Source organism: Rhinopithecus roxellana, chromosome 19 (assembly GCF_007565055.1).
Source record: "Rhinopithecus roxellana isolate Shanxi Qingling chromosome 19, ASM756505v1, whole genome shotgun sequence".
Lineage (NCBI taxonomy): Eukaryota > Metazoa > Chordata > Mammalia > Primates > Cercopithecidae > Rhinopithecus > Rhinopithecus roxellana.
The window spans coordinates 16,431,725-16,501,066 of NC_044567.1; the positions used below are offsets into that span (position 1 = coordinate 16,431,725).

At 46.6% G+C, this 69,342-nt stretch overlaps 5 protein-coding genes and 1 long non-coding RNA gene across 6 annotated transcripts in view; 1 reads left to right on the forward strand and 5 right to left on the reverse strand.

The window, feature by feature from the left end:
* Positions 1-1,042: 1,042 nt before the first annotated feature.
* Positions 1,043-4,917, reverse strand: LOC104658501 (keratin, type I cuticular Ha1). The gene is made up of 7 exons (XM_010358563.2): positions 4,507-4,917; positions 4,225-4,307; positions 3,719-3,875; positions 2,755-2,916; positions 2,536-2,661; positions 2,139-2,359; positions 1,043-1,491 (listed from the first exon to the last, which is right to left on the reverse strand). Exons 1-7 carry the CDS (start codon positions 4,852-4,854, stop codon positions 1,338-1,340), a joined length of 1,251 nt encoding a protein of 416 aa, XP_010356865.1. The 5' UTR covers positions 4,855-4,917; the 3' UTR covers positions 1,043-1,337.
* A 4,582-nt stretch (positions 4,918-9,499) lies between these two features.
* Positions 9,500-19,677, forward strand: LOC104658505. Its single transcript, XR_747434.2, has 3 exons — positions 9,500-9,592; positions 15,504-17,400; positions 19,508-19,677. It is a non-coding gene; the product is annotated as an uncharacterized LOC104658505 (long non-coding RNA).
* LOC104658504 (keratin, type I cuticular Ha7-like) lies at positions 11,930-18,871 on the reverse strand. Its single transcript, XM_010358567.2, has 7 exons — positions 18,443-18,871; positions 16,939-17,021; positions 15,716-15,872; positions 15,253-15,414; positions 15,052-15,177; positions 14,470-14,690; positions 11,930-13,710 (listed from the first exon to the last, which is right to left on the reverse strand). Exons 1-7 carry the CDS (start codon positions 18,869-18,871, stop codon positions 13,596-13,598), a joined length of 1,293 nt encoding a protein of 430 aa, XP_010356869.1. The 3' UTR covers positions 11,930-13,595.
* An 8,421-nt stretch (positions 19,678-28,098) lies between the features above and the next one.
* Positions 28,099-31,785, reverse strand: KRT37 (keratin 37). Its single transcript, XM_010358569.2, has 7 exons — positions 31,267-31,785; positions 30,997-31,079; positions 30,013-30,169; positions 29,505-29,666; positions 29,299-29,424; positions 28,901-29,121; positions 28,099-28,517 (listed from the first exon to the last, which is right to left on the reverse strand). Exons 1-7 carry the CDS (start codon positions 31,756-31,758, stop codon positions 28,409-28,411), a joined length of 1,350 nt encoding a protein of 449 aa, XP_010356871.1. The 5' UTR covers positions 31,759-31,785; the 3' UTR covers positions 28,099-28,408.
* Positions 31,786-44,040: 12,255 nt separating this feature from the next.
* Positions 44,041-48,806, reverse strand: KRT38 (keratin 38). The gene is made up of 7 exons (XM_010358570.2): positions 47,887-48,806; positions 47,617-47,699; positions 46,670-46,826; positions 46,171-46,332; positions 45,966-46,091; positions 45,568-45,788; positions 44,041-45,284 (listed from the first exon to the last, which is right to left on the reverse strand). The coding sequence occupies exons 1-7, from the start codon at positions 48,376-48,378 to the stop codon at positions 45,167-45,169; spliced, it is 1,359 nt and encodes a 452-aa protein (XP_010356872.1). The 5' UTR covers positions 48,379-48,806; the 3' UTR covers positions 44,041-45,166.
* Positions 48,807-67,440: 18,634 nt separating this feature from the next.
* Positions 67,441-69,342, reverse strand: part of KRT32 (keratin 32) — a 7,897-nt gene continuing 5,995 nt past the window's right edge. The window contains exon 7 of the mRNA XM_010358571.1: positions 67,441-68,164. Within this exon, the coding sequence (XP_010356873.1) occupies positions 68,035-68,164 (130 nt within the window). The 3' untranslated portion in view covers positions 67,441-68,034. The remainder of the gene's footprint in view (positions 68,165-69,342) is intronic.

The following is a 69,342-nucleotide window of genomic DNA, read 5'->3' on the forward strand; positions in this document are numbered from 1 at the left end:
TATATATAGAATTTCAATTCACTTGATCATTTTAGGACACAGGACTATGTTTCACCCAAGTGGAGTCTGATTCCTGCTGGGAAAGCCTGGTGTGGTGGGAAAAGTCAGAGACCTCTGATCCCTTCAGATCATAATGGCCCTCTGAGGTTTCAGGAAGTCTATGGTTAAACACTTTCATGGGTCTTCATGAGAGTCAAAGAAAGATTCCCTTTCTTGATATACACTGATGCCATTGGGCGCCAGCATTGTCCCTTTCAGTACTCAGAGTTCCTTGTAGCAACCACCAGCTGTTCACAGTGCCAGGGAACTGGGCCTTTCAATAGCACTACTCGGGGACTAGTTTTGTCCCTTTTAAAAAATTATAAATAAGTTGCGGTCAGGAACTGCGTCTTTCTTCATGTGTCTCTCCCCAGTCCACCACCCAGCGTCTGCACAGAGTAGCTATTCAACAGGTACTGGTTGGATTGAATTGAGAAAGGCCAAAGGATCAAATAAAGAGTTGATGGGGTCTCTAAGACCTGGAGTCGAGGAGGGAAGAGAGGAGCTGGAAGCCCAGGCTGTCAATGATTGACCCACACAAGGGAAAGGAGGAATTCTTGGGCATAGCAGGGCAGGTCAGAGGGTCTCTTCACTGGGAAATTCCTGGACCACCAATAACCCAGAATAATACAGCACTGAACCCGAAACTCTCACTGAAAGAGATGAGTTTTCCAGAGCTTCTTTCCAGCCCACAGCTCATGCCTCTTCCGTTCAGATTTGGATACAAGCAGCTCTGGGAGATGTCCAAGTCAGAAGGAAAATCCAAGAACGACCAAGGGGAGATAGGGCCTGCAGCCCTCAGCCCCTCCACCCTCCTTCCCACAGGCCTGCCTGCCTCGCTCCCAGGTCCAGGGCACCAGATTCGCCATCTGCCCCCGAGGCATGAAACTGCTCTGGTATCCAAGAGTCAGGCCATTATATGGCCTGTCTTTCAAGTGGCTTTTTATAGCTTACTCAGGTGATGAGCACATTGAAACAAATGAATACAAATGAAAAAGGCATCTGCTTTGCCAAGGAAATGATATTTATTAGGAGGTTAAAAAGGAGGGCCACTGGCACATCAGAGAGTTCTCTGGGTGAGCATAGGAAGGAACAGACCCCCAGGAAGGAAAGGGTGAGCAGGACAGTCTAGAGTAGTTGGGGAGGCTGCAGGCTTTGGGTGAGTTTCTTGGCTGCCTTACAGGGGCCACTCCAGCCATGCAAATGATGTTTTCAGGCCCCTTTTGTTAAACCAGAGCCAGGTCACAGCTCTGCAGTCCTGGGCCCTGCATCCTTGCTCCTCCAGCATTTCCTAGGTCCTAGCGCACAAAGGAATTGCAGGGCCCACAGCGGGGGCGTGGGGCACAGGGTGTGCAGGGGGCAGGAGGAATGCAAGGGGTGCAGGGATTGGAGACACAGGGTCCGATGGACTTGCTGCACGCGTTGGTCGTGGCACAGGGATTGCTGGGCAGACTGGAGACAAAAGAGTGATGTGGAAAGGTGAGTTAAGGGAAATTTTAAAATCATATGCCAGAGATATCCCCAAGGGTAAGAATGCCTGTCAGGACTTGGCCTAGCCTAGAACAGAGAAGGCACAAGCTCCCCTGCTACAAAGATAGCTCACGTGGTTAATGGTCTCCCTGCCATAGAGCACCAAGGTAGACAGAAACTCTGAAACTGTGATGTCTACTCTCACATCCGTTCATGCCAAACTGATGACATGGGGTGACTCATTTACCTTCTCCAAGCCCCAGTTTACTTTCCTATAGATTGGAGGAAATACTGATCCAGCCCACCTGGTGGTAATTATAAGATCAAATCAGGTAGTCTATGGAAATGTACCCACTAGACAATACGGTAACCTATCATGCAGTCATGCGTATTATCATAGTAGAATGCAAAGACTTGGCAGTGCAATTTCAGTTTGTACATCAAACAACTCTTGCTACCAAACCATTTATGTTTTAAATGATGGCCATATTATGTTGTCTGAGTTCTGTTTGAGCATGTCTAGTGTGAAGACATAATTTCCTTTCCAAGGTATGCAATCTTTGCATGGTGTCTGAGTATTACACTCACACGTGCATCGCTTCATCAAACACATCTGCCCATGTACTCACTTGCAGTCCTCACTCTCCAGGAGGCTCCGGTACGTGTTGATCTCACACTCCAGCCGGGCACGCACGTCCAGCAGCACCTGGTACTCCTGGTTCTGCCGCTCCAGGTCACAGCGGATCTCCGCCAGCTGGGACTCCACGTTGGTGATCAGGCTCTGCACCTGGGACAGCTGGGAGCTGTAGCGGGCCTCGCTCTCCGTCAGTGTGTTTTCCAGAGAGTCTCGCTGTGGTGGGGAAGATCAGGAATGTCAGAGAGCTGCTCCTTCAAAGGGTTTGTTCATAGGATTCCAAGGAAGTCACAAGCTCCAAGAGCTAAGGAGAGTGTGTGGCCCCAAGGGCATCCCCAGGACTCTGCCTCCCAATTTCCCATCGCTCACCAGTAGGTCAGAACAATACACACCAGGTTATGCTGGGCCTGCAGCTCAATCTCCAGGGCATTGACCGTTCGTCTCAGCTCGATGATCTCTGCCTGATAGGACTGCAGCTGCTCCGAGCTGGATACCACCTGCTTGTTTAGCTCCTCGGTCTGAAACACCCAAGGGGAGAAAGGATCAGACCCTGCCTCTGGGGCCATAGGGTGGGCCTTGGGTCCTGAGTGGCCACGTGCTTAGATGCCCACCTGCGTGGTGAACCATTGCTCCACTTCCCTGCGGTTGGTTTCCACCAGGGCCTCATACTGACTCCTGGTCTCGTTCAGCACCCGATTCAGGTCCACAGTGGGGGCAGCATCTACCTCCACATTGAGACGGTCTCCAAGCTGGCAGCGCAGGGTGTTGACCTCCTATGGATGCAGAAAGTACAAGAGTTACTATGCTCAGCAAAGAATGGACTCTAAGGAATGGCATTGCTTGTTGAAGCCCTGTTAGTCTGTTCTCTCAGAACAGAAACTTTGAGTGGAGCAGTCTATGACAGCTCAAGGCACTCCATGTGGCATAACCCCCTCCCCACTATCTGCTGTGCCATGGCACTTGGCTTCAGAAAAAAATCCCAAAAGTTTGCTTGGTTGCCACTGAAGGATGGGCTAATTGATGTTCAACTTTCCCAGTTTACAACTGGCTGTGAGGACCTCAGCATGCAAAAAAAATAAAATTGGCTGTGCAATTTCAGACCATATATCAAAAAACTCTTGTTGTCAAGTAAGAGATAAGAGCGTTTCACGGCCCCTCCCAGGAGAGACAGGAAGAAGCTCACAAACACTCTTCACCAATACTTTGAAAGAGTAGAGACTCATGTTTATAAGGTTTGATTTTTTTTCTTGGTCTTTGGCAAAAAAAAAAAAAAAAAAGACTTTGCAAAGCAATAATACTACAATGCTAGGATTCATTCTATAACTGTTGTACAATTTCAAGCACATGGAGCTGCTCTGGGCAACTCAAAGAATGTGCTAGTTTGAAGTGAAAGATGTTTCCTGCCTGGGAACATGAACAGGTCTTATCTCTCTCCAATTTTTCTCTTGCCGTGATGTTTTTAAAGGAAACCCTCAGCCTTGTACTCATACTCTGCATTCTGCTGCCCCTAATCACTAAAGCTACCCTAAGCCAGAGGCTGAGACAGGTTTGTGCATTTCTCATTTCTAGTCTCACCTGCTCATGATTACTCTTGAGGCACAGCAGCTCCTCCTTCAGGGACTCCACCTGGGCCTCCAGGTCGGACTTGCACAGGGTCAGCTCATCCAGGATCCTGCGCAGACCATTGATGTCCGACTCCACCAGCTGCCGCAGGGACAGCTCGGTCTGGTACCTGCACAAGGAGTGGGTCAGAGCACTACCTGGTAGATCTTCAACACTCACAGGAATGATTTTTGATAACCTCATGTGCCTTATCTTTCCACTTTCTGTAATGAATAGGCCCAGGAGACAGAGGTTTCTGGAGGCCCCATCAATACCCAATATTCATCCTAAAACAAACAGATTGATCTGAGTCCTCATCTATTTTTGTGATTTCTTTGCTTGGTTCTCCCCAATCCTCTGCAGAATCCTTCACAGCAAGTGGGTAGATCTGTTTTTCAGTGCAGCCATGGAAATCCCTTTTCTGTAACTAAAGATTAAACAGAAGAAATGGACACTAGTGCAAATTCTGAACAACTCACTTGGTTCTGAAATCATCCGCAGCCAGCTTGGCGTTGTCGATCTGCACCACAAGCCTGGCATTCTCGGACTTGGTACACAGGATCTGGGGAGTGAGAGGTGGCTTAGTGAGGACTGAAAATAAATATGACTTCATCAACTTTTTAAAAATGACTTAAAAAGACATTTTGAAATAAAATAGGAAGCAAGAATTATGACAGCACAGAAGCAAGAAACACACTTCTCTATCACAGACAGAATCACAGCAAACTCTCTTGCTTGGAGATGACAGCAACGCCCCTCACCTTCTGCTGGAGCTCCTCAATGGTCTTGAAGTAGGACTGGTAGCTGGGGCACAGCAAGGGCTCCTGCTGCTGGGACCGCTCCCGGATGAGGTTCTCCAGCTCCGCATTTTCCCGCTCCAGCTGACGCACCTTCTCCAGGTAGCTGGCCAGACGGTCATTCAGGAACTGCATGGTCTCCTTCTCGCTGCCGTTGAAGGAGCCCTCGCAGAACCAGTTGCAGTTGCTCACATTGGCGGGGATGTTGCAGGCCCCGGGTAGGGTGCAGCCGTGGCAGCTGGGGGGCACGCAGGGCCGGGAGGAGCAGCTGGTGCGGCAGCTCAGGCTGGGCAGGCAGAAGTTGTAGGGCATGGTGCTGGGAGGGAGGGAGTGAGTGCCTGGCTGAAGACAGAGTCTAAATTCTCCAAGCCACAGAGCTGTGGGTCTCCTTCCTCTAGGGAGCATTTATATCCCACTGCAGAGGGTGTGGACACAGTATGCAGTGTCTTTTTTCTTTTTATTTCTTCACTTCTTTTCAAATGCCCTTTCCTTCAGTCTGTTATTTGCCTTCCTCAGAAGAGTCCCTTATCCCATAAAATTCTTTACTTGGGCTTCTTGCTAAGTCAGGACTCCTCCGCAGACAGTCCACCCATGAAATCAGACTTCTGTAGTAGGCCTTCAAAGAGGCTACACAGTCCAGCCCAAGTATCTGCCCTCATTAATTGAGGTGTTGATCCATCCAATGACATTCTTTTGTGTCACATAATCCTGCAGGCTCATAAAAGTACTCATGTCCTGGTCCACCTGCCATTTCTAGGGAGAAACACGGATTGGTTCGAGGAAGAAGTTGCATTAAGAAGCCACAGTGGACTGTCTTTCCCTCTTCATTTAAAGAAGAATCTTCAAATGATGGAGCATTCCATGCCTTGGAAGCCTTAAGGTGGATGATTAGAATCAATGGAGGACATGGCTGAAAATATTAGACAGCAATTTGTGTTTTACGGGTCTGTGTAATACTTCCCTGCCAACACCACATATTACTTAAGAAAATTGTAGAGGAGAGAATTTTAAACGTAGAGGCTTTGATAACTAGTTTGAGAACAGAGAAGTTTCTGAGGTAAGAGATCATTGTGAAAGAAGGCTGAAAAGTGCAAACTGAGAGAGCCATAAAAAACACACTTAAGGCTGGATGCAGTGGCTCATGCCTGTAATCCCAGTACCTTGGAAGGCCGAGGCAGGCGGGTCACGAGGTCAAGAGATTGAGACCATCCTGGCTAACACAGTGAAACCCATCTCTACTAAAAATACAAAAAAAAATTAACTGGGTGTGGTGGCGGGCGCCTATAGTCCCAGCTACTCGGGAGGCTGAGGCAGGAGAATGGCATGAACCCGGAAGGCGGAGCTCGCTGTGAGCCAGGATCCCGCCACTGCACTCCAGCCTGGGTGACAGAGCGAAACTCTGTCTCAAAAAACAAAAAACAAAAAACAAAAAAAAATTGCATTTAAATGATCTAGGAAAGATATTTAGGGGCAGAGAGAAAGGAATAAGGAGAGAGAAAAGAATAAGGAGGTGTTTGTCAAACATTTCTTCGGGTGTCCATAGTATCCAAACAGAGTAGATGGATATGTTAGGAAAGTCGGGAGATAGCCCAAAGGGGCCTCCACAGGCATGAAATCACACGTATCTGATCTTTAAACTTCATGTGAATTGACCCTATATTCCATAATATATCCATGTTGGCTTTAATGTTTTTAAAAAGCCCCTTTTAAATTTCCAGTTAAACTTTCAAATATTTTGCCCAATTCGCTAAGAGAAAAGGATACACCAGGAAGATGTGCTATATTCTGTCCTGGGCTTCCCATCTTCAGCCCTACTGTAGATGTCCCCTGCTTTAAGAATCAAAGGTCTAAATGTACCAAAGGAGGTCTCTGTGGTTGTATAATTAAATCCAAGGACCTGAGCACCGGAAAAGAAAATGCTGAGCACAGCATGAGCAAGGGGGTTTTGCAAGGAAAGCTGGAGTCATTTGGGAATGACTCTTTGCTTTGGGAGGTGAAGGAAGGCACTAGAAGATCTGAGGAAGAGGTAGCCAAAGTTCTGAATATATAAAAGTTGCATAATTATAGGCACCGTCAGGTACCACCTGCATCTCTGGAGGCAGCACCCCCATCTCCACTGTGGCTTTGGCTGCCAGCCAGAGCTGCCGTTTTATTGACAACTTATTGGAGTGCTTCTCCCATTGAACTTTCATGATGGTATTCATGTCACACTCTGCTTGGGTCTCAGATAAAAGGTCCTTCATCTACACTCCCCAAGACCATTATCACTGCTTATTATAATGCCATTCAGATGAAAAGCCCCACAGCACTACAAGGAAGATCTAGACTTATAATAAAATCTATACTTCCTTGTTTCCTTGCAAGACAATTAAACGTGGAGAAATAGGCAGGTCTACAGGCTGTTACCCCTGAGAATCTCCAGAGGAAGGACGCAAGGCTAGGCGGCAGCTGTCTGTGGGGAGCTTCTGCCTCATTTCATCTGGGCTTGGGGTGAATGGAAAGGCTCATGCATCTGATTGATGAGCACTAGCTTACAGATGACAGCACAGGCCTTCTGCTTCCTAACTCTTGTCAGCCTGCTCCGAGCACTGGCTTTCCAGCAAGCAGCTATTTCCTCAGCCCTTTCTTCTTCCCCAGCCAGGGAGGCTTTAACCTAAGCCCAGACTAAATGCCAGCAGTTTTCTCCAAGCTCTTGGGTCCTATCTACTGACTGGCCGGCATAGCCTCATGGAGACTGTCGTCAAAGAAGAGTGTTTAGGCTCTACGTATGAGAAGATTCACGGAATGCATTGACAAGAAAGCAAACATAGAATTTTTGTACAATGCAGAGAGATCAGACAAATGGAAAGAGATGGAGACAAGGAGAGATAACAAGAAAAAGAAGAGACAAGGAAGAAAGTTAAGAGGGAAGAATCTTCAGAATCACGCAACAAATCAGACACAGTCAGCCCAGCTTCCAAGGGGCTAACCTGGAGAATGCAAAGCTGAGAAGAAGCCAAGGCAAAATCAGCCAATAGACTGAGGAGTGGCCCACCATGCTGAGTGTCCCACAATGCATAACTCGAGTTGACTCAAAAGATCTATGGACACGGGACTGCAGCTTCTGAGGCCTCTGAAAGAAGTGACATTGTTCCAAGGTGTCCAGACAAAAGCATCACCTCTGCGATCCAGCTTAAGATTTGTTTGTGGCTGAGAAATATACTGCCATCTACATCCAGGCAGTGTAAAGTCTAAAAGGAGCGACACTGCCTGTTCCTGAAGCAATAAGGAGTGGGAAGAGAAGAAAGGAGAAATGAAGCAGGGAGAGGCAGTCCTGCACTGGCTGCAGGTCATGGCCAGTTGGCAGCCACACAGAAGATGCAGGAGAGAACAAGCGACCCCTGTTATCTTCTGGTTACTCCTAGAGATTCCTTTTTCTCCCTGATGGTTGCCCTGCAGAATGTGAAATGGCACAAGAATTCAGGATGGGGACCACAGAGAGACTGGCTGGTGAGTAAACACAATGCTGCCATCTGTTGTAAATCTAGCTTCTTTCTTGCAGTGTTTCTAAGATCTCAGTGGGCTTGAGTGAATTTGCTCCTTGAATTAGTGGGAAAAATGGAACCCCAGGGTTGTAAGGTCCCCATGACCTCACACAGGCAAGGGATAGAGTTCATGCATTCTCTTAGTTTCCTAGTTGGAATATTTGCAAATTTTTTTCATTCAAGGAGAAATTGAGCAGTCAATGGGCTATCAAACCCACATTCATTATTTACTTCAATTTAATTCAGAACACATTTATTAGACAGCTTCTCTATGCTGAGCATAAGACTAAACTAAAACAAAAGAATCATAGTTCTGGTGAAAAAAATGTTTTTTATGAACAATTCAGGCCAAGATGGGTCCCCAATATGTATGAGAGATAGCCAGAAGTTAAGGAGATGAGATATTTTGAAGGTGTAAGATGGACATTTAGAATCATGTTTGTATTCAATGTAAATAGAAAACGGGTACTGGGCACAGTGGCTTGCATCTGTAATCTCAGCACTTTGGGAGGCTGAGGTGGGAGGATCACTTGAGCCCATGAGTTCAAGACTAGCCTGGGCAACATAACGAGACCCCATGTCTACAAAAAAAAATTAAAAATGAGTTTCAAAATTAGCCGGGTGTAGTGGCACATGCCTGCAATCCCAGCCACTTGGGAGGCTGAGGCAGAAAAATCACTTGAACCCAGGAGGCGGAGGTTGCGGTGAGCAGAGATCGTAACATTGCACTCCAGCCTGGGCAACAAGAGCGAAACTCTATCTAAAAAAAATTAAAATAAAATAAAATTTAAAAATGAGCCAGGCTTGGTGGAGCACGCTTTAGTCCCAGATGCTCTGGAGGCTAAGGCAGGGGGATTGCTTGAGCCCAGGAATTTGAGGTTACAGTGAGCCAAGATCACGCCACAGCACTCCAACTTGGGCAACAGCAAGACCCCATCTAAAAATTAAAAATAAATAAAAAGAAAACTGTACGTGTGACATTATGGGCATTAGTCACTTGTTGAACATCTACTGTGTGCATCTGCACATCTACAGTCTCAGGGGCAGGGGATATTGTGGGGAGTGGAAGCATGTCATGTCCCTGCCCCCTGGGAACTCTGAGTCCTGCTAAGCAGACAGGTCCACAGCTAACATAATGTAATGTGATTGGGCCTTCACCCAAAAGTATCTCCTTCCCCTACCCACTCCATTTCTTCCTACACCCACCCCTGACCCAAACCCCATTAAGGGCATTCCAATCCAGCTCATGATTTTCAGCCACATGGCGAGGGGATGAAGCCATTTCAGGTTATGCACTTGTATCCCAAAGAGTTGTTTGTGCTTCACTCTCTAAGTGACTCAAGCAGGATTCAGAGAACTGTTCTCATTAGAATCTTGTTCTCTTTAATAATCTAGTCTTCAGCCAGGCAGGGTAATGAATTGTTTCAGCATCTGGTTCTTGTTGCTTTGCAGACCACAGGAGAGGCAGTGGTGATGGCCCATCTCTTCAGCCCTGTGGCATGCCCACAGGATCCATGGGAGTCAAGGTAAGTTTCAAAGCAAATGAAACAGGCTTTTTGCCAGGTGCAGTATAAGAAATCATTCCAGGGATGTGGTGTGGGGCAGAAAAAGAAAAGTGCCCACAGTAAATCAAGTAAATTGACAGAGGAAATAGAAAGGGGAATAAGGCTGGTAGAGGGAAACAGAGGGAGTACACAGTCCTGCTGGTGAGTGGACACAGTTGTGCCCCCTTGAGACCAGAGAGACTTCCTGAGGGCAGAGGGCCTTGGAGACCAATGTGAATGACTGAGGCAGACTGTATAGGATGTCCAAGAATCAGGGAGGAAGGAAGGGAAAGGAACATTTGGATGCAATAACCAGCATCAAACAGGGGAGCCTCCAGGCGATGGTGAAAGGTCAGAAGCTGAGTCTAAAATGTTAACGGGGGACAGCACTGAGAAGATCACCCCTAGGGAGATCCCAGACCCTAGGATGCCTTTCCTGTAAAATCCATCCAGGATTTCAGAGTGGTCTGAATGTAAAGTTTTATCCACATGTACCTCCAGCAAGGCCCTCACAGTTGGGAACAGGGAAAGAGCAGGGGAACAGAAATGAGAAGACTTGGGGTTGGATGCATGGAGCTGCCCCTCACCTGCCGTGAGGTGCGGAGGGGTCATTTCACCTCCCTACACCTGTACCTCTCCCTCTGCACGATGGGGATTGTGATGCCTGTTCCCCTCTCTCAAGGTTGTTTGGGGCCTCCATTTGGATACAACACAAAGTACTTTAACAAGTACTTTGTAAATGGTGAAACAATGAACATCTATAGATTCTATTTCCCTCCTCCTCTTTCTCAGTAGACAAGGTGGTTTTACAATGGCAGGAGGTGAGTTGAGCTTCTTTGGCAACTCTCAGTTTATTAAAATTACCAGAGTCCTCAAGCTTGAAGATCCTGTGATACTAAAGAACTTTCATTCCTTGTACCACCCTTGGTGGTATAAATTCTCAGAAACGTTTCTTCTAACATAAACATACTCTTTTCCTTCAAGGAAAGGAATCAAAACAATGGGGTTATCATGATTCTATCATCCTGTTGACAAAATCTGAGACTTGGCCTCTGTAAAGCACAGTGGTTAAGAGCACAGTTGCTGGAGGCAGGCTACTTGGATCTGAATCCTGGCTTCACCACCTAATAGCTGTGTGACCTTGGGCATGTTACTTAACCTCTCTGAGTCTTGGCTCCTTGTCTGCAAAATAAGGAAACAATAGTATTGGCTTTCTAGGATTGCTGTAATGATTAAATGAGTTTACCCATATGATTGTAGTATAATATAAACCAACGCCTGGCTCATAGTAAGAGTTTGATGGATATATGCTTCTGTGACAATGATGATGATGATGATGAAGCTATATGACTTGATGATGATGATTCTGGTGATGGTGATGGTAATGAGGACCTGTGTGGTTTCCAGGGAAACTCTTCACATACAACAAACACACAGACGCGTGTGCACACACACACATGTACTGTCTTATCAAAGCTAATCTTTTAATTAGAAATGAGAGAGCACTGGATGTGAACTTAAGAAACACAGGTCAATCACCCTGGGGCCCCACTGACTCACTTTATGTCACCAGCAGAATCCCTCAACCACTGAATGACTCACCTTCTCTCTCTCTCCCTTAAATGGGAAGGACAATGCTTGCCTATGCTGTCATGGTGCAAGAATAAGTGGGTTTATTTTGTTAGACAGCTTTGAACTTGTTGGATAAAAGGAGCTATTTAAGTACAAAGGAGGTGAGGGCAGCTGGGTCAGATGCTAAATTAAGACTAATGGAGATCGCTGTTCATTATTGAGAGCTTCTCTTGGGTAGGTGCCCAAAGGGTGTGTCACGTGTGCCAAAACACTTTTACCGCTTGAGAAAAAGAACAGAGGAAGAGAGGGTGTGGCCGCCTCTGACCCTTCCTGGGCTTCCTATGCTGTAAATCCTAATGTCTCTCGAGCAGATCAGTCCTATGTACATGAGCAGTGACCAACAAGTAGGACGCTGGGCTTGAGAGTGGTTGGAGGAAGAGCAACCAGATTCTCACTTAAGCTCCCTCCAGCCTTGGGGCTAGGAACTGTGATCACTCCAGCACCACAGCTCTGTATCAGGAAGACCTGGATTAAACCAGAACCAACTGTACTTGTAAATTTTTCAGCAAACTACAGTGATTCAGAGAATTCACAGAACAGAAAGGGAAGACCAAAACCAGCTCCTAAAGTAGGTTTGGTGATTCCACTTCAATGCTTATGGTTTCACTGATCAATAAGACTTATAAAGCAGGGATGCACAGAGTTGTGGGGGCTAGAAGACCTCTTACAGCCATCTCAACCAGCCCCATCAGTTCCCTAAGTATTCCCCTCAGCATCCCCACCAGTGATTCTGAAGCCTCTGCTTATCTCCAAGGATGGGGAACTCTGCTGCTTCTCCGGCCAGCTGTAATGCTGAATTCTGGGGATGTGCTGATTCTCAGCCATGGATATCAAAATATGGAGGTTTTGATTCATGTTCTATTGTCTACAAATTCCAAGCTGAGCAGTTGCCAGAAGGACTCACCAATGGGGGTTATTGGGGAGGTTGGATGGGACAGCTTGTTTGGGCCTTTCTAGACTGATAGAAATAACCATCGTTTAACATTTTCAGAGTTTGCAATGTAAAAGAGAAAGGCTCTATCGTGATCTGATGGTATGAGGGATTCCTCACTGGAGAACATATCAGGAGGGCAAGGCCAGCCGTTTCTGTAGAGGATCTGGCTAGTCAAGGGCTCACTCTGCAAATAAACCCCCTAACCCAGTGGTTCTCGAACTTGAATCAACATCAGAATCACCTGCAAGTCATGATAAAACAGACTGCTGGTTCAGAAAGTCAGGGGCGGTGCTCAAGAATGTGCATGTCTAGCAAGTTCTCAGGTAATGCCAGTGCTACCAGCTGGAGGACGACACTTTAAGAACCACTGCCCTAAACCTTCTCATGTTTAATTTGTTTCCCCCTCAAAGCTTCCAAAGAAAGGGCTTTGGATCTGGTTCAAAGAGACTGGGTTTCAAGTCTTGACTCAGCCACCAGCTGAGAATAATAACAGCTGCTTCTTCTTTGCAGGGCTGATGTGGGGCCCTGTGACACAAAGTCGGCGAAGCCCCAGCCAGTGCCTTGCTCATAATGAGCATGTCATTCTAAAAGCTCAATTTCAGTTACCTGTCCTGGGGCTTCTGGTTCATGTTCTATTGTCTACAAACTCCAAGCTAGACAGCTGCCAGGACCCACCAGTGGGGCTTTCTGGGGAGCTTGGATGGGTCAGGTTGTTTGGGCCTTTCTAGACTGATAGCAATTACCATCACTTAATATTTTCAGAGTTTTTCAGCGGTCTGTGATGCCGCAGACTTGAGCTCTTCCTTTACACAAGGACCAGGTGGCTTATCCAGATAAAAGGGAAATTTTACTTAGCGTCTATATTTTAAAAGTTCTATCTGTAAATCTGTCTCCAAATACACTCGGTGAAGTTCAAGGTTGGGTATCTCTCCTCTGTGCCACTTTGCCGCAGTCCCATTTTTAACTCCAGACTTCACTGGCTTTGCAATCTCCCAGAACCACTCTGGTGAACCAGCCACAACCCCCGTCTACAGAAGCATGTGGTTCAAGGAGTTCCCAGCAGGGCTCTCAGCATGGGATGGAGATGCTGAGGCCAGACTGCACTGGGCTCATTCTGCTGCAGAAGCGAAGTTTAATAGCAAAATAAAAACAAGGGTGCCTGCCCCATCTCAGAGAGATCAGGAGGCAACAGAAGAGAGAAAATGGCGCACTCGAGACACCTTGAGGGGAAGAAACACAAATCCAGCCACAGGGGCTGAGCTGCTGGACTCAAACACCTGTCCACAGAGTGGCACTGTCTCTCTTCAGTCTCCTGCCTGGCTGGCCAGGGAGGCAAGGCCCAGGTAGCAGGCCTGCAGAGCAGAGCCTAACGAGCTGAAGACACCTCCCCTTTCCCAGCACCTTGGGCTGAGGAGTGTGTCAGTATCCAGTTGATGAGCAGAGCCCATGGGTGGCCCGGGAGCAGGGGGCACAGGCTGCAGGGGCTGGACTGGGAGTGCTGAAGGCTGGGGTCGCGCATGGGTTGCAGGGAAATCTGCATAGAGAAAAAAGTTGTTTGAAACATTGGCATGAGAAGTATGTGAAAGACAAAAGTATATTATAGACACATTAGAATTAAAGAGCGAAAGAGGACTTTAGACCTTAGAGGTCCCTCTAAGCCTGAAAGGGGCAATGACATGCCCATAGTCCACAGCGGAGCTGGGGCCAGAACTCAGTGTACCTGTGACCCAGGCCAGGGTCACATCCCATGTGGAAGGAACACAGCAGAAAGGCCAGAGGAACAAGAACCGCCCAGATGTCAGCCACTGATTCCATTTAAACACAGCCCCTCATAGTGTTCCTTAGTGCTTAAAGGGGTGTATCAGCCCTCTGCCCCTTTTCACAGGGCCTTTGTGGAACTAAAATGAAAGAGTAAGTGCACATGCCCTTAGCAATACTTTAAATGCTATGAGCACAAAGAATACTCGTTACTGGAATACTTCTCCTAGAGAGAATTTAGCAAAACCTGAATGTGCTGGGCACTCAGTATTTTAGCCCCCTATGGGAGTAGCCAGCAACTGGGAGCACAACGTGGTCAGCAAAACAAATGCCGTGACCTGAAAACTCCCGCACACCCTCATCTACGTCTAGGCAGGCATTAGCTCACCAGGCCTACTGGTAGCAAGTTTGTCTCCAAAGATGGGATCTGCGATGCCACCCCCACCAGGCCTCCAGAGCTCCTTTTAGGTCATTCCCAAGAGAATTTATCTGTTTTTGCACACGGTGTTGACATAGACAACAACAGGGCACATACTTGCAGTCCTCACTCTCCAGAAGGTTCCGGTAAGTGGCAATCTCATTCTCCAGCCGGGCCTTCACGTCCAGCAGCACCTGGTACTCCTGGTTCTGCCGCTCCAGGTCGGCCCGGATCTCAGACAGCTGTTCCTCCACATTGTTGATGAGGCTCTGCATCTGGGCCAGTTCTGTGCCGTAGCGGTCCTCGGCTTCACACAGGGAGTTCTGTAGACAGTCCTTCTATAATATCAAAGAAAGAAGGAAACAAGTTAAAAATCATGGATCTCTGCCTCCAACCTCTTAAGATTGTGACACCCCAAGACATTGCCAGGTCCAGAGGGCAATCTAACTCCCTTTAGCTGTCTTCAGCCAGAATAACTAACGCTCTTCATGGTAGACCTTTAAGATCAGAGCCCTCTGACCTGAGTTAATCACTGAGTTCACTCAACATCCACATCTACAGGGAAGTGCTTAAAAAAGAGATGAAACCAATGTTTAAGCTGAGTCCGTGGTTGGTGTTTAAGGCCTCTACTGACCCCAGAGAGCTGCTCATGGGTAGTGAGAGCCAAGCTGGGTCTCCCATGCATACAGAGGGACTCACCAGCGTGTGCTGAGCCTGAAGCTCCACCTCCAGGGCATTCACCGAGCGTCTCAACTCCAGAATCTCCGACTGGCAGCACTGCAGCTCCTCGGAGCAGGACATGGCCTGCAGGCTGATGCCTTCAGACTGGAGCACAGAGAGACACGGTCACCTACCTGCCCAAATGGAGGCCAATCCCCACTGCTTAGCAGTCCCCCTCACCTGGGCTTGGAACCACTGCTCCACATCCTGGCGGTTGGTCTCCACCATGGCCTCATACTGGCCTCGCATCTCCCCCAGCACCCTACTCAGGTCAATGGTGGGCTCAATGTCCAGCTCAATCCGGAGCTTGTCTCCCAGCTGACCCCTCAGAGTGCGGGCTTCCTGTAGGCATCAGAGGAGTATGACCCGCCTGCAGAGCCCCCCACAGCCCTTCACCCAAACTCTCAACTTCCACTTTCCATCCTCCCCAGTAATTTTCCTGTGCTCCTCTGAAGATAAACCGCTGCCTGCACCAGCCCAGCAACTTCCAGAAGCTGTAGACGAGAAGCAATCTCCCACCAAAACCCAGAGCTCACCAGCAAAGCTTCAATCCCAGGCAGAAGGAAGCCTCTATTTTTTTCCCCCAGATGAGCCTGAATTCACCTCCAGAAAGTCTCAATGCATCACACCAAGGGTCACACACCTGCTCATGGTTTTTCTTGAGGCAAAGCAGCTCTTCCTTCAGGGACTCCAGCTGGGCCTCCAGGTCACACTTGGCGAGGGTGAGGTTGTCCAGCACCCTGCGCAGGCCACAGATGTCAGCCTCCACCAGCTGGTGCAGCGAGCGCTCTGTCTCGTACCTGTAACAGGAAAGTGCAGGAGTCACAGTTACAGAGCAGGAAGGGGCACCAGGACATGACTCCCAGCTCGCAGCTTTAAGTCCACTGTTCTGCCCTTTGCCTTCTAATTGTGAGTTGGCTTTTCCTGTGTAGTGTGCTCAAAGCCCAGAAAGCAACAGGATATTCCCCACTCAGTCAATACTAAGCACTTGAGATGAACCAGGGGGAGCAGCTGGTACTGAGGATACTGTGAGGGACACACAACCAGCACCTGCCTTTACAGACAGATGGCCCAAAAGGGAGGTGGCAAAGTAACCAGGTATTTGCAACACGGTGCAATCACTGCAGACCCCTCTCTACAAGCCCCATACTCAAAGGGACCCTGGATTCCCTCTTAGAGTAAAAGCCACATTGCCAGAGTGAGAGGAAGGAAATGGCTTTCTTTAGCTCTAGAAGAGTGAGACTTGCACAGTGCCCTGAAGAAAGATGATAAAACCCAGTGCCCCTTCCAGCACCCAGGGTAGACCCTCCTTAGGTGGTGTCAACCCTTTGACTTTCACTTGTTTTTGTCTTAGGCTATGGAGCATAATTTCTGCTATAAATTATCAGCACTCACAAATTAATCAAGCTGCAGCACAGAAACGTATCCTTATTAAAGCGACAGTTTCTCAGGAAATTGCCTCAAGAAAGGAAAATTTGGTACAAAATTTAAGGCCAAGTCCCACCTCTGCCACTCAGTACCCACATGGTTTTTGGCAAGTCACACCAGCACCCCAAGCCTCAAGGGTCCCTACCTGCAGAGGAGATGCTATCTCTGCCCACCTGCTTCACAAGTTTCTTACCAGGTGGAGGATGCATTCTAGCACATGTTGTAAACTGTTAATGCTAAACCACTGGAGAGTGGATAGTTTTTCAGGATCTTGAACTTAATGTCTTTTGTTCTCTCGTGCTGTAACTACTGGGTTGGGGTTTGGGTCAATGACATCCGATGCCACATGAGACAGAAGCAGCCAACTTGGCATTGTCCCATCCCCATCCAACCCCAACTCACTTGGCTCCTTCCTATCCCCGTCCAGTCCCAACTCACTTGGTCCTGAAGTCATCCGCGGCCAATTTGGCATTGTCTATTTGCACAACCAGCCTATTGTTCTCCGATTTGGTGCACAGAATCTGGGATAAGAAAATAGGTTCAATAAGTGGCTTACTGATCCCAGAGACACCTATAGCCTCAGGTGAGAGGAAGTTTTATTGGCTGAAGTTGAATCTACAGCATCCCCCTGGACAACACAAACTCCCAAACATGCAAGAGATGTTTTCATGGTATGGGAAGAAAGATTTGCAAAAGACTTCTTGGAAAAGGATGAAGACATAGAGTCAAAGGAACCAGGAGATGGAAGACAGTAGCAAACTGAACATATAACAAAGACTTGCTTTCATTTTGCCAGATATGATGCTTAGCCCAATATAAATAAGAAGATCTGGCCAGGCGCAGTGGCTCACGGCTGTAATCCCAGCACTTTGGGAGGCCAAGGCAGGTGGATCACCTGAGGTCAGGAGTTCGAGACCAGCCTGGCCAATATGGTGAAACCCCATCTCTACTAAAAATACAAAAGTTAGCTAGGAGTGGTGGTGTACGTTTTTAACCCCAGCTACTCAGGAAGCTGATACACAAGAATCACTTGAACCCAGGAGGCAGAGGTTGCAGTGAGCTGAGATTGCACCACTGCACTCCAGCCTGGGTGACAGAGTGAGATGCAGTCTCAAAAACAAACAAACAAAAAAAAAAATCCAGAATCTAGGCCACAGAACAGTGGACTAACTATGAATGTTTTAGATAAAGTAGGATCTGTTCTAAAGAAGTTCTTTCCTCTAGCTGTCCAACCTCCCCACAGGTCTTCTCTGAATCTAGCCAGGTTTCTGTAACCCCTATTTTGACATTCTTTGTCTTCCTGGCTCTGAAACTAAGATGTAGGCTCTTCAGAAGCTTTAGCTGGATAATCAAAGGTGACAACAGATATGCAAAAGATGCTGATGCTGTTGTGTGGATAGACACTGCCTTGGCAAGGATGTTAGGAAATACTCCTTTTGCCCTGTTTACTGCACCAGAAGTTTCAGCATACAGCAACTGTCATAAACACAGCACAGTTTTTGCATGGTTTTCATGAAATTAGCATGGTTTTTGTGACTACGATTTAGGGATTTGATGTGCTGAAGTTAAGTAAGCATGAACTCAGAATCCTGGAGAGATAAATTCCACATCTCACCCTTTACAAATTCCCATTCACCTTCACTCAAGAGATTCTCTTCCCACATTAAAAAAAAAAAAAATCCACTGCTGACCCAGGGTCAGTAATCTTTTTTTGTAAAGGGTCAGATAGTAAATATTTTAGGCTTTGCAGACCATACAGTCTCCATTACAATGACTGAACTCTGCCACTGTAGTACAAAAGCAGCTGCAGACAACACACAAATGCATGAGCATGGCCATGAGCCAATAAAACTTTATTTGCAAAAGCAGGTGGTTGGCTGGATTTGGCCAACAGGCAGTAAGTAGATTCCTGAACCCTGATCTGGTGCACTGCAAACCTCACCTTCTGCTGGAGCTCCTGGATAGTGCAGAAGTAGGACTGGTAGTCCGGGCACACAGTGGACTCATGGCACTTGCTCCTCTCACGGAGTTTGGTCTCCAGTTCTGCATTGTCCCGCTCCAGCTGGCGCACTTTCTCCAGGTAGTTGGCCAGGCGGTCGTTCAGGAACTGCATAGTCTCCTTCTCGTGGCTGTTCAGGGTGTTTTCGCTGTAGGCCCCACAGATTCCAATGTTGCCAGGAATGTGGCAGGTCCCTGGCAAGGGACAAGCGGTGTGGCAGGTTGGGGGCAGACAGAGGCTGGGGCGACCCAGGGGAGTCGACCCCACACGGACTCGGTTGGCATGTGCCACATTAGCCAAGAGGCACAGGGAGGCAGCACTGGCCTCTGAAACCTGCTCGCTGAGGAGGGAACTGCAATGGTCGGAAGTCATGGTGCTAAAAGGCGAGATCCTGCTTTACCCACAGTTGGATCTGCTTGACCAAAATCTTCCTCCTCCTGAAGATCTTATATAAGCCTTAGTGGGTGTTGGTGCAAGAAAACTGGCATTTTCCTCATTAATATTTATGTCAATTGCTATACAATCACTCTATTAGTCAGTGGTTTTTGTTTCCTATAAAGAGTTAATGAGCTCATGAAAGAGGCCCTAACCTCTTGCTTCCCATCACTGCAGGGTCCTGGAAAACAGAGAAAACAAGGTCTTCTTCAACCAGCCCACTTTCTGTGGCTGTGGAATCTTTCCCCTTCTGTCAGCTTGTGTGTATGAAATAATCAAGAACTAAAGACTCCTAAAATTTCCTGCAAGTCTCTCTCACTCCCACATTCTTTTCCTACCTCTGACTGTTCCCACTGCAGCAAAACCTAAAATATCAGTCAATCAGGCACATTGCAGAAAGGGAAAAATCATGATTTGTTTGTTTTGATAGATATTTATGGAGTGCCCAGTGTGGGACAAACACACATCTAGGCTGTCTTGTAAGAAGGGGATTTTAGATTTCAATAAGAGAGATAAGAAAGTAAATGATCTTGATATTATGAAGACAGTAAAGGGAAGTATTTTTTTAAAAAGAGAGCTGCAAAGATTTTGATGTGGAAGAGAGCTCACTGAGAGACCAGAAAAAGACTTCATGGAGTAGGGGATTTTCCAAATGTGTTTTGAATGATATTTTCCATAAAGCATTGGGGAGTGAGTTTCTCTGAGAGAGAACAAGATAAACACAATCAAACATTTGGAAAATGGAAAATTTGTGTTGGTGTTTATAATGGAGACATTATCCCCAAGCCCTGGAAAGTTGTATTGAGTCCAGGTTATGAAAAGCCTTGAATGTCAGGACCATGGTCTTGAGGTAAAGGTGAGTGAAAGGTAGGGATCTGCCCTGGAAGATGACGTTCAAGTATAAGGAAAAATAAATAGCCAGGTTCCTTTTGAAGGAAAGTAACAGAAAAAAGGTAGAAAGTTCCTTCATACAAATTGTTAGAAAACTGAGAATGAAACCTAAGTTCCAAATTGATCTTAGTGTTTGAAAACTAACACACTTTTTAATACTCCTGGGGTTAAAGACGAAATCAAATAAAAAAATTTTAAGTATTTTCAACTGGATAAAAATCAATACACGACCTATAAAACAGATGTTGGCAATTAAGACTTTCCCTTTGCATATGTGAAACAGATAAGCAGTTTGAGGAGTGAGAAAAAAAAGGCTCATAATAAAACTGATGGTTTGCAATTTTCAGGAAATAAAATTATGCTTCTGTGTACTGGAGTCTACAGGCTAATTAAGGCAGGCAGTGATTAACACTTTATGGTGTCTGTTCTCAGGGCCTCACCCACCTTCCCAGGCCTCTTTCCTTTCTGTTGACCCTCTCACCAGACTGAGTCCCTCATCACCCTTGTTTACAGAAGATACATATTCAAGAACTTTGATCTTTCATCTTTTGAAATATTTTTGCATTTCTTTGAAATGCACCTACCTTGATTGTCCATTGCTTGGGAGACTCTAGAACAAAATTTAAATTTCCTTAATCTTCAGACACACTCAGAGCATCAGAAGCTTTATGGCCTCCCTTATTTCTAAAACAAGCCAGTGACCATTTGTTCAATAAACCCTAGAAAAGGGCAGCTAGCCAGCTTCCAGTCTATGCTAACAAAGATGCTACTTTGACCCCATTCCTAAGATGAATGAATTCACCACAAGGGCCCTTGAAGCAGCAAATGTGTGTTTCAGCCGGCCCTAAAACATAGCATCTCCAGGACGAAAGGGACTTCAGGATCCTCTAGGCTAGTACCCGTTTGCTTTAAATCCCCTTTAATGGCCTTCCTCTAACTAGTCATCCAGTCCACCATTTTCCAGGAGAGCTCACACCATCAGTTCCTGTGGCTTACAAACAGCTTCCCACGCTTTGTGCAAGACACTGGTATCCAGAAAATCAACAGCAGCTAGCTCAGCCTTAAGGCACTCACATTATAGATAATTGTTAGAAAGTCTTCACAAATCTACCTTTGTGTTACCTCTCCCTATAGCTTTCTTTGGGTCATTCATTCATTCATTCAACAAATATTTATTGAGTACCTACCCTATGCCAGCCAGGGACTGAACCAGAGGCTGGCAATACATTAGCAAGTGAGTCAGAGGGTTGGCCCTGTAGTTCATTTACTCTCCAGTTCTCCCCATGGTGTACCATACAGGATAAATCTAATCATTCTGCCACATTCTCAGCTCTTTGTGGCAGATGTGAGATTTCTCACTCATGGTTCTGCATTCAGCATGGTTCTAAATCCCCTTGCCATCCCAGGAATATTCCTCTGGACACGCTCCGTGATGTAACAGTTCCTATCACTCTTAAGTGGGGGCTGTACAGTGGGATTTCTGATGAGTTTAGATTGAAAGGCTGCCAGTAGATGGCCAGAAAACCTTCTTGCCCAGGACTTTGGTGTAAACCATGCTGGTCCCACTGGCTGTTCAGCCATGACAACCAGCCAGCCACCACTTGGTCCCATATACAGTCAATGAGACCCATGGGGACCCTTCCCTGTAACTCTATACAGATGTGGGTGATATTCTCCAAGGCATGGCTTACCTTGTCCTGGTGACTTACTCTAAGTGTCTGATATTCCTGAACTCCCGTTATACCAAAGCCCTTCGCAAGGGGATGGGGAATGCAGAGATGAAAAGGAGAAATTTCTACCCTCAAAAAGCTGAGAGCAGAAAAAGAGGTCATGTAACTCAGTGGAGGGATAAGTGACTGGGCCCTAGAGCTATAGAGGAGCCATCAAAGAGACTTTGTCTGGAACTTAAGATTGGGAAGACTTGGATGGGCAGGAAAGGGGGAGACAGTTTTCCAGAAAAAGAGGATGAACAGGCCAGGCAAGGTGGCTCATGCGTGTAATCCTAGCACTTTGGGAAGGTGAGGTGAGCGGATCATGAGATCAAGAGATTGAGACCATCCTGGCCAACATGGTGAAACCCCATCTCTACTAAAAATACAAAAATTAGCTGGGTGTGGTGGCATGCGCCTGTAGTCCCAGCTACTCGGGAGGCTGAGGCAGGAGAATTGCTTGAACCCAGAAGGCGGAGGTTGGAGTGAACCGAGATCGTGCCACTGCACTCCAGACTGGGTGACAAAAAAAAAGAGGATAAACACAAGAAAACACTCAGAAACAGAGTGGGCTCAGGAGAACTGGGTACAACCTCAGAAGTGCAACAGCCAACAACAGGCCTGTCCCAAGTGCTGGATCCCCAAAGAAATGAGTTTGAATGACACAAAACGTCAACCCAAAGAGCCAAATTGCATTTCTAAAACCTGTAAGACTGAAGTTTGTACACCTCTATGCTAAAAATATTATCTGCTTCGATTTTTGTAACATCTCCACCAGCGGTTGTCAAACTTTAGCCAGCAACTCCCAGAGGGCTTGCAAAAATGCAGATTTCCAGGCCCCACGCCATAGTTTCTGATTCAAGTGGCCTGGGGTCAGGCCGGGGAGTCTCTATTTCTAACAAGTTCCCATGTGACACTGATGCTGCTGGTCTGGGGACCACCCTTGGAAGACGGAACCACTGCTCCATAGCAATAGACAAGCTTTGTGGTGACTTCATCCTAGGTAAATGAAGCACCAGGTCACAAAACAGAATTTGATGAATTCAAGAGGAGCCCGTGTTTGGATTACTGTACTTCAAATCAGTTAGCATGCAGTTTTCTCTAACGTAATAAGCAAGTTCTGTTTGTTTCCTAGTTTGCCCTTCTTTGCGGAGGTTTGTTTTAGGAAGATATCTAGGATGAAGGAGAGAGGAGAGACAAGAAGGAAAATATGAACACTGTGTTGCTTATGCCTGTGGGGAAGAGGCCAGTCCATGTGAAAAACAATGTTCGTAGAGGACAGAGAAAGGTCACATGAAGTAATATTTATTGACATCTATTATGTGCAGGGAACCAAGCTTGGCACTTGGTATACAATATTTTACTTAATTCTCTCTCACACACACACAAATCTATATGCCCAAATTAGATAGACACCTACTATGTGCCACCTACTATGTTATTTGACCACCTACTATGTTACTTGACCACCTACTATGTGCCACCAAATATTATACTATGTGCTTCCCATATCGTCGTGTCTTTTCATCCTTATAACCACACTACAAAGCAGTTACAAGTATCCCACTGTAGAGTGAAGAAAACAAAGCTCAGAGCAGTTAGGGAAGTTATCAGAGCTCACAAAGTTGGAATGGAAGTATGGGCCTTGAAATGTCAGCCCAGGGCTGCCTGACCCTGAAGTCCAAGTTCTTTCTGCTCTGCCCAGTGACCCAGAAAGGGGCAGAGAGTGGAGTCTGGACTGAAGCCCAGGCCAACACTCCTAGACACCAGCTGTCCGGCTGGATTTATTCAACAAATAGCTATGAGGTTCCCACTCTGGACCACACAACTCACCTAAAGAGCTAGAGACAGAACAGAGTCCTCCGGAGGTTTTCGAGCAGATGAAAGAGAGAATCAAAGGAGAAATTTTAGAAAATTAATCCAGTGCCTGTCAACCTAAGATAATCAAAAGGCTCAGGATCTGGTTAAGAGTTTTTGCAAGCATGGCACGTGAAAGCCATCTTCTGGGGACACAAGAACACTGAAGAATGGCAGTCAGTACTCCCAGTGCAGGGGGAAAGTGAAGATCATTTATATAGGCAGAAATAGAGGTGCCAAACAGAATTACAGCATTTTCCATACAAAGGCTAATGTACAGATGTAAGATCTGATTGACTGCTATTGATTACACTCTCGTGGGGATGCTTAACATTCTGTTGTAAAGAGGCAGCAGTCACAAGGTCCTCTTTCTCCAATGTCATTTACTCCAGGTTTGAATATAGACAAAGGAGTCTGGTTACTGTGCAGCATGTCAACACACAAGTCAGGAAGCAACAGTCCTTGCAGGAGAGAAGAAAAACAGCTATATGGCATGACCTAGTTTCCCAGGCTTAATTTTCACCTTAGCATAATAAATTTAAAAAGCCCTGACATTTCATTTTCTTTGTTTGTTTGTTTTGTTTTGTTTTGTTTTGTTTTGTTTTGTTTTTAGATGGAGTATCGCTCTGTCGCCCAGGCTGGAGTGCAGTGGTGTGATCTCGGCTCACTACAACCTTCGCCTCCTGGGTTCAAACGATTCTCCTGCCTCAGCCTCCGACGTAGCTGGGATTATAGGCATGCGCCACCATGCTCGGCTGATTTTTTATTTTTAGTAGAGACAAAGTTTCACCATGTTAGTGAGGCTGGTCTCAAACTCCTGACCTCAGGTGATCCACCCGCCTCGGCCTCCCAAAGTGCTAGGATTACAGGCATGAGCCACTGCGCCCAGCCCCATTTTTTTTTATATGCCCAGTGTGCACCCTAGAGTGGGAACACTCAGTCTCCATTTCGTATACTCTCCAGCACGTAATACAGTGCCTTGTACATAATATTTACTCAATAAATAGAACACAAAAGAGTGAAGGGCTGGTGGTGTGTGCAGAACAAATCCGGCACAGAAGAGAGAAGGCAGGAGGGGGCTCTTCCAAGAATCCAGGCAGGATGTGATGGATGCCAAAACCAGCCACCAGCAGTGCTGATGGAAAGGAAGGCACAGAGGACATAGATGCTGCAAAAGGACTCTACAAGACAGGGCGACTTACTGTACATGGGGTCAAAGGAGGAAGAGAAGCCAAAAGTGGCCCCAAGGTCACCCCCAAGTTCCTAGGACAATTGTGTGCTTCAAGGAAGCTAAGAAGTCAAAGGAAAGAGCTGGCTGGAGCGGGAGAAGCTGCATTCAGATTTGGAGAGGATGAGTGTGACATGTAGCTACCTGGGACTGGCCACTAGGGGGTCAGAGACAAAGGCCTGGGGCCAGGGTAGAGCAGCCTGGGTCACTGAGAAACCCTCCTCCTCAGATGCTAAAACATATTTACACCTGGCAGACAGGTAAAGCAGGTAGGCTTAGCCCAGGGGCTCGTACCTGAATAGGAACAGTGATTCTAACTGGGAGAGTCTGTGTATCACCCCCAACCCCCAGTGGGGCTGTGATGTTTGGAATCTCTAAAACAGATGGCAGGGAAGCTATTTTAGTTAGAGGAAGTATCATTTGAAAACAAGCATAACCTGTATTCGAAATGAGCTGTCTTTTAGTCATGATACGAGTTTGGTATTTACATTTTTGAAAGTTAAAACATTAAGTAAGAAGGCAAGGTATCTTTATATTCATTAAGTGGGAAGGCATGGTTATGAAACACTGAATTAGGAAGAAAAAAGATAAATTAAAAATGGTTCACCAAGCTGAGCTCATGAAGATTATAAGTGGCCATGAGAACAGATGAAATTGATTTTGTTCTTGGTCAGGAAGACAAAGAGAAGATGCTGAGAGGAAGGACAGGAGGATGAGGCACACACCATCAGCCTTAGGTATTGTCATGCGCATCCGTGTGAAGAGACCACCAAACAGGCTTTGTGTGAGCAACATGGCTGTTTATTTCACCTGGGTGTAGGCGGGCTGAGTCCGAAAAGAGAGTCAGCGAAGGGAGATAAGGGTGGGGCTGTTTTATAGGATTTGGGTAGGTAAAGAAAAATTACAGTCAAAGGGGGGTTGTTCTCTGGTGGGCAGGAGTGGGGGGTCACAATGTGCTCAGTGGGGGAACTTTTTGAGCCAGGATGAGCCAGGAAAAGGAATTTCACAAGATAATATCATCGGTTAAGGCAAGGACTGGCCATTTTCACTTCTTTTGTGGTGGAATGTCATCGGTTAAGGCGGGGCAGGGCATTTGCACTTCTTTTGTGATTCTTCGGTTACTTCAGGCCACCTGGGCTTATATGTGCAAGTCACAGGGGATGCGATGGCTTGGCTTGGGCTCAGAGGCCTGACAGGTATCACATATCATCGTCTACAAAAAAAACTATACAAATAAAAAATGTTCCTGTTCAGGAAAGTCCAGAAATTCACTTTGATCTTCTTGGCTTCCCAGTGTAGACAGTGGTGGGGGCAGGAGTGTGCCCTTCCCCAGAGCTCTCTCAGTGACTGCAGTGTCCACCCCAGTGGCCTGCAGCTGTTCACCCTTTCTCCTTTCCACTTTGCTGGAATTTGTGAGAAATGGCATTTGGTGTCAAACAATACATAAGTGCATGGGCATCATGAGCCCCAACTGGTGTTAACCACGCGAAGGCTGGGAAGAAATATCACACGTCAGCCCACAGGCAGTGCAGGATTGGTGAACTGAAGATAGACGGGCTCAGCACTAGGTGGCTCAGAACCAGATGTGGCCCCCAACCAAGGAAGCAGAAGCCTCGGGGGAAGGAAAATAAGAGACACCTGGTTGCAATTATTGTGGCCAAAGCAAAGCCTCTTGGGCCACATTCAGGGCTATATCCATCCAGTCAGTGAGAGTATAGAGGCAGAGAGGCATAGAATGTCCAGTCGGGAGAATCACTTGCAAGAAGAGATGTCTGGGATTTGGTACCAGAGGGAGCCCTGAGCTCTCAGGCTAGGATAATGAATGTGAGTAAAGCCCCAGGGTCCAGGTGTCCTGACTGGGCTGGTAACCCACCTGCCAGCTTCTAGCCTTCATTTTCTGTGTACCTGAGTGGCACCTCCTACCACACCTAGCCATGGTACCTAACAGGTAGAGCTTGTCAAGGGTGTGACCTGGCCAAGAAAGGTGGGGACAGGCCGGATCTCCACAATCCCATCACACTGAGGGTCAGGGAGGGTCACAGCCACTTCTTAAAACATGACTCTTGTGGGTTCCTCATTAGAAGAGCCCACAAGAGCCCACCAAACAGTCTTGTCCTCTGACAGCCCAATGAATGCTTTTCTGGATTCAGTTAGGCTACTTGGAGTGAGAAACAGGCCTCATGACTACAGAAGGTGACTTTTATTACTGCGTATACATGAACAAGGAGTATGGCCAAACTTCCCAGCCACCAACATAGAAATCTAGGGCCCCAGTGCTGAGAGTGGGTTCTGCTACTATCTCTTCACCTCCTTTTTCTCTCTGGGAGGAAGAGACTGTACCTGCTGGTTCGTGGGGAGCCTCAATAAACCAACATCTACTGAACACCTTCTAGATGCCAGGAACATTAGATACATTACCCCTTAACCACAGTGAGAGGTAAATACAACTATCCTACTTCCACAAACGAGGAATAGGTTTCAAGAGAGTGCAGCGACCTGGCCAACTACACTCAGCAAGGCGGGTTCAAATCTCACTTCAGAGTCACGAAGGTGGGATTTGAATCCAAGTTTCCCTGACCCTAGAGAAGATCCACCTCCACCACACTATGCTACCACGAAGAAGGACCAGTTTTTCATTGCTCTTTGCACCAGGGCACGTGGATGACCTGAGACCCAAGAGTTTCATTCTTCTGGACATACTTGGTGCTTGCCATAAACTGACTAGCATGGCGTGGGAGGCAGCAGCCTCTCCAGGCTGCTCCTCCACCTGCTCATAACCACGTCTGGCTGTGAACCACCTTGGCCTGTGCCAGAGCCACATCCGAGAGGCAGGCAGAGACTTGGAGTGCTCTAATGGCAGCAGCAGCCCTCACCGCCAGCACCTCCAAGACAGCAGCAGAATAGACAGCAGACACGTCAGTGGCAGCGTCTCTCTAGAGAAAACTACAGCCTGGAAGTGACCCAGGACCAAGACCCCAGGCTCCAGTGCCCAGTCTGGGCCTCTACATTTGGGAGAGTGGGCGGGAACTCCATGGCTCCGTGAAAGGGGCCAACTGGAGTGAGAGGAAAAACTTGGCAACTTGGCCCAGGCAATTCTCAACACGACCTTCCTTTGACAAGATTAGAACGCTAAGTGATGTGATTTTGCTCTTGGACAAAATACCAAGAGGCTGAAGATGCCAAAAGCATGGTAGGGACATGTTAGCTCTGAGTTGTTTTGAAAGAATTCAAACTTGGCAACGAGCATCACTTCCTTCCACCAGTCTGTAGGGATCCCTGGGCAAGGTGAATACACATCCAATGTCAGGAAAGGACCTTCATCCAGAGGCCCCAGAGCACTGCAGGGAGCTCCTGGAAGCAAGATGTCAGGGCCAGTGAGGACACAGGACCTGACGACCAGGACTCTCTGACACTTCACATACAACCAACACCAGGGGGGACAGCACTTGGTGCAGGAAAGAGGTTTATTGACCATTTAATGCAGGGAACCCAGTGACATTTTAGGAGATTCTGAAACACTGGAATAGAACCAAAAGAACCAAGAAGAGACACTGGGAAAAAGAATCACTTTCATGGAAGATAATTACAATATTTCAGCAACAACAAAAAATACAGCTTAGAGGCATAGGCAGGGAGACACTCCTTGGAAGTGTCTGCTACCCGTTGATTTAGGGAAAATGCCTCAGTGAGTCTGGTCTTTCTGGAAGGAAGACTGAGCAAGGTGAAGGCACTCCTGACCCCAGTGCAACCAGCCTCAACCTTCTGCACAGGAACTTCGGACCTTCAGAATCATCTCCCCATGCTGGCTCCATGGCCAGAGGGAGACCCACCGGTGACAGGGCCACAGCTTGGACAAGAAGTACAGGAGGCAGGCGTGGAGCAGGGATTGCAGGGGAGTCTGCAGGGAGAGAAAGAAGAAGAGTTACATTAAAAAGATGTTTCAGTGATTGATGGACAAGGGTAAGACCAGGGTGAAGGCTGGGCCTGCCACCAACAAGGCACACAGACCAGAGAATCTATACCAACAGTTCTTTCATCTGTGTCTTTCCACATCCAGGAGTCCTTGGGGAAGACTTGGTTTAGGGACCTGGCTATCATTTAGAGAACATTTTCTCAATAATCCAGTCTGCACAGACCAGGAGAGGTTAATGAGTCACTGAGCAGGAAAGCACAGAAAGGCTTGTTTATTAAGATGATATCTTCTGCAAGCACTTCCATCACCTCTGAGGAATTGCCTGACAGTCATGTATGTGGTTTAAGAATTGCCCAGATTACACATACTTGCAGTCCTCGCTCTCCAGAAGGTTCCGGTACGTGGCAATCTCGTTCTCCAGCCGGGCCTTCACGTCCAGCAGCACCTGGTACTCCTGGTTCTGCCGCTCCAGGTCAGCCCGGATCTCGGACAGCTGCTCCTCCACGTTGCTGATGAGGCTCTGCATCTGGGCCAGCTCCGTGCCGAAGCGGTCCTCAGCTTCACACAGGGAGTTCTGCAGACAGTCCTTCTGTAGTGGGAAATAAGGGGATGAAATATGCAAGGCCCCCAGGGAAACTGTTACATGCCCCAAATTTTGATGGTGATAACAGGTGGGAGAAACCTGGGTGGTGAGACCTCCAAAATAAAAGGCTACTAGGCCATGGCACGGGGCATTTGCAGTGCGGTGAGGGTGAAGGACACATACCAAGGTGTGCTGGGCTTGGCGCTCCACCTCCAGGGCATTCACCGTGCATCTCAGCTCCAGGATCTCCGACTGGCAGCACTGCAGCTCCTCGGAGCAGGACATGGCCTGCAGGCTGATGCCTTCAGACTGGAGCACAGAGAGACATAGTCACCTCCCTGCCCAGATGGAGGCCAGGTACCCCCTGCTTCTGTACCTCCTCCGTTCACCTGGGCTTGGAACCACTGTTCCACATCCTGGCGATTGGTCTCCACCATGGCCTCGTACTGAGCCCGCATCTCCCCCAGCACCCTGTTCAGGTCAATGGTGGGCTCAATGTCCAGCTCGATCCGGAGCTTCTCCCCCAGCTGACTCCTCAGAATCTTTACTTCCTACAGAAAGGAGGAAGGGACAGATAGCCTGCATGAGGAAAGGGCCTTTGATGGAGCAGAGAGCACCAGGACCCCGCCCCTGCAAACAGTAGGAGGGGAGTCTCACACACAAGCAAATGGGAAAGTCTTGCTGAGAGTGCAGTGGGGAGAGCCCACCTGGACACCTTCCTTGTGCCCAAGGCAAGTCTGCACTTTTTCCACAGAGGCCCTCTGGACCCTCAGACCCCCCTCAGTCCTGCATCCTGATGCCAGCTGAGCCCAGACAATGCTCTGAGAGCCCAGGGGCCAGGGAACTCCCCTGTCTGCCCAGTGCCCTCCCCGGGAGTCTGAGCGGCCAGGGCCACACCTGCTCATGGTTGCTCTTGAGGGAGAGCTGCTCCTCCTTCAGGGACTCCTGCTGGGCCTCCAGGTCAGCCTTGGCCAGGGTCGCGTCATCCAGGAGCTTCTGCGTCCCACACTTGTCTGCCTCTACCAGCTGGCGCAGGGAGCGCTCACTCTCCAGCCTTCCGTCACGGGAGGTACAGGGTCAACAAGAATGCCCCAAGAGCCCCTCTCGTCTGCCCTGCCTTCCACCTCCCACACCACCTTGGATCCTCATTTGTTCACATGGGCAACATACACTATGCTCAACCCTGTAGCTACAGAGTTTGTAGTCAGGACATTATGCCCATTGACCACATGGAAGACTGAGGCTCAGAAGCAAAACATGAGTTTTTCAGAATTCTATGCCCGGTTAATAGTAAATGCACGGACTCATCCTAAGTGTTCTGACTTCAAATGTAGCATTTATTCTGCCATAATGGGAGTCATTTGGCCAGGAAAAAAGAATGGCTAAAAATAAGACTCCGGATCTTCTGTTTGCTGCTTTTCCTCTTTGGTTCGTTATTTCTCATTGTTTTCCTGCTTTTCCCATTCATTCAAGCCCAACTCTTGCTACCAAGGAGCTTCAATGACAATTCCTCCAGCTGATGGATTTGGCCAAGAGTCAGTGAGTCTAGCAACAACCTATGCATTGACAGTTTATTTTTGTGATGACTCAATTTTACTTCTGATTGAAAAGCAAAATCCTCTTATCTTCTAGATGTGGGAGAAAATGACATAGGCTCTAACCAATCTAGACTATAGCCCTTCTTTTCCTTTTAATTCTTATATTCTCTTTCCTCCTATATAATGACCATTTCTAGCAATAGGCTAATTTAAGGTTTGGAGAGAAATATTCTTCTAGTCAAAAACTGTTTTTGAACACCTATAATATGGGCTGAGTAATGGGGCAGGCCCTTGGAAATACAGCAGGAGAGAAGTCACACTGGCCCTCCTCGGCCTGACTTACTTGATCCTAAAGTCATCAGCAGCCAGCTTGGCATTGTCAATTTGTACAATCAGCCTGGCATTCTCGGTCTTGCTGCACAGGATCTGAGGAAAACGGAAAGACGGTTCACACACAAAGCATCATACTCTAAGCTCTCACTCCACGTGTGGTGTCTACGCTCATGTCCAAGAGAAACCAAGAACCCAAAGCTCTCTGGATCTTATGTGGATTCCTCCTGCGAAGGCTTCTGCTTTCTCAGACCCAGCATGCCCAGGCGATCCCACACCTCACCTTCTGCTGGAGCTCCTCGATGGTGCGGAAGTAGGACTGGTAGTCCGGGCACACAGTGGACTCGTGGCACTTGCTCCTCTCGCGGAGTGTGGCCTCCAGCTCTGCGTTCTCCCGCTCCAGCTGGCGCACCTTCTCCAGGTAGTTGGCCAGGCGGTCGTTCAGGAACTGCATGGTCTCCTTCTCATGGCCATTCAGGGTGTTTTCACCATAGGCCCCACAGATTCCGATGTTGCCAGGAATGTGACAGGTCCCTGGCAAGGGACAAGCATTGTGGCAGGTCGGGGGCAGACAGAGGCTGGGGCGGCCCAGGGGAGTCGACCCCACGCGGACTCGGTTGGCATGTGCCACGTTGGCCAAAAGGCACATGGGGGCAACATTGGCCTCTGCCCTGGGCTGGCACCCAACGTCGATGGGAGAGACAGAGACATTTCTTGTTCCAGGAGCCATGGTACAAACCAGAGGGCATGAGGAGCTGCTGTAGGAGGAGGTCATGGTGTAGGACTGAGGCTGCACAGGAGCTTCAGATCAGCTGGAAAGGCTGAGCCACTGAGACTGAAGCCTCCTCTCCTCCCAGCCCTTTTATACCCCGTCCTGGGTGGGTGTTGGCTCCAATGCTTTGACCTCCTGCCTTGATTATTTACCTGTTGTGGTGCCATCATCCTGTTACTCAGCTGCTGAGTTTACCATGAAAAGTTTCTCAGCTCATTAAAGCAATGTTGACGAATCTGAGATGCCTCTTGGCTCTTTGAAATCAGGTTGGCTGCTGGTGGGAAGTCAGAGATTCATTGTTTCTGCTCAACAAACACAAGCAGTTGATTCAGGCCCCAAATGCTCTCTCTGGACTATGGTCTCTGTGGATGTGGTCACAATGAAGGCCCAAATCTTTCCGTCAGTAATTTGTGTAGCAGGAGAGACAGAGAACCAATGGGACCCAGTGGCTCTTTCGCCTGTGCAAGACTCAATCAGCCTTTCCTTTGAAGAGAAAATATCAGTTAATAAAACCAATGCATCTACTGATATTTGACGGTTGAGAGGCACCTTTTTTTCTTTCTTCTTTCACATTGCATACTCCCCTGAGAAGCAATAAAACATCCAGAAGCATTGGTGCTAACTAAGTCTTGGTTGACTAGTCAGAATCAGCTATTCATTCATTTGCTCATTCATTCATCGCTTCAGCATGTTTCCTGAATATCCCCCATAACTCAGGCAGTGTTCTGGTTGCTGGACACGCAGTGTTCCCTGTTCATCAGGAGTAAACGATGCCACTGAAATGTCTGGGTGTTCTACACAAACTTGAATGAGAACCATAGATCAACAAGAGTTAGTGAAAGACAAGGGATCTATACTTCTGGCCAAGGAAGTATCTAGAAAGAAACTACTAACAAACAAAGAAAAATCTTATTTGATCCAGGAAAGGGAGATTGGGCGCAGAGCTCAAGCGGTATTCAAACAAAAGGTCCAGAACTAACGTTGATTGAGTACATGGGTGTGCTAGGCATTCTACTGTGTCCTTCCCTATCTAACCCTTACCACCTATGAGGTGGTTACTCATTGCCTCCATGCACAGACGAGAAAACTAGAGTGAAGTACATTTTCTGATTGACAGTTAGTAAACTGTCAAAGGCTCGATTCAGCCTCATGTCTGCTAGGCTCATTCTCTTTTCACTTCACCATGGCCCCCGGTGAGAACAACTGTGTCATTGCCCCGTCAGTGCTGGGCCTAAGGGGAGGGAAAGAAGAGGCTTAGTTACTGGGCGAGAAATTGTGGTGAAAAGAAAATTACTGAAGGTCTTTGTGTTCCAGCAAAGGAAAATATTTAAATACTATGGCAGTGAGGACAAGAAATGCACATTAAAAAATTAAATGAGACCAGGCATGGTGGCTCACGCCTGTAATCCCTGCACTTTGGGAGGCCAAGGCAGGCGAATCACCTGAGGTCAGGAGTTCGAGACTAGCCTGACCAACATGGAGAAACCTGGTCTCTACTGAAAATACAAAATTAGCCGGGCATGGTGGTGCATGCCTGTAGTCCCAGCTACTCAGGAGGCTGAGGCAGGAGAATTGCTTGAACCCGGGAGGTAGAGGTTTCAGTGAGCCAAGATTGTGCCATTGCACTCCAGCCTGTGCAACAAGAGTGAAACTTTGTCTCAAAAAAAAAAAAGAAGTTACACTAGTTTGTAACATATGCATCATTTAAGACAGGGTGCGTTCTGAGAAATGTGTTGTTAGGAGATTTCTTCATTGTGGAAACATTATAGAGTGAACTCACACAAACCTAGATGGTAGAGCCTACTACACACTAGACTGTATATAGTACAGCCTATAGTGTCTGGCTACAAACCTGTATAGCATGTTGCTGTACTGAGTATCACAGTCAACTGTAACACAGTAGTATTTGTGTATCTAAACATAGAAAAGGTAATGCATTGCACTACACCGTTATAACCACTTCGACTTCACTAGACAACAGGAATTTTCAGCACCATTATAATCTTGTGGGACCACTGCCCGTATATGTGGTCTGTCATTGACAAAAACATTCTGACTGTATATCCCAAATCCCTGAGATTTCCAGTGGAGCTGGAGAACAAGTCAACCAGTGGCAGTGTGGCCAGGAGTCATCCCTCCCAAGTGGTAGAGGGAAACCAGACGGACCATGGGACAAGCTCTAAAAGAGTATAAATAACCTCTTTTAAAAAAAAAAAAAAATCCCAATTAGTGTGAAAGTAAATGGCTGATACTAGTAGCCAAACCTTAAATCTTTGAAATTGACATACTGGAAATGAGCCATTATTAAGATTTTAAATGAAAATAATAGGATTTAGACATAAAATAGGAAGCAAAATACAGTAAACTGAAATAGTGTAGCCAAATATGCATCAAATATGCATTCCCTTCAGCTACGCTTTTATAAGTTTTAAAGAATCTTAGAAGACGGTTGGGTGCAGGTCTTAATATTGGGAAGCAACAACTTTGGGGGTGAATTTACTTGAATGGATTACAAATTGCATTGTTACACAGCTAAAAAACTTTATGTATGAAAAATGATAATAGCCTTACACTGAGTACAAATAATACTTTAAAGTATGTGAAGATGTGAGCATCTGTTATGTTACTTGTGAAAGAAAAAGTTTAGGGTTTTTTTCCATATGTTATTGGGGTACAGGTGGTATTTTTTCCATAATTGATGGGGTTTTTTTTTCATAAGTATTGGGGTACAGGTGGGTTATATGAGTAAGTTCTTTAGTAGTGATTTGTGAGATTTTGGTGCACCCATCACCCAGGCAGTATACACTGCATCCTATTTGTAGTCTTTTATCCTTCACCCCCTCCCCCCAAGTTCCCAAAGTCCATTGTATCATTCTTAGGCCTTTGCATCCTCACAGCTTAGCTCCTACATATCAGTGAGAATATACGATGTTTGGTTTTCCATTCCTGAGTTACTTCACTTAGAATAATAGTCTCCAATCTCATCCAGGTCGCTGCAAATGCCATTAATTCATGCTTTTTTTTTTTTTTTTTTTTTCTTTTTTTGAGACGAAGTCTTGCTCTGTCGCCCAGGCTGGAGTGCAGTGGCCGGATCTCAGCTCACTGCAACCTCCGCCTCCCGGGTTCACGCCATTCTCCTGCCTTAGCCTCCCGAGTAGCTGGGACTACAGGTGCCTGCCACCTCGCCCGGCTAATTTTTTGTATTTTTAGTAGACACGGGGTTTCACCGTGTTAGCCAGGATGATCTCAATCTCCTGACCTCGTGATCCGCCCGTCTCGGCCTCCCAAAGTGCTGGGATTACAAGCTTGAGCCACCGCGCCCGGCCTAATTCATGCTTTTTATGGCTAGGTAGTATTTCATCATATATATGTACTACAGTTTCTTTTTTTTTTTCTTCTTCTTTTTTTTTAGGTAGAGTTTCACTCTTGTAACCCTGGCTGGAGTGCAGTGGCACCATCTCAGCTCACTGCAACCTCCGCCTCCCAGGTTCAAGTGATTCTCCTGCCTCAGACTCCCGAGTAGCTGGGATTACAGGTGCTGCAACCATGCCCGGCTAATTTTTGTATTTTTAGTAGAGAAGGGGTTTCACCGTGTTGGCCAGGCTGGTCTTGAACTCCTGACCTCAGATGATCCACCCACCTTGTCCTCCCAAAGTGCTGGGATTACAGGTGTGAGCCACTGTACCCGGCCCACAGTTTCTTTATCCACTTGTTGATGGATGGGCATTTGGGTTGGTTCCGCGATTTTGCAATTGTGAATTGTGCTTCTTAAAATGTGTGTGTGCAAGTATCTTTTTTGCATAATGACTTCCCTTCCTCTGAGTAGATACCCAGTGGTGGGATTGCTGGATCAAATGGTAGATCTACCTTTCGTTCTTTAAGGGATCTGCACACTGTTTTCCATAGTGGCTGTATAGTTTCCATTCCCACCAGCAGTGTAGAAGTGTCCCTTGATCGCCGCACCCATGCCAACATCTACTGTTTTTGATTTTTTGATTATGGTCATTCTTGTAGGAGCAAGGTGGTATCGCATTGTGATTTTGATTTGTATTTCCCTGATCATTAGTGATGTTGAGCATTTTTTTTAAAGTTTATATACATATCTTTTGAAGTATTGAAAGGAAACTAGTACTTTACATTCTTTATCATATCATGTTTTGTAATTGTTGAATATGTTCCTGTTTATTTTTCTATGTTCTGTTGTGTAGCCTTAAGAAGTGTTTCAAAAAAAACAAACATATCTGAATGCATAAAATAAGAGTAAATGCCCTACAAGGTGTCATGCTGCATTATATATAAAACTGTGTGCATATATTTTTTAAGAGCATAAATACATCTTTGCTCTGAGAAAAAGTTGAACAAGCATCCCATGAAAACCACAAGGGAGTCAGGGGATGTGGGTGTTGATGAAACCTGGGCTCTTGGAATTCTCTCAAGAAGAAATAAGGGGTCTGGAATTCTTCCCAAGAGAAAAACCCACTCTGGGTCAGCTGTGGCTCCAGCGGCCCTGAGGTCAGCCATGACTCATGCTTTACTGGGACAATCCTTAGAAGGCCTCTTCCTGCCAGGCCATCCCTCAGAGGCCTCTGGGTGAAATTTGCATTTTCCATCTTCAAAGACCCCTTTGTTCCTATCTTCCACCTCAACACATAGCATCACTATAATCCAGAGAATTGAAGCATTAAAATTGTTCCCTTTGATTTGCTAAATAGGAAGCATCTCTTGACCCTATCCTCTGGCAGGATTTTATCCCATTGGCTAAAATCGTGGTTCCTTCTGTCTCAGAACATATGACACTAGTTATTTCTTAAGCATCACAGCTGAAGTTTTGCATCCTTTGCATCCTGACACGCCTCTCCAAAGCTTGATTTCTGTCCCTGGCTTGGGCTCTGCATCGTCCATTTTGCATAATGACATAGACACTGCCTGTCCTTTGTAAAGCAGAGGGCTCTTCTGATTTTCTTTGGTCTCAGAGGAACTGGCAGTAGGTGGAAGGCACGAGGCAGGTGTCTGGGATGTACTCAGCTGTGCAGGTGGGAAAGAGCCCATCCTTGACATCGCAGATGATCAACTGAGCCTCCTCTTGCTCCTCCCTTTTTTTTTTTTTTAACCTTGAGACAAAGTCTCGCTCTCTCACCCAGGCTGTAGTGCAATGGCACGATCTCGGCCCACTGCAACTTCCACCTCCCGGGTTCAAATGATTCTCCTGTCTCAGCCTCCTGAGTAGCTAGGATTGCAGGCGCCCACCACCACACCCAGCTAATTTTTGTATTTTTAGTAGAGACGGGGTTTCACCATGTTGGCCAGGCTGGTCTCGAACTCCTGACCTCGTGATCCACCCACCTCAGCCTCCCAAAGTGCTGAGATTACAAGCTTGAGCCACTGCACCCGGCCCTTTTGCTCCTCTTTAAAAAGAGCTCCTGGCCCCTGAAAACAAACATATATGCCAAGTTGTATGAAGGGAAGTATCAGAGATGAAGAGAGAAGAGAGAGGTAGTCCTGCAGCCCTCCTTCCTTCACAGGGGCCACCTCTTCTCTTAAGGAGTAAAAGATCTTGAGCTATAATCTGTCTTCAGGCAGAGGGGAGACACTGGGTTCAGAACAGCATCACTTGGTGCCATGCCGCAGAACTCAGAGACCATTCTGATGCATCTCTGAATGAGAGAGAAGCAGAGGCACTGGGCGGCCCACAGGGTGTGAGTCTAATCTGCAGCCACCTGCTCCAGCTGCAGGGGAAAAATTCTGAAGACAGCTAAGGAAACAGGGGCTACCCACACACCGCATCCTGATGTGAATTACGCCAGGAAAACACCTGCAAAGCACTACCAGGGTGTGTCCTGATACCACGGTGCCTGCAAGGCTCTCAGACATGCTGGGTGAGAGCGCAGTCTGAGGAAAGATACCCCACAACATCTTTATGATTTCAAAAGTCCACCTCAGCAGACTTTGAAACAAACAAAAAAAAGTCCCTATTTTCTTTTCTATTAAATAGGATTTTAAAATCTAGTTACTTGGGAAACTTTGGTTTGATTTTAAGTATTTTTTAAATTATTATTCTGCTTTATTCTTTCTTTTTTTTTTTTTTTTTTTTTTTTTTTGAGGTGGAGTTTTGCTCTTGTTGCTCAGGCTGGAGAGCAGTGGTCTGATCTTGGCTCACTGCAACCTCCACCTCCTGGGTTCAAGAGATTCTCCTGCCTCAGCCTCCTGAATAGGTGGGATTACAGGCATACGCCTCCATGCCCGGCTAATTTTTTGTGTTTTTAGTAGAGATGGAGTTTCACCATGTTAGCCAGGCTGGTCTCCAACTCCAGACCTCAGGTGATCCACCCACCTTGGTCTCCCAAAGTGCTAGGATTACAGGAGTGAGCCACAGCGCCCTGCCTATTTTGCTTTATTCCTATCCCAGGTCTTAAGGTCATCAGAGACTAAACACTGAAAAAAATATCTTCATGTTCCCTCCCCTTTGTTCCCTGATCCTAGAGTTTCTTTGTGGACATGCTAGCACAGGACATTTCCCCTTATTGACCTCATACCAAGACCTAATACAAATCCTTTAATGCAGCATAGTAGAGGTTTAAGACAATGGACTTTGGAGCCAGACTGCCTAGGTTCAGATTCCGGTTCTATCGTTTATTAGCTGTGTGAACTTGGGCTGGTGACTTAATGTTTCTGTGCCTCAATTTCTGCTTATGCACAATGGAGTGGCAATAGCACCTAGCTAATGGATTTAAGTTTTAAAAAAATTGATACCTGTAAATCATGTAAAATAGTGTCTAGCACAGAGTACACGGTAAGCACTAAATAAGTGTTGTGTTTTTCAATGGATTTTACTGGTGTGTTTACATGCTTACACCATTCATAATTCAAAAATGCTTATTAAATTACTTATTATTTACTTATTTAAGTTAGCAAAGATCAGAAGTTTAGTCTTACTAAAAAGCTTTTGCACAGCAAAAGAAACAACAGAGTAAAAATACAACCTACTGAATGGGAGAAAGACTTGTAAATCATATATCTGATAAAGGGTTAACCTCCAAAATACATGAGGAAATCCTACAACTCAACTGTAAAAAAATTTTTTTTTAATTTTTTTTAATTAAAAATGGGCTAAGGACTTCTATAGACATTTCTCTAAAGTAGACATACAAATGGCTATCAGATATATGAAAAAATGCTCAAAGTCACTAGCCATAAGGGAAATGCAAATCAAAACCACAAGACATCCCTTCACAACACTCAGGATGGCTACTATCAAAAAAAAAAAGAGGCAACATGTATTGGTGAGGATATAAAGGAGTTGGAACCATTGCACACTGTTTGGAAAATCCAAAATTACACAGCTACTATGGAAAACAGTATGAAGATTCCTCAAAGAATTAAAAATAGATTTACCATATGATCCAACAATCTCACATCTGGGTATTTATCCAAAAGAATTGAAATTGGAATCTGAAAGGGATGTTAGTTAACACTCCTGTGGTCGTTGCAGCAGGAGTCACAACAGCCAGAATGTAGAAACAACATAAATGTCCATTGACAGATAAATAGAAAAAGAAATTGGCATGTGCAAACACTGGAATACTATTCAGCCCTTAAAAAGGAGGAAATTCTGCAATATGCAACGCGAATAAACCCTGAAGACCGTATGCTAAATGAAATAAGCCAATCACAGAAAGACAAATGCTGCATAATTCTGCTTATACAAGGTATTTAAAATAGGCAAATTCATAGAATCAAAGAATGGAATGGTGGTTTCCAGAGGCTGGGGGAAAAGGGGAAATAGAAAGTTACTAATCCATAAACATAAAGTTCCAGGCAAGCGAGATGAGTAAGGCCTAGAGCTCTACTGCACTGCATTGCACCCAGAGTCCATAGAAATTTATTGTACACCTAAAGTTTTATTAACAGGGTAGCTCTCATGTTAGGTGTTCTTTCTATGATAAAGTAAAATAAAACAGAATAGATTAATGTCATGATTGTAGCAAAATATAGAAAACATGCACTTTCATACACTGTTGAGGGGGAAAATAAGTTGTGCAACCTCTTTACAAAATAGTTCAGCAGTATCTGTTAAAATTATAAATGCATTTTTTTTTGAGACGGAATATCGCTCTGTTGCCAGGCTAGAGTGCAGTGGCACGATCTCGACTCACTGCAACCTCCACCTCCCGGGTTCAAGCAATTCTCCTGCCTCAGCCTCCCGGGTAGCTAGGACTACAGGCACACACCACCACACCCAGGTAAATTTTGTATTTTTAGTAGAGACCGGCTTTCACCATGTTGGCCAGGATGGTCTCGATCTCCTGACCTCGTGATCCACCTGCCTCAGCTTCCCAAAGTGCTGAGATTACAGGCATGAGCCACCGTGCCCGGACATACATTATCAACCAATAATTTCCACCTATAGGAATTTATCCTATAGATGTACTTACATAGACAGAAGTATAAGGATAAAAGGTATAAGGGTAACCTATAGAAGTCGTTGGTGTGTTAGGCCAGAAACCATCTCTACTGTTTTGTGCCCCCCTTCAGCCTACGGATTTCCCCTCAATGTCCCCTCAGTCCAATCCTCTGTGTCTTTCAGGGGACCATTTCCTATGGGTGTTAAGCTGTAGATGGTCATGGGGCAAAGGTACAGTAAGTAGAAAGGAGAAAAGCACAATCATAGGAACTTGAAGAGTGAATGATTTAGGAATTAGGGAAAATATTAAATTCTGAATAAGTCATTGTAGAACTATTTATTTGGCCCACTTCATGAATTATGTGCAGTAAAATAGGGAAATACTGACAACGCTGTTTCATTTTCCTCATTAAAAATACAGTAATATTGTGACTGGGCCTGGTGGCTCACACCTGTAATCCCAGCAGTTTGGGAGGCTGAGGCAGGTGGATCACCTGTCAGGCGTTCAGGACCAGCCTGGCCAACATGTAGCAGTAGTAGTAGCGAAACCCCATCTCTACTAAAATACAAAAATTAGCTGGGCATGGTGGCGCATGCCTGTAGTCCCAGCTACTCTGGAGGTTGAGGCAGGAGAATTGCTGGAACTCAGGAGGTAGAGGTTACAGTGAGCCGAGGTAGCGTTGCTGCACACCAGCCTGCGTGACAAAGAAAGACTCCATCTCAAAAATAAATAAATAAATAAATAAATAAATAAATAAATAAATAATCCAGTAGTATTGAATACTCTGATTTTGAAAGGTTCTGAAGGTCAAGTCTATCCCTGAGAGTTTATATTTCTCAGCTCAAGAGATGCCTTCAAGGGGAAGCTTTCTCCAGCGTCGCTGAGAATTCAATCAATTCCTCTTCTCTCTACTCACACTGACCCTTAGTTTACCTTGAATGTAACCCTCTTCATTCTGTTGTTAATGTTGCTGGAAACCCCTTGGAAGCAGGAATTTTGTCTTAATTACTGCTTTTGTCTTGTTCATCTCTGTAATTCCCAGTATATCACCTGACATAACAAAGCACTCAATCAATAAAAACAGAAGTGACTAAAGGAGCTCAGCTCTGGAGCAAATCATACTCAGTATTATCCTTCACCTCATCCGGTGCATGGTGATACTCAGTAACTGTGTGCTGAGGGAATGCCTGCATGCGTGCATGAATAGACATAGCATAAAGCCAAGCTGTAGCATGTTGCACCAATGATACAAAATCCTTGACTTCTAAACTCTGTGGTGCTAAATCAAGTCAGAATTAAGGCAAGACTTGTTTTCTTTTTTCTTTTTTTTTTTTTTTTTTTTTTTTTTGTTGAGACGGAGTCTTGCTCTGTCGCCCAGGCTGGAGTGCAGTGGCACGATCTCGGCTCACTGCAAGCTCCGCCTCCAGGGTTCACGCCATTCTTCTGCCTCAGCCTCCCGAGTAGCTAGCTGGGACTACAGGCGCCCGCCACCACGCCCAGCTAATTTTTTTGTGTGTTTTTAGTAGAGACGGGGTTTCACCGTGTTAGCCAGGATGGTCTCGATCTCCTGACCTCATGATCCACCCGTCTCGGCCTCCCAAAGTGCTGGGATTACAGGCGTGAGCCACCTCGCCTGGCAACTTGTTTTCATTTAAAAATATATTTATATGAAAAGTCCTACAGAACATTCAAAGGTAGATCACATTTAACTTTGCATTTAACCCATGTCCTTTTATGAAAAGAAGAGAATTATATAAATTGGCTGTCTGGCCGCCTTAAAGGCCACAACTGCTTCATCCCACTACTCGTGTAGGCAATCTCTGGAAAGAGAAGAGCCAGTTCATTTGATTTTACATCACTGGGAAGGGCTCTTCTCTGCTAATGACATACTCTGCCTTCAAGAGTCGGTGTTTAACCCTTCTCAGACACTGATACTGACCCTTAAAATGTTCAACACAGACCTAGCAACAGTTAGGTAGCAATGAACTCAGGGTAGGGTAGCTGGTTTAGGAAACTGACTTTTATAACTGTCCTTCTATAAATCTTGCGCTAAACAAACCCACGTCTGTCTCCTTTCCAAATCACACTGTGTCGGTGACCCTGAGAAACAGGGGCATCCAAGGCTCACATTGCAGGATCTCCCTTTAAAAGGCAGCTTAGAGCCACTTGAAGGAACACGGACGAGATACTCAGGTGATGTCATACAGTAAGAGTTGATTTGCAGCCAGAGCAATCTAGGTCCAAGTCCTGGCTCAAACGCTTGCTAAATGCATATCTTCAGTCAAGTTATTTAACCTTTGTGAGCTTCATCTTTTAGAAGCGGTTGTGATGTCTCCCCTCTGAGAGTGCTGTGGTGCGGCACTCCATTCTCAGAGGGAAGAGATGGCCTTTAACACTAGGCAGGAGGAAACCACTGCTACATAAAACTCCATTTGAAAACTGTGCAGTTACTTTCAAATGTTTATTTTAACCATCAAAGAGAAAGAAAGCAAAAGCAGGCCTCAAGTGATGTAGATGCTGCTGTTGGTAGTAAGGCAGGAAATCTACCAGGTACAGTCAGGAGACTGAGGCTGGCCTGAAGCAGGAGATAGTTTTCTAAAAAGCAGCATCTCCAAGAGACACATCAACACCACAGGTCCTGTGTTCATTTGCTTCTCTTCTCAGAAAAAGTCGCCCCTGTAGAGGGAGCTTTCTAACTCAGATCATGAAGGAGAAAAAAAACAAAAAAGCCAGTTTCCTGAAAGATTCTTGTTCTTGCTTCATAACATAGCCTAGTCAGTCAGGTTCAGACAAAATGACTTGGTAGCGTGAGAGGGTCTTTCAGAAGGATACGCCTTGCCACCAGGCCCACCTTTAGCACTTCAAGCTGAAGCCCCCCAATGCAACTAGACAGTTCCTTCCCTAGGAAAAGGAGGCTGGCTTGAACCATGCCTTTACTCTGAAATCAGCGGTCCATGTCACTTCTCCATTTCCCCTGGATGCTTTTTCTCCGATGAAGCTACAAGACGTGATGAGGAGTGAGACCAAACTCAGAGCTATTTTTCCAATGAAAACTAGCTGGCAATTGCATTCAGAAATCAGGACCACAAATGGGCTTAATCTGCATTCCCCCAAAGTCTCCAAATTGAAGTTCTGCAGGGATCATCATGGCCCCTGGAATTACTGAGTGCCTCACAAGACTGAGGCGTGTTCTCCCATCACTTTAACCCTGGTGAACCCAAAGGGGAAAAATGGAAAAAACACCACGCATGAAAGTGGGTCCTCTCCCCTTGGATGGTCTCAATAGAAAGGAGTTGCTTAGAAGGTTCTGCCCCTCAAAGCAAAGTTTTCTCATTCTTTGGCCTAATGCAAATACTCAAATACAGTTTGCTCTGGGAAGCAAGTTATTATGTGCACCATTTTGTTTCTGATTAAATTTAGATGCTAGAGGAAATTCATTTACCTGCCTGTAAGAAGAAGCCTGAGGTCACAGGTGGCCCTTAAACCTGGCCACGTGGGTCAGCCTCTACACTCCTTAAACATTATGCAATCAATACTGGCTCCAGGTGAGGTTTCTTTGTGTGCTTTCTCCTTTTCAGGGTATTTTTATTTCTGTTATCTTAGAATCCATGACAGACTGAGATGTAAGTGTGAACAATAACATTATCTCTGTTTTACCACAGGAGAAAAAAAAATGCTGAGGCTTAGGTGTGTGAAGTGATGATTCGAAAACCCCACAACAAGTCAGAGATAAAGTCAGGACTAGACATGTTTGTTCTTTCAACAGATATTTATTAAGCATCAAATGTGTACCAAGCAGTGGGCTAGGCTCTGGGGATGCAGAAATGAACAATTGCTAATCTTGGGTAAGCATTTTGATTGGGAAAACAATAGATACAGAGGCAAGTTCAGCTGTTGGCGTTGCTAATGAGCAGGACAGAGTGCCAGGGTTGTGAGTCCTTTAGGCTGGTAACCAAGCAGGAGCTCTCAGAGGAAGGAAACTTTCGGCTGACCTGAACATTTATAAGGAGGGAGAAGAGCACCCCAGAGGGAAGGAAGAGCAGGGACAGGTCTCCAGGCATGTCCAAGGAACAGAAAGGCCAGTGTGGCTGAATCATGGTAAGGAAGGTAGAGAGCATGAAGAGAAGAGGTGGAAGCACGTCATACTTAGCAAATCTCTACCCATAAATCAATAGGTTTCAATACTTCAGGAGAAAATACTAGAAAAAAATGAAGTCATTGTTCAGATTTTAGACTGGGAGAATTAGACAGGGACAGGGGTTATAGCCAGACAAGTCTTGAGAGTCAGAATTTATAGAGACAAAAGAAGAAAAATTTCTTAATCTGAAAGTTCCTTTCACATAGAAAGAAGCTATGGAAGCCATATGTAAGAGGCTGTGTTGCCACAGAAGGGGCAAGCCTGGTCCTTTGTCAAAGCTAGAAACCCTGAAGTAGAAAGACTCAGAATTTGATACAAGGAAAGTTTCCCCTTAATCAGCTTCCAAGGTAGGGAGGCAGGACGATAGGAGAAGGGAATTAGAAAAGACAGGGTCAGGTACAAATCTGGTTCTATTTCCCTCTCCCTAGGGCCATAATCCAGGCTGGCAATGTTAGAAACAACCCAAGAAATGTGGGAATCTCAGACAGTAAAGTCTGTTCTTCACTTCCTTTGTCATAAACTATAAAAAAAAAAACAAGTTAAAGTTGGTGTTCTTGAAGTGCAAGTGCAATTTTAAATCATGCCGTATTCCTACTCCAAAATGCTTTTCAACCTTATGCCTCTCCAATCCAGATATTCTGAGCCATCATGGGTGGCTGCAATCCAGCCACTAAGGGCATAGAGCTCACCTGGGAAAACCAAGAGCGGGAAAGGAAGGATTTCCATCAAGATTCCACCGTCCCTGGTATCTCATAGCCTTTGGACAGGCCTATACATACAGAAAGTTAGAAGCCAAATTTTCTAAAGGTATAGCAAGCATCTCTCTTTGGGTATCCCTTGCCTTAGCCAGCCCCTGCGCGTCCACAGGAATTCAGAATCGGCTTCCAGTGGTGCTGGCTCCACAGGTGGTGCATGGGCCACAGCTTGGGTGAGGAGCACAGGGGGCGGTCACACAGGAGGGAGGCGTGGAGCATGGATTGCAGGGGAGTCTGCAGAGAGACAACAAGGTGAGGGAAGTGAGAGACAAGGAATGAATGGGGTCTCAGTGCCATGTGGGGGCATAAGGAAGGGGTCCCTACTGCAAAATAACAGTGGATGGTCATTTCCCTTCACTCTGTCAACCACATGGAGTGTGCAGGACAGGGCGATGACTCACTGAAAAGGAGTGCACAGAGAGCCTAATTCTATGTAGAGACGGCCCTTCTGCTGCCCTGAGGACCTCATGAGAATTGGGTAAATGATTTGGCCAGGAATTGCCCAGATTATACGTACTTGCAGTCCTCGCTCTCCAAAAGGTTCCGGTACGTGGCAATCTCATTCTCCAGCCGGGCCTTCACGTCCAGCAGCACCTGGTACTCCTGGTTCTGCCGCTCCAGGTCAGCCCGGATCTCGGACAGCTGCTCCTCCACGTTGCTGATGAGGCTCTGCATCTGGGCCAGCTCCGTGCCGAAGCGGTCCTCAGCTTCACACAGGGAGTTCTGCAGACAGTCCTTCTGTAGTGGGAAATAAGGGGATGAAATATGCAAGGCCCCCAGGGAAACTGTTACATGCCCCAAATTTTGATGGTGATAACAGGTGGGAAAAACCTGGGTGGTGAGACCTCCAAAATAAAAGGCTACTAGGCCATGGCACGGGGCATTTGCAGTGCAGTGAGGGTGAAGGACACATACCAAGGTGTGCTGGGCTTGGCGCTCCACCTCCAGGGCATTCACCGTGCATCTCAGCTCCAGGATCTCCGACTGGCAGCACTGCAGCTCCTCGGAGCAGGACATGGCCTGCAGGCTGATGCCTTCAGACTAGAGCACAGAGAGACACGGTCACCTACCTGCTCAGATGGAGGCCAGGTAGCCCTGCTTCTGTACCTCCTCCGTTCACCTGGGCTTGGAACCACTGTTCCACATCCTGGCGGTTGGTCTCCACCATGGCCTCATACTGAGCCCGCATCTCCCCCAGCACCCTGTTCAGGTCAATGGTGGGCTCAATATCCAGCTCGATCCGGAGCTTCTCCCCCAGCTGACTCCTCAGAATCTTTACTTCCTGCAGAAAGGAGGAAGGGACAGACAGCCTGCATGAGGAAAGGGCCTTTGATGGAGCAGACAGCACCAGGATCCTGACCTTGCAAGCAGTAGGAGGGGAGTCCCACACACAAGCAAATGGGAAAGTCTTGCTGAGAGTGCAGTGGGGAGAGCCCACCTGAACACCTTCCTTGTGCCCAAGGCAAGTCTGCCTGGAGGACCACTGCACCCTCAGACTCACCTCAGCTCAGCATCCTGATGCCAGCTGAGCCCAGACAATGCTCTGAGAGCCCTGGGGCCAGGGAACTCCCCTGTCTGCCCAGCACCCTCCCCGGGAGTCTGAGCGACAAGGGCCACACCTGCTCATGGTTGCTCTTCAGGGAGAGCTGCTCCTCCTTCAGGGACTCCTGCTGGGCCTCCAGGTCAGCCTTGGCCAGGGTGGCATCATCCAGGAGCTTCTGTGTCCCGCACATGTCCGCCTCCACTAGCTGGCGCAGGGAGCGCTCACTCTCCAACCTTCCGTCACAGGAGGTCCAGGGTCAATAAGAATGCCCCCAAGAGCCCCTCTCGGCTGCCCTGCCTTCCTACCTCCCACACCACCTTGGATCCTCATTTGTTCACTCTGTTTAGCTCTCTGGCCTCGAAGGTGAATTAGACACAGCCCCTCTTCTCAAAGAGCTCATGGTCTAATGAAGCAATCACAACACTACATTGCACAATATACATTTTTGCCATTGTATTCTGTGGCACCTGCAGTTCAGGAAGATTAACTGACTTGCCTAAGATCATGCATCTTGGGACCAACACTCGTGCCATTGCGGGACTGTCAGTTACTGAAGATAAGCAATAGCCAGGTGCCTGATTGTGATCTGCGGCTCCTTATCCCTTACTTTTCAGCTGTCTTCCCTCTCTCATTTTTGCCTAGGTACCTTATACCTGGTACCTTAGGGGTCCATAATTAAATCTGGACAAAGACTTATCTGTAAGCGACTTCTCTGACTTATATATGAAATCCAATGACTGTCTTGCTCAGTTCATCCTTGAAATCCCCTCATTTTGCTCCTGATTAATGAACTCAGACTGCCTTATCCTCCATTTTAGGGAAATAAATGAAGGAGGACAAACATATATGCTTGGATGAATGAGTTTTCCCTTCCGTCTTTCATCAGCTTTGATTGTAATGAAAATTTTACTGTGGAGAATCTAGCAAGGAAGACAGGACAAACATTCACTCACTCAACAAGTATTTGGGCACTGGGATGGAGGGTGGGGAAGGAGTCACCCTGGTCCTCCTCCACTGACTTACTTGATCCTAAAGTCATCGGCAGCCAGCTTGGCATTGTCAATTTGTACAATCAGCCTGGCATTCTCGGCCTTGCTGCACAGGATCTGAGGAGAACAGGAAGACGGTTCACACACAAAGCATCATGCCCTAGGCTCCCTCTCCATGTGTGGTGTCTACGCTCATGTCCAAGAGAAACCAAGAACCCAAAGCTCTCTGGACCTTATGTGGATTCCTCCTGCGAAGGCTTCTGCCTTCTCAGACCCAGCATGCCCAGGCGATCCCACATCTCACCTTCTGCTGGAGCTCCTCGATGGTGCGGAAGTAGGACTGGTAGTCCGGGCACACAGTGGACTCGTGGCACTTGCTCCTCTCGAGGAGTGTGGCCTCCAGCTCTGCGTTCTCCCGCTCCAGCTGGCGCACCTTCTCCAGGTAGTTGGCCAGGCGGTCGTTCAGGAACTGCATGGTCTCCTTCTCATGGCCATTCAGGGTGTTTTCACCATAGGCCCCACAGATTCCAATGTTGCCGGGAATGTGGCAAGTCCCTGGCAAGGGACAAGCATTGTGGCAGGTCGGGGGCAGACAGAGGCTGGGGCGGCCCAGGGGAGTCGACCCCACGCGGACTCGGTTGGCATGTGCCACGTTGGCCAAAAGGCACATGGGGGCAACGTTGGCCTCTGCCCCGGGCTGGCACCCAACGTCGATGGGAGAGACAGAGACATTTCTTGCTCCAGGAGCCATGGTGCAAACCAGAGGGCATGAGGAGCTGCTGTAGGAGGAGGTCATGGTGTAGGGCTGAGGCTGCACAGGAGCTTCAGATCAGCTGGGAAGGCTGAGCCACTGAGACTGAGGCCTCCTCTCCTCCCAGCCCTTTTATACCCCGTCCTGGGTGGGTGTTGGCTCCAATGCTTTGACCTCCTGCCTTGATTATCTACCTGTTGTGGTGCCATCATCCTGTTACTCAGCTGCTGAGTTTACCATGAAAAGTTTCTCAGCTCATTAAAGCAATGTTGACGAATCTGAGATGCCTCTTGGCTCTTTGAAATCAGGTTGGCTGCTGGTGGGAGGTCAGAAGGTTTTTATTATTTTCCAAAGAAGCAAAGTTATTTTAGCCATCAGATGCTTAGACCTTGACTGGGTTTGGCCTCTTTATGGATGTGTCCACTCTGGAGACACAAACTTTCCTGTTGGTCAGTGGTGTAGCAGGAGGACTAACCCCTGTGATGACAATGGTTCTCACTTGGGTTAAGACTCAACCAGCCTTCCCTATCCAGGGAAGAAACTGAGTCTTGGTATTGGTGGATGTTACGACCTTGGGTTATCAAGAAGTCCTACATTTCTTCTTTCTTTAGTTGGTTGCCTTTCAGACTCACTTTGAGGAGCAACAAGACTTAGATGAATCCATTCACTCAACACACATCCCCTGGCTATGTCCCATTTGTCAGGCACCTTGCTGATGCTTGACATATAGTTGGTTAAACACAGAACAGTTCCTGCCATTGGGGAACAGCTGTAACTTGGATAGACGTGATGTTTCACACAAGGTATCTGAGAAGCTCATGAAAATGAGGATGACCCTGAAAAACATGGCTTATCTCGACCAAGAAGGCAAGCTCAAGAAGCCAGAAACAAACAAAAAGAAATGAGCAATAATCTTACTGAACCTCAAATAAGAACTTTGAGAAAAGAACTCATGAAAGCCAAAGGACACTGAGTGATCAGAGCCTCTGTGGGCTCTCTTCATACGTTGCTTCCTTGATTCTAAAATCAGTCATGAGCCTTCACCCTATGAGCTAGGGGATTGAGCAGTGATACCTTTTAATCTTTACTTCTAACCTGGGAGGTGAGTACTCTTAATTTTACAAAATAAATAAATAAGCCATTGAGGACAAGAGATGTGAAGTCATTTTTCTAAGATCAACCTCACTATAAAGTATAAAACCTATTCTCAACATCAGCTTCTTTCAACTCCAGAAGCTGTTTCTTCACCTTGACCACCACCAAATTCTCCACCCCCAAGGATAACTACTGTGTCATTGCTAGAACTAAGAAGGATTCAAAGGCCTAGAAACTGGGCAAGAAGTTGAAGTGAAGATGTAAAACAAAAATCTGACGCTGTGTATTTTTCCCTTTGTATCTCAGAAAATACCTCAGATGTGGAGGTATTAATACAATAAAACAGAGTTTCTCCAAGGGCTAAATCAGAAGATGCCAGGGGAAAACCCTGTCTCTAAAATGGTTATATTACACATTCCACATTCAGATAGTTCTTGGTACTAGGGATCCAAGACACATGACTGCTGAGATCCCAAAAGTTTTCTTCCAAAATTTGCGACAGTAGATACATAGACCCCTGAGACTGAGAAAAACCTAATGTGGAACAATCCAAAGTGATTATAACTAGAAGTTATGGAAAATGAGTTTTTGCCAAGTCCCCTGAGCATTGAACAAAAGCTGAACATACACCTCTATAGGGATCAGATGTGCATATGTGAAACACAAGCTATTGGGGTTCTATCAAGAAGAAAAACAGAATTTGAGCATTCAGTCCAGATTGGGTTTCACAGGAAAGTAAGTAGTGGTGAGTTCTGACCTAAGGGCTAGTCAGAGCTCACCAATCAATAACCCTTTACAGACAGCATCATTGGGAGACATCACCAGGGCAGGCTGTCCCATCCTCCAGAGGCCACTGGGTGCAATCTGCATATGTTACATCTTCAAACACCCTTTTGTTACTCTCCTCTGCCTCATCACATAGCAACAAGCTTCCCTATAAATCAGAGAGCCAGACTTTTAAAGTCATTTCCTTTGATTTGCTAAGTAGCACCCATCTTTTGGCTTTATCCTCTGTCCAGATTCATTTCATGGGCTAAAAGCCATGATTTTGTCCATTCACAATACGTGACGCTTGTTAGTTACTTTATAACATCACTGCCGAAGCCTTGTGTGTCCAGATGACACCCCACTCTGCTAACTGGCTTGGGTCCTGGCTTGGGCTTCTACCATGTACTGTTTTGCATAATGACACTGATGTGGCGTGGCCCTTTGTAAAATTGCTTGGTTCCACTGACTTGTATTTTCTCAAAGGAGGTGAAGGAGCGGGTGGGGATCCTAAGACTCTCTTTCTTCCCAACCCTTTAAAAAAGGTCCCTGTGCCCCTGGTGACCGAATACGAGGCCAGGTTCAGTAACAAAAAGTATGAACACAGAGTGTGAGAGATGGGAGCCTGCCGCCCTCCATCATTCACGTGTGTGCACAACATTCTCTGCGTGGATTCTGACTTTACACATGCCAGTCTCTAGAGGCATGAAGTCTACTGCAAATGGAGGTGAGGAGCTGTGGTCTTGGAATGCTGTTTTCACCAATTTGGATACATAGGGGCGTATCTCAACCAGTGGGAGAGAAAGGTGTGGAGCTGTAGGCTAGCACCTGAAGATTGTGCTTAACTCACAGCTTATCTTTTCTGTGTCATGGCTTCTACTGCTGGAAGATGCAGGGAAGCATCTAGGGAATTGTGTCCTGTGTGGGAACATCACCCATCACACATTGCAGTGAATGTAAAGATTTATGACAAGTACCATATGTAGAGCTAGTGCTGCCACATCTCCAGGGTGTTAGAAAATGGTGTCCCAAACAACCCTAGATCAGGAAACCATAAGACTCTTAAGAGAAGAGGCTGAGCATGTAAATTTATTATTCTAGGTATCCAACTCCTGAGGCTTTGATGAATGGAAAAGGCACCCTTCTGTTCAAATTAAATATGATTTTATCTATATATGAATGTATTCTCATTTGTGATTAAGAAATACAAACTAAAGAGATATTGTTTTCTTATCAGGTTTTGATAAGTTGGATAATAGCACATAGTGTTGGCAAGAGTGTGGGAAACAAGTCCTATCCTCTCCTGTGATGACAATCACGAGCTTCCACCTCTGCACATAGGCACAGAAACTGGGGCCCATGCATTGGGACCTGTGAGCCTCACACTTGCCTCTGATGGCATCGTTTGCTGCTCCAGGCTTCACTGCAGTCAACGCACTTGGAGAGTAGCTCAGGAGGCTCACCCTGCCCTGGCAAGCAATGGTGAGGGAAGAGATTCCAGAGGATGAATTGGAAAGAGTTGGAAAATCTTTGAGAAGCAAGACTGTAAGAAGGGAAGAAAATATAGAATTATGTTTTGACCAGAGTGAAAACAGATCTTTGGCACAGGTCAAAGATCCTCATGGTGGAAAATATTGAAAACACTGCTTTCTGTTGCTCATTACAAACCCATGATTATGAAATATCCTGAGTCTGAAACAGCTCGGTGACTGTTCTCTGACACAGATAGATTGAGCTGTGTGGGCTCAGTCATGCTCTCTGCAAAGCCTTCTCTGGCTTCCCAGGTAGGCAGCTCTCCCTCTGCTGACACACTCCTCCCACCCTGGGAAACTGTGGCTGTATCAGAGGTGGTAGCTTCCCACCATGGACTTGGGATCTCCTGGACATCGGGGAGTTTGTCTCATTGCTTTTTCCTCTTTCATCTCCATGTCCCCAGACCCTGGCATAGAGCCTGGCTGCAGAGTAGAGTTCTGAATCCATGTGTGTTTAATTATGTAAGCAGGTAATAAGAAACATAGTAGGACCAAGCAAAGACATTTGTATGCTGAACCAATGAAGTAAAATTACAGATTCTTAAGCAATGTGGATAAATACACAACCAGAGATATGCCAGCAACTTAGCTTTCTGGGAGGAAAACCCCTCCAGTTTGTAGTGTAGGCCAATTTCTGTGGTGTAAATACTCCCACGATAGCCAACTTCAAGCAAACAATGTGACGTCACTGAATGTGGAGCCGGAAAGAGATGTGAAAAATCGGCTCTCGTGAGTTAGTAAGAGTTAGCTCCAGCGTACCACTTGACCCCACTTCCTAAAGCCAAAATCATGACAGTACATTTCTTACATAGTAATTTTTTTGATCAATCCTACAGAGAAACCAAAGGTAGATCGCATTTGATGACACAGGCAGGAGAGGAGGCACTATGGTCATGGTGTCACCCACAACTGCTTCATCATCTCACCAGTCACTGAGATGCTCTGGTTCCCCCCAGAGACCCACAGTCCCAGCTGCAAACTCAAGCAGCCTCTGGAAAGGGCAGAACCAGCTAGTTTAATTGCACATCACTGGGAACAACCCTTCTCTGCTGATGCAGGATGCTTCTCTCAAGTCACCCTCAACCCTTTTTCAGATAGTGACACTGACCGAGGAAAGGTATAAGCCCAAGTGAGGCACTTAGTGAGCATTAGGCAGGGATATGCCAGCACAGAGGAGATGACGTTTGATAAAGAAAACTGTATAGATTTATGTTGGTTTTTATGTTGTGTTGAGAAAAATTACTCTCTGGACATTTTCTTAAGCTGGTCATGTCAGCCTGTAGGGCAGTGTTCTCAGAGTCTGGTTTCTTAGCCAGTAGCATCAGCATCTCCCAGGAACTTGTTAGAAATCCACATTCTCAGATGCCCAGTCCAAACCTACTGAATGCAGGAACTCTGAGTACAAGGGATGGGGCAGCAATCTGTGTTTTCCCTTGTTTGTGTGTGTGTGTGTGTGTGTTGTTTTTTGTTTTTGAAACAGAGTCTCACTCTGTCACCCAGGCTGGAGTGCAGTGACACAATCTCAGCTCACTGTAGCCTCGACCTCCCAGGCTTAGGCAATCCTCCCACCTCAGCCTCCCCAGTAGAGGGGACTACATGCACATGCCACCACGCCAAGCTAATTTTTGTATTTTTTGTAAAGACAGGGTTTTGCCATGTTGCCCACGCTGGTCATGAATGCCTAGGCTCAAGTTATCTGCTCGCTTCAACTTCCCAAACTGCTGGGATTACAGATGTAAACCACCATGCCCGGCCACAATCTGTTTTAACAAGCCATCCAGGTGATTGTAAGGAATTCTCAAACGTGATAACCATTGCTCTAAGAAAAGGGAATAGTCCCAGACACAGTGATTAGAGATGTCTGGGACAAACAGGCTTCCCCTCCCCTCACACCCCCTTGGAAACCAGTTGAGAACAGCTTCTACCTTTGACAGCACATCAGAATCCCCCAGGGGGCTGTCTCATCCTTACAAGGAGCCCACCCTGAATCCTCTCTCAGGGTGCACTGTCTATTCTGTTATTTAAAAAAAATAAAAAGGCCAGGCATGGTGGCTCATGCCCATAACCCCAGCATTTTTGAGAAGCTGAGGCGGGTGGATCACCTGAGGTCGGGAGTTCAAGACCAGCCTGGCCAACATGGCGAAGCCCCATCTCCACTAAAAATACAAAAAAATTAGCCAAGCATGGTGGTGCATGCCTGTAATTCCAGTTACTTGGGAGGCTGAGACAGAAGAATAACTTAAGCTGAGGAGGCGGAGGTTGCATTGACCCGAGATAGCGCCACTGCACTCCAGCCTGGGCGAGAGAGCCAGACTCCATCTCAAAAGAAAAAACCCCTGGGGAGTTTTTAGAACTTCTGATACCCAAGCCACACCCAGACCGATGGCCCCAGAATCCCTGGAGGTGGAGTCCAACATCACTGTTTTGTAAAGCTCTCCAGATGGTTCCAAAGAGCAGCCATGGTTGAGAAGCAATGACTTAGAAGAACAAGAAAAGAAAGGATAGGAAAGGTGATATAGTCAAAAGCAGCACTTTGGGGTCAGAGTGCAGATTCTGGCTTTACTATTTTCTTTTAAGTCATGGAGCTTTTATCTTCCTTTGTTGGAAATAAAGATTATAAAACCCACCCTGGCAATTATTTGGGAGAATTTACATTCCAGAAAGCAGTCACCAGTTGCTAATAAAACTACTTTTAATAAAGCAGTACAAGGTTGCAAGACTTTATCTGCAATTTTGAAATCCAAAAAATTCTGAACACCAAGTTTTCTCATGACTCATTGGTCTTTGTATAGTGTTTCTCTCTCTCTCTCTCTCTCTCTCTCTCTCTCTCTCTCTCTCTCTCTCTCTCTCTCTCAACGGAGTCTCACTCTGTCGCCCAGGCTGCTGTGCAGTGGTACAATCTTGGCTCACTGCAAGCTCTGCCTCCTGAGGTCACACCATTCTCCTGCCTCAGCCTCCCGAGTAGCTGGGACTACAGGCGCCCACCACTACACCCAGCTAATGTTTTTGTGTTTTTAGTAGAGATGGGGTTTCACCGTGTTAGCCAGGATGGTCTCGATCTCCTGACCTCATGATCCACCCATCTCGGCCTCCCAAAGTGCTGGAATTACAGGCGTGAGCCACCACACCCAGACGTGTTTATCTGTTTTATGCTCATCAAAACCCACTAAAATGACTTCAGAGACCATTCATAAGTCATAGCCATAGTTTTAAATACACTGCACAAGTCAAAAGATACAAAATAGCAGATATGTAGGCTGAACACGTTTAAAGATCTAATGTACAAGAGGACTCTTGTTAATAATAGAGTATTATATTCAGGATTTTTGCTAAATGAGTACATTATAGCTGCTCTTGCCATGGGGGTGGGGGGGCAGGAAATGGGTAACTACGTGAGATGATGAATATGTTAATTTGTTTCACTATAATAACCGGTTTGGTATATATATGTATCCCATAACATCATGCTGTATAGTTTATTTTTTATTTTTATTTTTACTTTTTTTTTTTAGAGACAGATTCTCGCTCTAGACTCCAAGCTAGAGTGCAGTCATGCGATCTCGGCTCACTGCAACCTCTACCTCCCGAGTTCAAGCTATTCTTTTGCCTCAGCCTCCCGAGTAACTGGGATTACAGCCATGCACTACCACCCCCAGCTAATCTTTGTATTTTTAGTAGAGACAGGGTTTCACCATGTTGACTAGGCTGGTCTTGAGTTCCTGACCTCAGATTATCCACCCACCTCAGCCTCCCAGAGTGCTGGGATTACAGGCGTGAGTCACCACACCCAGCCTCATGCTGTCTATTGTAAATATACACAATAAAATTTATTTTTTTTGAAGCACGACATGGGATATTCACCATAACCCACTGAAATAACCTGACAATAGTAATCACACTCTCAATATGCAACTTCATTTAATTCATTGCCCAGGAACCAGAAGATGCAGTTTCCCAAGCATTAAAGAAAGAAAGTGTCCCCACTGAGCAAACTCCTTGAAAATCAAAACACAAGTCGAAGTTGTGAGAAGCTGCAGAGCCACAAGGTACCCGCCTCTTCTCAGAGGTAAGCCATTTACAAGGTGGGCCTCAGCCACAGGTGAGTCTCTTTCCCTTGCCTCCCTCTCATCTGCAATGACAGGAGGGTTCCAACCCACCCTGTGTGCAGAATCTGCTGCTGCCCTGGCAACCTCTGGTGGGTACATAGGATGAGCTCAAGAAAGTGTTGCTGTGTGGGACTTGGGGGTGCAGGTCATGCGGGCACTCTTGCACGTGGCCTCCAGGTGTGGTACATGGATTTCATGACCTCTTGCAGCAGATGCACATGGAGACAGTTCATCCACAGACCCAGCTTTAGTTTATGTCCCTCCCCCCTTACTAACTCTCTGACTGCGGGCAAATTCATTATTCTCTGAGCCCCATATCCTTGTCTGCAATAGCAGCGTCAGCAATGCCAACCTCACATAGTAGGGACGGTTGTGAAACATACATCAGTCCCTTATCCTTCTACCTGGAGATACTGCAACCCTGATACTTGTAAATGAAGACCCTACTTGGCATCACACATACTTGCAGCCTTTGTTACCCAGAAGGTTCCAGTACGTGGTGATCTCGCCCACCAGTTGGGCCCTGATATCCAGCTGCTCCTGGTCCTCCTGGCTCTGCCACTCCAGGTCAGCCTAACTCTTAGACACCTGCTCTTCTACACTGCAGATGAGGCTCTGCATCTGGGCCAGCTCCGTGCCATAGTGGTCCTTAGCTTCACACAGGGAGTGCTGCAGACAGTCCTTCTATAATGCCAAGGAAAGGGAGAAGCAAGCTAAAATTCATGGATCTCCGCCCTCAGCCTGTTAAGATCATGACACCCCAAGACAGTGCCAGGTCCAGAGAGCAATCTAACTCCCTTTGGCTGTCTTCAGCCAGAAGAACCAATGCTGTGTTACTCCTCTTCACAGTAGACCTTTAAGATCAGAGCCCCCTCACCTGAGTTAACGTTGATTCACTCACCATCCACATCTATAAGAACGTGCCTCCAAAGGAGGTGAAACCAGGGTTTAAGCTGAGTCCCTGGTTGGTATCTAAGTGAGGCCTATACTGACCCCAAGGAACTGCTCGTGGTCAGTGGGAACCAAGCTGGGTCTCCCACGCGTGCAGAGGGACTCACCAGCATGTGCTGAGCCTGAAGCTCCACCTCCAGGGTGTTCACCGAGCATCTCAGCTCCAGGATCTCCAAATGACAGCACTGCAGCTCCTAGAGCAGGACATGGCCTGCAGGCTGATGCCTTCAGACTGGAGCACAGAGACACAATTACCTCCCTGCCCAGGTGGAAGCCGGGTCCTCTGTACTATGCGGCTTCCCTTCGTCTGGGCTTGGAACCACTGGTCCACATCCTGGCAGCTGGTCTCCACCATGACCTCATACTGGTCCCACATCTCCTCTGACTGCTCAGGTCTGCAGTAGGCTCAGTCCCCAACTCAATCTGGAGCTTGCCTCCTGCACTCCTCAGAGTGCAGGCTTCCTATAGACACAAAAAGAGCAGACTCCACCTTCATTCAGCCCTCCACCAAATGTCCTGCCCACCTGAAGCACAGCATGGTGACTGCTCAGGCACTGTACCCCAGGGGAGCAGCAGAGCCACCCCAGCAGCCCCCTTGTCAGCATCTCTCTCCATGTCTGAAATGATCTAATAATTATCTCTATTTTTACTTTATCACGAACAGTGACATCCATATAGAGTTGCCTCTGTTTCAATCAATATCTGGAAAAAAAAAAATCTTCTTTGAGATATGGCAGCACAAAAGAAAGAAAAGAGCATTGGTCGGGCATGGTGGCTGACACTTGTAATCCCAGAACTTTGGAAGGCCAAGGCAGGTGGATCACCTGAGGTCAGGAGTTCAAGACCAGCCTGCAACATAAGTGAAACTCTGTCTCTACTAAAAATACAAAAAAACTAGCTGGTGGTGGCAGGCGCCTGTAATCCCAGCTAGTTCAGAAGGCTAAGGCAGGAGAATTGCTTGGATCCGGGAGGCAGAGGTTGCAGTGAGCAGAGATGGTGCCATTGCACTGCAGCCTGGGTGACAAGAGCGAAACTGTCGAAAGAAAGAGAGAAAGAAAGAGAGAAAGAAAGAGAGAAAGAAAGAAAGAAAGAAAGAAAGAGAGAAAGAAAGAGAGAAAGAAAGAAAGAAAGAAAGAAAGAAAGAAAGAAAGAAAGAAAGAAAGAAAGAAAGAAAAGAGAGAAAGAAAGAGAGAGAGAAAGAAAGAAAAGAAAGAAGGAAGGAAGGAGAGATAGACAGAGAAAGAAAGAGAGAGAGAGGAGGAAAGGAGGAAAGGAGGGAGGGAGGGAGGGAGGGAGGAAGGAAGGAAGGAAGGAAGGAAGGAAGGAAGGAAGGAAGGAAGGAAGGAAGGAAGGAAGGGGAGACAGAGAAAGAAAGAAAGAAGAAAGAGAGAGAGAGAAGGAAGGAAGGGAAGGAAGGAAAAGAAAAGTGCATCAGAGACATGCGTTCTAATCCTGACTCTGCCAATTGGCAATGTGACTTGAGGCAGTCACTTCCTTTCCCTGAACTTCCATGTCCTCATCTGTAAAATGGCCCCTTCGTGAGTCCAAAAGCCCCTGATGTCTAATCCCTCTCTGAGTCCTTGGATCTATCATCTGAATCATTTTCCACAGATAGCAAGAGGCAGGGCTCTAAAATATTTTCTCCACATCTTTTCTGTATCTACTGCAGTTTCTTCTCTCTGAGCCTCAGTTTCCTCATCCCTAAAATGAGAGAGTTGGACTGCAGATCCCTGTGTGGTCTTTGCCAGCCCTGCTTTTCCAAGATTCTGGGACCATGGGTCTTTAATCTAGGGCAGCGGAAAGGTCAGCCAAAGGGGAGAAGACTCTGCCTGGTGGGGAACAGCGCCCAAGTGCAAACCCAAGGAATGGATCTGTTGCTCTTCCTGGTCAACCCCCTGAAATTGGTCTCAGCCATTTCGTAGTTGCTTCTACCTGCTCATGATTCTTTTTCAAACACAGAAACTCCTCCCTTAGGGACTCTTACTGCACCTCCAGCTCTCCCTGGCACAGACCCACATCACCCAGGAGGCTGTGCAGGCTGTTTTTGTTGGTCTCCACTTGTTGGCCAGGCCCAGCCGACTCTGACACCTGTCTAAACAGTACAAATGAGCATCCAAGCCAGTGGCCTGTCTCTCAGCATGCCTCTCCATTTGTTCTTCTCAGGCCAGAGGTGCTTGTGCATCAGCTTTGATTGGGGGGATCTTTCTATACTAAATAAAATATGAAAATACTTATTGATCTTTCACTGCCCACCAGATACGTTAGTGCACAATGAAAGACAGCAATTTGACAGAGCAGGAGCATTGCCATCTTGGACAAACACCCCCATTTTAAGTTTCCCTCGATTTAAAAAAAAAAAAAAAAAAGCCTAAATCCAGCCCCAAAACATCAGCCTAATGACTAACGTCAGCATAACCAGAAATATTCCAACCCTAAGAAAACCCCCCTCCAACCAGAAACATGCCAACCCCAAGATAGCCTCCCCTCTGACCAAAGACATTCCAACCCCACAATAAATTTTCCCTCACATAGAAACATTCCGAACCTACAATAAGCTCCCCACTTCCTAAACCCTTAAATATCCTTAGTCTGTAAGACAGAACTCCTGACTGAAATCAGCCAGAAGCCCCTCTCAGGTTTATTCTCCAAAATAAACCTGTCTTCGACCGTTGAGCCACCTTTCATGTTTCTTTCCTCTTTCTTTAACTCTTACACAATTAGTACCACATGCTTAGGTAGAAGGTGGTTTGGGTCTCAACACCATCATATGCCAGGTGTACCTTTGAGCAAGTTTCTTTCTCTGAGCCTCAACATCCTCATCTGTAAAATGGGGGTAACAATTCTTAGCTCACGAGGTTGTTGTGAAGATGGAATAAACTACATTCAGCACTTTGGTGGAGTCTGAAACATCGTGAACACTCACGAATGCCACTGTGACTGTTGAGACCCAACCCTGTCCTTCAGAAGCTGACTTAATTCTTGATTAGGGCTTGATCTTACTCAAACACATCTTAAATTACCCCTAAAACTCTTTGGGACTGAATCTTTCCATTAACACTTCTTAGGTCTGTGGAAACATTTCCTTGGAGGGATTCTTTTCAAAGGCTGCCCCTCCTTTACTTCCTCCACAGAGACCTGTACCTGACACCAAAGAGGTGAACAGACAGAATGCCAGAGAGCAGCAGTTCCCAGCTCCTGTCAGACTCTCTCAGTCCTAAAGTTGTTGCAGCTGTTTTCACATTGTCCACCTGGGCAGCCAACCAAGCATTCCCTGCCCTCCTGTGTAAGATCTGGGAATGAGAGCCACCATGCTTCACAAGGATGCTCTCTATGGAATTCTCCCCAGGCCTTAAAATGAATGAAAAAAAAATGTGATCTGAGCCACATGGGGACGTTTCCATCTTTCCTTATGGCAGCTTTTTAAGCATGAAGTATCCAAGGGTTTGCTCCCATCTGTAATGAAACTGGCTGAGCTCTGGGACACATATGGGGTTTCACTTCCCACTCCACTGTAGACCCCTTGGAGAGAGGAGTTATGGGGCTCCATTGGTCAGGTCTGGGCAGCAATGTGGGGGTTGAAGGGATAGCCCCTTGGACTGGAACCCAGCTCTGCACAGCCAAGACCTGCTTCTGGTTCACTCACCCTCCCTTTTCCTCCTCATCCACTTCCTCAAAGGCACCGACACAATGATTAAGTGGACCTCTGTCACAGCCTGGCAGTTTACCAGCTCTGAGACTTTAGGCATAGCTTCTAACCCCTTGAAGCTTAAAATCTTCCCATCTGTAAAATGGAAAAAGTGATTCTATCTGCTTCGTCAAATCCCTATATGTATTAAATGCAACCAAGCATATATGTTTAGCAAAGCTTCTGACATCTAGTGAACTCTTAATAAAGGTGGTCTATTCTTTTTAGATAAAATAGAAATAATAATATTCACCTTAGAGGATTGTTGAAATGGTTCAAAGAAAAAAGTTATGTGAAAATTCCCAGTTCAGGTTTAACATCTAGTAGAATCAAGGGTGATTTTGGAAATATTATAACCACTGTTGGCAGCAATCAAAAAGGAAACATGGAAACAGCCACAGAGACAGACTGCTACATCCCAGCTAAATATCAGCACTTAGTGGAAAATACTAAATAAATGTGATTAATTTTTTTAAATGAAGTGAGGTTGTTCATCCTTTCCACCATCTTGTACAGCACAGGAACTCCAAAACAAATAGAAAGGTGAGAATGCCATAAGAGATGTTCAAATATGGGGCTGTAGGTTATTCCATGGAAGCCAAAACCCATCCCAGGGGGATTAACCTCTAGAAAGGATTCCAGGAGGTGGGGAATATCACCTGGGTTTTGAAGCCCAGCTAGAATTTGGCCATGCAAAGATGAGAAAGAGAGCATTACACATGTGAACAAACATTTTGTGAGTGACAACACAGTTTGACAGAAGCACAGGATGTTTGCAGAAGATTAGAGGGAGGTAAGCTACAAAAAAAAAAGTGAGGCTGGGAACATGGCAGCCTTGAATGCCAGGACAAAGAGCTGAGGCTTCATCCTATAGGCAGTGTCTGCTCGCCAGCACCCAGCACAGCGATCACTCATTGCTGGTGCTCAATAACTAGTGAGTGAATGGTGGCATGTCCTTAAATAAGGCAGGATCTGGACTGTGAAGAAATAAATCCATATGCCACTCGCATCCTCTCATCACAGTCATCAGCAGTGATGCTTGTTGAATGGAACTGGTTGTAGAACGAAGTGGTTGGGCCCTTGACATCACAGTTTATTTCTGGCACCTTCAATCCATCTTCATGAACATTCATGGAATGCCATCCCCCCAGCAACCCCTCCAATTCTCCCATCACCAGTCCTCAGCCCTCTCTTTCCATGCCACTGATGCCAGAGCTCAAGGTCTCATCTTACCTTTTGTTGAAGCTCCTTAATGGTCTCAAAGTGTGAGCAGTAATTGGAGCATATGTCAGGGCACTGCCGTTTGCTCCACTGCTGGCTCTCAGCACTGCCCCTCCCCCTCTAGTTCTCATTCTCCTGCTCCAGCTGCTGCACCTTCTGCAAGCAGTTGGCCAGGCACTCACTTAGGAACCTCATGATCCCCTTCCCACTGTTGCTGAGGATGTCTGCACTGAACCGGCCACAGGTGCCCATGCTGGCAGGGATGTTCCTGGTCCCTGGCAGAGGACAGGCAGAGTGATTTCTGGCAGGGCCAGGTTGGACTGACCGTGAGCCACAGGTTCGAAGAAGATGGCTACTAGGTTGGTGATCTCTTACAGGTGGGCCCCAGTCTTAGTGCTGGGTTCTACAGACATTGGGTACAGAGTTTCCAGAGTAGCTGCTGGCCACAGCCTGCCTGGAGCAAGGAGCCTTCAAATGGCTCTTGCCAAAGCTTGGAGAGCAGAGATTTCTGCTTTAACTAGAAGCCATGGTCCTAGAAAGTTGAGTTGCAGATTAGTGACAAGGGCCAAGTGCTCAGGTGCGAGTGTTTCCTTGCCCAGAGCTTTTATTCACCTGCCATAGGAGCAGATGTGATACACAAGCTTTCCCCCAATGAATCCTCATTTTTTCTGCCATCAGAACAACCCATCAGCATTTATTCAGTCCTCAGAAGTAGCTCCCCAATTTTATGAAAGAAAGGGCTGACTTTGGACTTCTTGTTTACTGCCTTCTGTTATGAAAAGAAATGTTAAACGTTATCTCTTTAGAGATGCCCCACTGAAAAGTTAGGCTTTGTTCCCTGAGTGACTATCTGGCATCTCTCTAGGAGTAGCATTGGCTCTAAGATGAATCGTCCTCTCCACTGACCTTCAATGCCCAAAAAAGTAAAATTCTCTGATAAGAGCCTCAGGAATCCCTAAAGAGCAATAGAGCAAAGACTGCTAAGTTATTAGAACTAAAGAAAACTTCAAGTACTAATTCAACCTTTAATGCTTCAGAGACCAAAGAAGGACTGTGAGCTCCCCAGGGATGCCAAGCAAGTCAGATACAGAGCCAGGACTGGTCCCAGGGCCCCCAGCACATTCTGTTTCCTCTGCACCAAGATGGACAAGCTTTTTTCTGTTTAAAAGACAGATGGTAAATATTTTAGGCTTTGCAGGTCGTATACTCTCTTTGCACTACAACTACTACAACTACACTACACTACAACAGCTCTGCCGTTGTAGCACAAACCAGACATAGACAACAGGGAAATGAATGGGTGTGGCTATGCTCTAATAAAACTTGATTTACCAAAACAGGTAGCAGCTGGGTTTGACCTGTGAGCTGTAGTTGCCATCCCTGCCCACACAGCATAATGAATGAGGCTTAAAAATTGGATCCCTTGAGCCTGTGGGAGACCTTCAGTCTGCTCTGGAGCCAGAAGGCTGGGCAGAGGGAGGGCACCTGCGAATGGATGGTGGACTCCAGGACTGGACACCGAGCCTCAGACACCAGGGTCTCCACTCTACCAGGGCATTTACATCAAGACTGGAAGTTCATCCAATGCTCCTAGAGCAAAGCAAAGCTACCCATATGTTGTTGTTGCTGCTTCTGCTGCTGCTGTTGTTTCTGAAACTTGGGCTTCAGAATGGCTCCAAAATATGACTCAGCTGCCATTGTAATTGGGGACAATCAGAAGAGAAGGAAAATTCATTGCCAAAGCATGTTTTCTTTACTCAACATTCATTAGGCACCTACAGTATGCCAGACATCATAACGGGCATTTTTATACGTATTATATCCCAACAACTCTGAGAAAAAGGTAGAATTACTCCCATTTCTAAAGGGGAGAAGACTGAGATGCAGAGATTCAGAGTTCTGCCAAAATCACACAGCATGTTAGCCGCAGAACTGGGAGTCTAGCCCGGTTTTTCTGGAGCCAAAGGCACTGATCTTCTCCATTAAGACAAAATGCTCATTTGTGACTTTGTTCACATATTATGATTAAGGGACACTGCTATTTAGATATAAATTTGTCTTTACCAATTGGGCAAAAAGATAGATGTCAAATGGTCTTAGGAACTTTCTGTTTAGCCGAATTGATATTATCGCATTCAAGTGCTACCTTTTATGAAATACAGGCTGGGTTCAGTGGCTCACTCCTGTAATCCCAGCAGTTTGGAAGGCCAAGGCGGGTGGATCACCTGAGGTCAGGGGTTCAAGATCAGCCTGACCAACATGGTGAAACCCCATTTCTACTAAAAATACAAAAATTAGCCAGACATGGTGGCATGTGCCTGTGGTCCTAGCTACTCAGGAGGCTGAGGCACAAAAATCGCTTGAACCCGGGAGGCAGAGGTTGCAGTGAGCCAAGATCACGCCACTGCACTCCAGCCTGGGCTACAGGACAAAATTCTCTCTCCAAAAAAAAAATATGAAATACAAAAAGAATATTATTTTATGATTAATGATTTTCCTGGTTATAGCCTAGAAGAGGCATATGCTTTTTTTGATCACACTCTAAAAGGTTACCTAATATAGTGGTGAGGAAAGATTCATTCAGTGCAACTCAGAGTCCACACATGGCCCCATCTCCCAGACGCCAAACCCGACTCCTGGATCTTTCAGGAAGCTGTCGCCCTCTGGCCAGTCTTCCCTGAATGGCAGTTCTGCCCATGGGCCCTCACTCCCACCCCTAGAACCCATGGGCTCTCACTCCCACCCCCAGAAGAGGGTGCTTTCCACTAGGGCAGTGAGCAGCAGGGGTGAGGCCCAGACTCTTGAATAGCCTCGGGGAAAGTGGTGTCTTTGAAAAGCACACCGTTTTTTCCCAGTCCCACTCGGAGAGGATCCCTGATGTCTGTGAGGGTTTCTCCAAAACATCAAATATGACAGAGGTTTTATGACTTGACCAGGGTCCTGCCTACATTTCCCTATAAACTCTTCCCCTATAAAGAGTTAATTAGATGCAAACGCTTTGATATGAGGAGAGAGTTCCTCTGAGAATCTCCATGCGTGGTACACTGAGTCCAGTTCCCAGGAGACCCCGGTGCTGGTGGGGGATAAATATCTCCCAAAGTCTATGCCCACAGCTTCATCCATCAAATAAGAGACAGGCTAGGCGGGAGGGTAGCTCGTGACACATCTGGCTTGAAGTACCATCCAGAGATAGAAGATGATGGGCATCACTTCCAGCAGAGGGGGGTACTCCTGGCCCTGGACTGTGGGGCTTGGTTTCATATAAAAAGCTTTAACAGGCATCTGGGGAGTCAGACAGGTCTTGGCAAGTGGGAGGGACACACAGGTGTGGGAATGGGGACCCAGGTGGACTGGAACAATAGGCACTGGGGAAACGGAGACTCTGGAAGTCCCCAGGGGGTCCAGGGTCCAGGACTTCAGGCCCACAACTCCTGTGCAATCACTCCTGCTGAGGCTGTGGGCCACAGTTCAAGGTCCTTGATCTTACTGAGCCCAGTGCTCAAAGAAGGAGATTCTGAGTTTGGTAGTTGCTAGTGACGCTTTTTAAGAGAACTATATTCCCAGGAAGAAGTTTCAGCTTCTCAGAGAATATGTCTCCCTTCTTTGGGAAATGAAAGAAACGGAAAGGGGAAATGTGTATTAGCCTGAAATAATAATAAACCTAGGGTGCTTGGAGAAAGCATAAAGAGCTTGGAGAGACCTACGAGGTTTGGCATCAAAACCCTTGACTTCAATTCCCCCCTGTTGGTTGCGTCTGTGAGCACATCTTTCCACCTCTCTGGGTCTGATATGATTCTTCTGTAAAACTGGGAAAGCAGGGCCAGATCATCTGGAAGGCTCCTTCTAATTCTGACAGTCTTAAGATAACTCTGTCCAGTAGAACTTTCTGCAGTTCATGACTGTATTGTCCTATTTACTACCACTTAGCCACGTGTGATGAGTGCAACTCAGGTGAACATTTCAGTGTATGCAGCCATATGTCATTAGGAGCTACCATACTGGACAGAACAGGTCTAGGATTATAGAACCAAAGATTTGACCTGCTCAGTGTGTTGTTTATCAAGCTGAGCACTTTCCAGAAAAGTTTTGCACTGGGGTTGAAATTAAAGATTGTTGGTTTGCACGCAGTTATGAGAGAATCCAATTAGCCAGAAAATCCAATTAGCCCCTCTCTCTTGGTATTTCAACTCCTTGAAATTTTACCCACCCATCAACCAGGAACCACAGCTTGCTGAGCAGTATGTTCATGTCCCTGCTGTCAGGCTAATGACCTTGTCTGCCAGGGATGCCTGCAGGATCATGTCTGGAGAGCCTGCAGGCAGCTTCAGGATCCAATCCATTTTTCATCATTTCTTGGCAAGGCCAGTGGGAGGATACTTAATAGAAACATCATCTCAGCTCATTAAGGAAGAACTGTGTGTTTGGAGGGTGAGGTTCAGAAAGGTGTTCAAGATTCCTGTCCCCAGTTCTCTCTTCTTTACCTGCCATGGCCAATCCATTGCCAAGTCAGGTCCATCACAGTGTCTCTTAGATTGATTCCTTATTTTTCCATGATCCTGACATTGTCTTACCTGAGACCCTGTTAGCTTCCTCCACAGCCTATGCCCTCCTCTCAGCCATCCTGTCTGTGTTACTTGGTGAAACTTTCTAAGATGCCACTCTAGTCATGTCATCTTTGGGCTCAAATCCTGCAGCAGCCCTCCCACTGCCTTCAGGATAGAGTCCAGAGTCCAGGCTCTTTGTGGGGTACCCAGGGCCCCCCTACCGTCTGATACCTTTCTACCATTTGAGCTTCATCCCCATCAGCCTCTCACAGGAACCCACTGCTCCAGCCAGCAAGACCCCTCAAGGCCTTCCAAGAGTGACCCCTGCTCTCTTGAAGATCCCCACGCACTTACTTGCCTATCTGGTGCCCTGTAGACCTTCTATTCAACCTCTAAGACCCATTTCAAATGCCACCAGCTACAAGAAGCCTTTCAGATCCTCTCAGCCTAAGACTCTCTCCCAATCTTGACTAGTGTTTACTCTTTCTGGGTAGGAATTTGGCAGTTAGAATGGTCAAAATAACACTGCTGTGCAGCTAGACTTGGGTTTAAGTCTTTGTCCTTGCATGTAACCTTCAACAACTGACGTGACCACTCTATGCCTCCACTTCCATGTCTAAAATGGATACTATACGTACCTTACAAGGTGGTCATGAAAACCACGTAAGTTAATTTATGTAATACGCTCCACACAGTACTTGGTGTATTATAAGTGCTCAAGAAGTAGTAACCATTGCCATTATTATTATTATTACTGTTACTATTATATGGCTCTTATGAAGAAAGGAGTGGGGTCTTATGCACACAGGTCTTAGCTCCTCCTATAATTACAAGTATTTGAATGGTGGTCATCACGTGCATTTTTTATACCCCCTGCACTCAGCTGTAGTTTGCAAATAGTGAGGACTGTGAATATGAATCTCTAGAGCCCAAAGGCCTCGATTTCAGTCCTGGGTCCGCCACTTACAAGCTGTGTGACTTTGGGCAAGTTTCTTAACTTCTCTGGGCCTCAGTTTCCTCATTTACAAAATGGATGAAATAATGGTCTCTTTTTCATGGATTGTTGCAAGGATTAAATGAGGCATTACTGACATTGTGTCTGGGAACTCTCCCCTGGATTAGCCAGCCCCTAATGCAGAACCTGCGTCCAGTAGCTGCTTAGTGAAGATATTTTGAAAGAATGAATGATCCCATTGTACCAGCTGTAATGAGATTTAGGGGTGGGTTTATTACGGTATGATTCTCAATTACAGTAATTTGGCCTAGGTTTCTGGCATAATTATCTCCCTCCTCTCTTTGTTCTTTTATTACTTGGCTCTAGAGTAATTGATTAGTTTTAACTGGTTTATGGCATGAGGCCTTTTTAGTGTACACCTCTCAAGCCTCTATGGAAGCAGAAGGAGCATAAAAATAAATACAGAATTTGCCCCTTCCTCTTGAGCCCAATTGAGTAGGATTGGCCTGTGGATGCAGCAGCGTAAGTGACAAAGAGAGACAGACATGTTTGCAAAGCCACTGAGTGCAGCTCTATTTGCCAGTTAACTAACAACACATGCCCTTTGAGGCAGCACAGACAACCAGAAACATCACCAAAGAGGACAGTTCACCCACTGAAAAAAGAGGCAGTTTTGAAGTGATGAGGGCTTGAGCACCCCCTGGAGTATCAGAGCTTGTTGCAGGCGATCCATGGTCCTGCTCAGGGTCTTCCTTGCTGGCCGGGGCTGGCCCTGCTCTTTTGGTGGCCACTGAATACCAGGCTGCCCAGCCCCAGGCCCTCCAGGATCCACCAGCACAAAGGGGCTTCAGTAGCGGCCCTGGGGGCAGGGTGAGCAAGGCACGCCGACGATGCGTGGCACACAGACGGTGCGGGGCACACATGGGGAGGGCACACACGGGGTGCAGGAAGGAGTGGAGCACGGGTTACAGGGCAGCCTGCAGGAGAAAGTCACAGAGGGACAGGATTAGTAGAGAAGGCCCACTCGGCCACAGGTCCTGCCAATTCTCCCCTTGGATGCCTCTCAACCCCATCTACCATGCTTCCTCTGCTCAGCCTTCCTGGTCCCAACCTCTCCCATCTTTGCCTGAGTCACCTCATGGCCTCCTAACTGATCTCCCCAACCCAGCTTGGGCCCCACCTAACCACTGTCCACTTAGTTGCCACAGCAATCTTCTATAGTCACAGATCCAATTATGTCCCTCCCCTGCCTAAAACCTTCAGTGGCTTCCATTTAAGCTCAGGATGAAAAGCAGCTTCCTCTGGAAGCCATCATTCTCAGCAAACTAACACAGGAACAGAAAACCAAACACTGCATGGTCCCACTCATAAGTGGGAGTTGAACAATGAGAACACATAGACACAGGGAGGGGAACATCACACATTGGGGCTTGTCAAGGAGTGAGGGGAGTGGGGAGGGAGAACATTAAATCAAGTATCTAATACATGCGGGGCTTAAAACCTAGATGACTGGTTGATAGTTACAGCAAACCACCATGGCACATGTATACCTATGTAACAAACCTGCACGTTCTGCACATGTATCCCAGAACTTAAAGTAAAATAAAATAAAATAAAGAAAAGCAACTTCCTTAATAGGACCTGCATGATCCTGCTCCCACCTCTTGCCCCAGCCTCACCTCATAGCTCCGTTGCTCTCAGAGCTGCAGGTACTCTGACCTTCTTCCAGCTCCTGCAGGGACTGTGCTGCTCAGGCCACAGGCCTAATGCCCTGTGCCATACATCTCTGGAACCCTCTTCCCTCTCCACTCACCTACATTTCTTCTCTTGTTTAAGAGCTCAACTCAACTGTCACGTCCTCCTGGAAGCCTCCCCTGTCTCTCTGAGACAAAGTCCCCATGGTACATGTAACTCCTTTCATCGTGATTAGTAATCATTGTATTACGGTCTGTCTCCCCTGCCAAGCAGTGAGGCCAGCGGCCACAGACACACGCCCACCCTGCATGCCTGGCATAGAATAGGCACCTAATAAGAATATTTGGATCAGACAAAATACTAAATGAGTGAAGAATGAATACATGGTGAAAGGAAAAAGGATGATCTCAGAGACTGACAGGCATGCACTCAAAGCCAGGAACAACACACTGGATGCTGG

Excerpts from the sequence above, each read along its gene's own strand:
- KRT37 (XM_010358569.2), bottom strand. The coding sequence starts at position 31,758 with ATGACCTCCTCCTACAGCAGCTCCTCATGCCCTCTGGTTTGTACCATG. Across the intron at positions 31,080-31,266 it reads TCGAGGAGCTCCAGCAGAAG|ATCCTGTGCAGCAAGACCGA; the intron begins GTGAGGTGTGGG and ends CGTTTTCCTCAG. Across the intron at positions 28,518-28,900 it reads CTGGAGAGCGAGGACTGCAA|ACTCCCCTGCAATCCCTGCT; the intron begins GTATGTGTAATC and ends CTCTCCCTGCAG.
- LOC104658504 (XM_010358567.2), bottom strand. The coding sequence starts at position 18,871 with ATGACTTCCGACCATTGCAGTTCCCTCCTCAGCGAGCAGGTTTCAGAG. Across the intron at positions 14,691-15,051 it reads TTCAGGCTCAGCACACGCTG|AAGGACTGTCTACAGAACTC; the intron begins GTGAGTCCCTCT and ends TTGATATTATAG. Across the intron at positions 13,711-14,469 it reads CTGGAGAGTGAGGACTGCAA|ATTTCCCTGCAACCCATGCG; the intron begins GTATGTGCCCTG and ends TTCTCTATGCAG.
- LOC104658501 (XM_010358563.2), bottom strand. The coding sequence starts at position 4,854 with ATGCCCTACAACTTCTGCCTGCCCAGCCTGAGCTGCCGCACCAGCTGC. Across the intron at positions 2,917-3,718 it reads TCAAGAGTAATCATGAGCAG|GAGGTCAACACCCTGCGCTG; the intron begins GTGAGACTAGAA and ends CTGCATCCATAG. Across the intron at positions 2,360-2,535 it reads TGCAGGCCCAGCATAACCTG|CGAGACTCTCTGGAAAACAC; the intron begins GTGTGTATTGTT and ends TCCCCACCACAG.
- KRT38 (XM_010358570.2), bottom strand. The coding sequence starts at position 48,378 with ATGACCTCCTCCTACAGCAGCTCCTCATGCCCTCTGGTTTGCACCATG. Across the intron at positions 46,827-47,616 it reads GCCGATGACTTTAGGATCAA|GTTGGAGAGTGAGCGCTCCC; the intron begins GTAAGTCAGTGG and ends CTGTGACGGAAG. Across the intron at positions 46,333-46,669 it reads TGAAGAGCAACCATGAGCAG|GAAGTAAAGATTCTGAGGAG; the intron begins GTGTGGCCCTTG and ends TCCTTTCTGCAG.